Below are 72,089 nucleotides of genomic sequence, written 5' to 3' on the forward strand. Positions count from 1 at the left end.
GCCCCTAATACCCAGTAAATCTGTCTGGGACGCCTGCGTTTTATGCGCCGAGGTAGAGAGTACCCCCTGGTCGTCGCAGGTGTCTTCTTGTGACGCCACATGCAGGTCTGCCAACTGATCATTCAGCAATCTGTTGAGCCTTGTTTCGAGTCCCTCGCATCGGGCCATCAAACTCAGCAGTGCTTCCTTGCTTTCCAACCTTTCTTGCCACATATTTTCAAGCCTCTTCAGCCGCTGAGCCATCTGGTCAAATTTTTTCCTCTCTGCATCAGCGTGTTGTAGACGATTGGTCAGTTCACTCATTTGACTTTCGAGCTCTTCAAGCCTAGTTTGCTGCGATGTTTGTGCACACTCGAGTGAGGTGCAAACACTGTAGTTATAGCCTGCGCGCTCCTCTGTCCACCCCTTGCTCACAAGCCCCCTGTCTGACGATGACATGTTATCTTCGTTGGCCTTCTGGGTCATCTCTTCTACTACCAAGTCGTAGGTCGACGCAGACGGGTGAAGCTGTCTCTTATCTGTACCTCTTTCCTTGTGTTCGTACAGACTTTCCTTGGCAGTAGGTCCAGAGTCCGTGAGCGTGTTGGTTTCTGGAAACTGCACGGGGGTATGGCACTGCAGCCCGTCCTGGCCCTGTGCATCCCCTAGCAGCGTTAAGGGGGCCGGAAAAGCACTGTCCCGAGCCACTATTGGAGCAGATGTCGTCTCGGTTAAGAGCTCGTCAGCACAATCAACATACTCTTCCGTGTCGACTTTGGCTGTCATCGGGAGACTCCCTCCATCTTCGGTCGCCGCCTCAAAGCTGCCCGGGAGCTCCTGAGACTGAAGGTTACGTTGGACATTGGGCAGTGTAGCCGTAGGAGCTGTCGTGATATCGTTGTTTTCGGAAGTCACCTCGTCTTCCTTTGCCATCATGTTGCGGCTGCCCGGGGACTCCAGACTGGAAATGACACCATGCAGATCCTGCGGAATGTCGTTGGGAGCATCCCCAATTGTTTGTAGGCGTTCCACGAGTTCACTCTTGGTGCCAGCGGTGGAGAGGCCCCGTGCCTTCAGCACCCTTTTCAAATCCTGCACCTTCATCGCTGCGTTCGCCAGATGATGACGATGATGAATCGAAATGTACTCATTTTTTCCTTTCGCTGCAGCGCCATCTGTCGCAAAGCGGGGGTACCCGCAAGCAGACGAGTACACAATCCGGTCACGGCGCTGCGGTAGGCTTCTATAGGCCGTTTCCCCACCGGTCTATCTTACACCCTGGGACAGGGTCATGTCTCGTGGTTGTCGCATGCATGCAAGACGAGGCTGGGCTTGGGAAAAGAGCGCTGGCGCCCTGTGGTATGTTCAACGCGATGTTCCTCACGCGGAGGCGGCCGCTTTCCTACTATTCGAAGTTTTCTATTCTATCACAGACAAGCATAAACCGTACGCTTCTGTTTGCCATTGCTACGTACGCGCCGTACGAGCCAGCGGTACGAGCCATGTTCCCTGACCGACGAAGAGCAACCCGACACCCCCGATTTCGCAAGCGGGGCCCCGGCGGAGTTTCCCTCTTCCGTCTCTCTCTTGGCTGAAACATAAGCAGCGGCGGATCACCGCCGCTCCCCGGCACGCAGAAGATGCTCTGTGCTGGTTATGACTAGACGCCTTTCTTTCGCTATAATAGACAAAGTTAACCGCACCTTGACTCAGCCACCGTCACTCATGGGGTAGTCACATCAGCCATATTGTTCTTTGAGGTCAATACAACTGTTTTAGGTTGGTGGACACTTCCTGCTTTCACCTGTCACCCGAATGGAAATGTTGTTTAACGGTGTTTCGCCACCTTCCATTTATATGTTTATATGTTTAAGCTAATCTAAAAAAAAAAAAAACTTAGCAATCTCAAAACTATATTAAAATTTATATTTTTCATTTGGCATTTTGTGTAATGTTAGTTTTTGATTTGTGTGCGCATATTTTTTCTTCGTCTGTGTTGTAGTGCACCACCGGGAAGTCATGTTAATGTTAGTGAGCATCAATAAATAAAATAAACATAAACATGAGCACAAATGTGTAAACATAAACACTGTAGCATAATGGACATGTCAGTATAGCTTCGGTGAGAGGGCTGGGGGGTGCCATGTTTTTTGAAGGGGTCTATAACGCGAAAAAGGACCTGCTACGCAGAAACCTTCTTAAACTACTAATTTTTTATTGCACATCAGACATCGTAAACAATCCCGTGTGCCACCGAGAAGTTGTAGCACCAATCTAGTTCATATATCACGAATCAATAAATTCTGAAGATATTCAGCTGCTGCTAAAGTGTTATTTCAATGGCGCTGCTTAGCGAATCGCACATTGAGCTAACTTTGCGCACCGCCATCCTGCAATCTTCAACCTGCTGTCTTCTACTTTGAAACAGCGACGCTGTAGAGTCTATGGAATGAATAAAAATTTGATTTTGACGCTAGTGTGAGAAGTATTGTAAAGAAACTTCCGTGAGGTTTCTCAGGAACAGTGTGGACTGTATTTACAGTCGTCAGTGGCAGATTAGAAGGTTAGGTTGCGCATACAAGCGCATCTACGCTTAAGAGAGCAGGAATGTATGAGAGCTTTTCTGTAATCAAATAAACTTATCTTATCGTATCTTATCTTATTAAATTACGCGAACAGCGTGCCAATATCTGTCGTCTGTTGCCCTCGACGTAAGACATCTGCTTGAATGTTCCGAATCCTCTTCGTCGTGTTTCGAAACCGCCGTTTTTGCTTGAGGTAACTCGCAACACGAACACCTTTTTTATGAGGATGTTTTAAAAAGAGAAATTGCTTTGGCGAGAAAGGGGAGATTTGTTATCAGACATCGTCTGCTTTGATTTTAAAACAAAACTTATGCCTCCAACACAGCCTGAAACTCTTCGTAAGTAAGAATACAAAACAAAAGCGTGGCATCGAAACAAAGTTTTTTGGTTGCTTTCATGACGACGTAGCTCCCACTGGCTGCTCGTGGGGCCCGTGGAGGCAGTCAATAGAGGATAGAAAATAATTCTACAGCTAAAACGTTAGTGTAGAAACTATTGACATCACAGCACAAACATTTCCTATTATTCCTAAAACAACTTCGTCGAAGTTTGGTCGTCGAAGATGTAATCTAAATGAGAGTGTTCAATGCATTTGCTGGTGTCAAGCAATGAACGCCGGTGGTGCAACTCATTCAGCCAAACAAGCCTCGATCCGGAACTCAACTTACTGCAATAGACACTAGCGGACGCTGGTCAGGGGGCTAAAATTAATTTATTTGGCTACGAATGCGCAGCGGTTTATGCTGAAATCCCCTGATAAGGTTAGCGCTTTCAAGTACCGCCGGCCATTGTTGTGGAAACGCTCAAGACACGTTGCACGAGCGAGTGCGCCGTCGCCATTTGCTTCCAAGGGCCGCTCATTTAAGTGCTGCGACGCCATTTTCATCCCAGGACCGCGCTCGAAACACGGGCCTCATGCACTGGTGCATTTGACGCTACATGCATAACCATCACAAACAGATTCAGGTACTTAAGTTTATGCAGGAGCATGTCACAGGTCAGGGAGATGTTGACGTGCGTTGAGCAAATGAGCATGCTGATTATTAAAAATTTTCCAAGCGGAGTACAATAATTTATATTCTAACGCACTCGCTTTTTCCTTCAAGACTGCATGGTGGGCAAGCAGACCTGCAAGAACCATGCGGTAACAGCACCACCAAGGTAACCAAGGGCGATAGTCCCTGCCACCGTTTCCGCCGCCGTCCCCGTTCCTCTGGTTCTTTTCTTTTTTTTTTTTTTTTGCATGAGCTTAAACGACGGGCTGGAACGGGACGGGCGGTGCCACTAAGGAATCCCCTTGTGTTCCTAAATTTGAACGTACTTTTTTTTTGTTTTATCCATGAAGGTGATAATTAAAGCTTGCCAGAAAACTTTCCAGGTAAAAAGAAACAAGAAGCAACATTTAAATAATGCTATGGAATACACATGGTATAAAGAGCACAAATCAGGGCCCGTTTTCCCATACAGCGCAGCGCCAACTCGGCGCTATAGACACACCGCTGACCTTGGGCGGTATCAGCGCTGTATCGGCGCTGCGCTACATGACAACCTGCCTTCTCCTGTTCACACACACACAAACACACAATGTGTAGCGCTAACCCTGCGCTGAGTTCGTACTCACAGTCGCGCCGATGCAGTGCCAAATTAGCGATATCTCAGTAGTAGGATGCATATGTCAACTGGGATGAATGAGTGAAAATACTAGGGACTTTTAGCAAACCGTCCGTGTGTTCCGGATACCGCACTACCGGAGCATTTGAGGCGGGCTTTTATGCGCGCGCCCGGGTTACACCGTGACCGCGGAGCACGAGCTTAAAAGCATGCTTCATAGGCGCCGGTAGTGCGCTACGCAAAACGCGGTAACGGTTTGCTATAAGTCCCTTATAAATAGACAATTTTCTCTCACGCAAAATTTATCTTCCAGATTGCATTTGCTTTTATTTAGAAGGCCAGACATATGATACATCGATCCAACCCATTTTATACAGAAACACAGAGAAGAAATTACAGCAGAAAAACATAGTTATTAAAAGAAGAAAAGATTAGTGATAAAAAAAAAAACATTAATAAAACAAGTTTAAATCTATATTCAAAAGGGCTTGCGGTGTGACTTCGTTGAATTTAATAAAAGAAACTTCTTTGATTTCACGTACTGGGATTGTGCGTGTAGTCGGAAGCTGCACGCGTGGTCAAGTTGTATTTATGATTGTATATTTTAAAATGAACTAGATAAGAAGGCCAGCATTTTATCCTGAGCGCGGGCACTAAGGTTGATTGAGTCATTGGCGAAGATGTCATTCCAGAAGACCCGCCACCGTGGGACGACCCTCGAAGACAATCCTGGTGAGTGGGTACGATCTGGGGCCCGGGTCATTTCCGCAGTGCCCCGCGAAGTCGTCAAACTCCGGGTCCCAGACGCCCAAGCAGGACGCGCCCTGGGTCACATTCGCCATAGCGTCAAGAAGCTGTTCCAGGCTCTGCGCGTCCTGGTACGTGAGCCACTCTGACTTGCGGGCTGCAAGGACGCCATACCTGTCGGGGTCGTTACGGTAATGAGAATTAGCTACGAACGCATTTTCAGTAGAGGTGTGCGAGTAAATAGAATAGCGCTGCATCGTCCGTGAGCTTTACAGTGCAAGGGAGGCCCACTTGAGTAAATGACACGGTGAGTACACGCAGCCATGAGCACGACGAAAGGCACGAAGTGCCTGTTGGAGGTCCGTCTTCGAAGGATACGCCCTGCGTTTCTCATTCGGTCGATGACTATACCAGCCCAGAGCGGACATACGAGCTCTCCCTAACACCGGGGTCACATTGCTCGTACGTCATACAAAATGCAGTCTGCAAACACGAGCCAAAACCTGCCCAAGCAGGAATCGTGAGATGACATGAATCTGGCATAAGTCGTACAATATATCGCTTCCATCCTTTTTTTTTTTTTTTTTGAACAATTTTTTTTTGTCTTATTTCGCCCGTGTTGTTCACGAGGGCTTCGAGCATGCTCATCAGGTGGGTCCGGACAGCCACTCACAAGCTCTGTTGGCTGTAGGTCAATCGCTCAAGGCCTCCGCTGCTCTTCAGGTCCCGAAAAGGAGAAAGGGAAGGGCTGTGGTCGGAATCTTGCACAAATAGATCCGAGCTACTCCGGCGGGTCGTGCCACGTGATAACACGGATAGAGCGGCGCTGGACGCGGGTAGGTTTTCGAACGCAAAGGTACGAAACCCTTACCCTGGAGTAAGATCGACACATATAGGAGCACGTCCGAGGATACGAGGGCCCGGAAGAACAGATGGACAACATTGGCAGGTGGCGTGTGACGTCAAGTCTGACGAGCACCGAGGTTACCGAAAAGCGGAGGAAGTGAGGAGGAAGATTGTGAGTTTGACTCGGTGGTGTTCAAACAGACATCGGAAAACCGGACTGCCGGACGCTTCAATTTTTACAATTTTTTCCGGAGTCGTGTCGTCTCACGATTCCTGTTTGGACAGGCCTTCACGGCAATATCTATGGTTCGAATGCCGCGTACCAAGTTTCTTCTTGAACGTATTGCCGTGTGGCCTTCGAAGCAGTGATCTCGCGGCGACTCGCGTTCGAATCTGTATGCAGACTCTCTTTTGTATGATGTATAGGCAGTATGACTCCGGCTTTGACTGCCTTTCCCATTTGGGCTGGATATTTACCTAATCTGTTGCGATATTTTGTGACCGCTTAACACACTATCACACTGGCGCTATCTATCGGGTAGGTCTGGAACACTTCGAGCCTGCGTATACATTTTTTTAATAATTTTTTTAATCCTACGTTTTTTACCGTGGGCTTGAAATTAATCTGAGACTATCCGAACCTACTATATCTCGTAAATAATACTTAGATTTGATATCGAAATTACTGCAAAACATTTTGTGATGTTGTACACGGGTTCAGAGTGTTCCAGGGCCACATGATAAATGGCGTCATTGTTCTAGTGTGTTAAAGGGACACTGACACCCCCCAAAATTTTTTTTTAAATTTTTTGCCAGGCGCTTCATTTTGGTGTCGGAGGACTACCCAATTAATATTTTGCAACAGAGTAGCGTATTTTTTTAATAAAGCCAAAAGACGCAACTGCTCGAAACCGAAACCGAAACCCGACGGAGGTCGGAGAAGTGGAGAGAAGAGAGTGAGTGGCGGAAGTCACGTGGCTACACGCGACCGTATTTTTTTTTTTTTTTCCTTTTTCCCGTAGCAGACGACATGCGGCGTACCGGAACTGTTCACCGAGCGATTCTTTTGCAGTTATGTATGTTCCGCTCGTTGTTCTGTACTCCAAGATGAGTTGTTTTGTACATTGAGGAGTTGGAGATGAGTAGTGAGTGCCCGTGGTGAATTTTGATCGGCTCCGAAAAGAATACACCCAAGATGTTGCGTGAAGAGCTGGCTCACATGCCCTGCGTCCGAAACAGAAGTGGCATTGTGCGACAGAGTGTCCGAAAGATCAAAGGGATCGGGACCAATGGCTGGCTGCAATTCCTGTAGACCATTTACGGGCACCTCGGAAAGCGGACGCTACCTGATTTATATGCTCCTTGCATTTTGTGGAAAGTGATTACATTGAGTTCGCAGGTGTCAAAAAGGAAATCCCGTACCATTTAATTCGGCGACGTGTCGTCCACAACATTTGTTTCTTAATTTTTGTTTCTTCAGTGATAATTGTTTAAAAAGAAAAAGAAATGTAGACATCAAAAAATATTAAAAAAAAAAAAAAAAAAGGTTTTACGGGGGATCGAACCCGGTCCTACCGCGTGCTTAGCGGACGTCTTTCCCACCGAGCTACTGGGGCATACCGAAAGTGGGGAATCTCTTTCCTTAGTAATAATTCAGCCGATAAACTGTAAGTTGGAAAGTTTGCTGCCGATTTTCCTCTAGCGAAAGCATTCCCGGGTCGAAGTCGGGATGCACCGCGCATTGACGACATTCTCACGTAGTAAAGAAATCGTACGCGTGCATACTCAACTTGAAGTAGACACGTCGTGCTTGACGTTTGCGCGAGCGATGTCTTCAGCCACGAGAAGGGAGCGACGACGGCTCGGCGACGTCTTCGTGCAAATCGGCTTGGTGATCGGGCGTGTCGTACGGGATGAATACCAGTTCTTTTGATCAGTCCCAAATTTCTCTTTTAAAGGCAGACAAAATTCGCCGGTACCGCGAACGACAGTTCTGAAATAGAGGTCCCACGCCCGTCGTCCGCTGCCATCGCCGTCCCTGCGCCCCTGCGAGTCCCACGATACGCGAAACGACGCACGCACAGATTGCTTCCGGTTGTCTGTGGAACTTTTTTTTCAATCAACGTATTTGCAGCTTTTTAGAAGCCACAAAAAATGGGTTTCATATTTTTTTCTATTTTTAATATTGAGTGTGTGCCTTCAGTGACCCACGACTTTGATTAAATTTGGTGGTCGCATCGATACCTTAGAAAACGGCCCGTGACCGCGGAGAAGAGAGTGAGCGAGACTCGAACCGGCCAGTTCTTGATCGGCGGTTTTCGGGCGGAAAGAAACCGAATTTCGAGCCGTAAATTCTGTTCTGGGTAGTTGAGCTCTCATATGTCACGTACAACTAAAAACCTCGGCGAGCATAAATACCCTGTCAGTGTCCCTTTAACGCGACAGTCCCACTGAATGTGGCAGTTTAGGTACTTTTTGGCAGGTCATTACTCATCTTCTTTTGAAGGCTGTTATGTGGGATCGATGTCGTTCCAAAGGCAATGCAATCCTCCTTCATTTGACAATATGTATGTATTGGTTTATACCGTTCATGCGCATTTGTAGCGTTGCGAATATGATGTCGCGGACCCTCACTGGCTCCGCTGGTTCATATTTCATGAACGATCTATTAAAGATAACACGGTTTCAACAGAGCAGTTTTGTTAAGATGGATGTCGGAGCAGAACGCAACAATATACCATTTTTGGTATTCGCTATACTTCGTTTTGTTCATCTTTCCAAATATTGCCCTCAAATTGTAATTTTTCAGCACAAATATGTTTTTAATGACATGCGCTACGGCAATAAAATAGCTAGAGATGTAGTGCTTATAATCGGTAATATGCAAAGAAAATTTTAACGTTGTGTAACTTTTTTTTTAGATATTTTATATCAAACGTAGAACTTTTTTGTGCTTCAAGTCACGGTGCTGAGGTGCCGCTGAGGAAATAATTATTCTACGATAAGATGTTTTATAAACTTTAGAGCTACAATGCTTGCCCAAGAAGTGGACGAAGGCTTTTTTTTCATTTTCAACGTCACAATGCTACCCTTTAAACTTACCTGTTTTTGACGCATATCTTTTATGAACATCAAACAGATTTATTGGCATCTAATAACATTTATTGTATAAAATAGATGTACAGTCGGGAGCAAAAGTTTGCGGGGCACGGGAGCGCGTGCCGAAGTGCATCGCCGCGCCGTGCAACGGCGCGCCGCCGCATCAAAAAGCCGCGCTTTGCGCATGCGCACCCTTGGTGCTGGCAGCCATGTCTCTTTCGCTCGTTCCTGTCCGACTCACTCGTGATAACCGGAATCGGCGCCAGGGGCGCAAGTTGCCGTTTCGCTGGCTGTCATGCCTTGCGTCCTCTTCAGCTGCCTCAGCAGCCGCGCTGGGTGACAAAGCGTTTAGATCCCAAGCCCCCCCCCCCTCCCCCCCCCCCCCTTCCCCCCCGCGAGCTCCGTCACAAAGCGCGGCGGCTGAGGCGGCTGAAGCAGACGCCCAGCCTGACAGCCAGCGAAGCGCTAACTCGCGCCCCTGGCGCCGACTCGTGTTATCAGGTGCGCGTTGGAAAGAAACGAGCAAAAGAGACATGATAGCGAGCACGAAAGGCGCACATGCGCAGAGCGCGGCTCCTTAATGCGGCGGCGCGCCGTCGGACGGCGCGGCGATGCATTTCGGCACGCGCTCCCGTGCCCCGCAAACTTTTGCTCCCGACTGTACATTGCGATGTATTATATTTTTACAATGATCTTGATTTGGTTTCTTGATAGGTATACAGCTTAGCTAATTTCGAAAATAATTAAAAACTGCTTGGGTGCTTTGTTGCACTACCTGACGGATGGCAGACAAAATTGCTGATTTCTAATGTTCAGGAAATCGTCGAGGGCGGCGTTGGCGTGTGTATCACCATCAGTGTCCGTGTCTTTTTACCTTCACATTTAGTGTGATATAATGTGTTCATTATTAGATATGATTGAAATCAATAAACAATAAAGACGAAAAGGAAAAGAATACACCCGAGTTCACTTCATGCCTAGAGCCACTAAATGAGCTGCGCTTAGAGTATCGGCACTCCGTTCCCCAGCACTGTTGTGGGCGCCGCCATTTTGGGTCTTGTGCAGAGCAAACGCAACTGCCGATCGTCATGATTCAAAAGTGCGATTTCCTCGGCATCAGATCCGGTGTCAGGAAGCTCATGTAATAGTGCTTTACTCTGTCGCGGGGTGTTTAAACATTTGTGGTGGACGGAAAAGCGTTTCCTGTGATTTCAGATAAAGCTTCAGATAACTGGCAACCATGATTTTAAGTCCCAATATGGCCAAGTGTCGTTACTCTGAAGCGTAGCTTATGAGAGGACACTATTCATGCCCTTGTTTTAGGAGCTTGTAACACCTGGAGGGGCCATGACGTAAGCCCCGTGGGTTCCACTAGCCACTACCTTTTGACGCCTGCCCCTTTCTCATTGTTCCCGCTATTGCCACTTAATTAGCTACGCTTCCGAGTACCGACACTTGGCCATATTGTGGCTTAAAATCATGGTTGCCAGTTATCTGAAGCTTTATCTGAAATCACAGGAAACGCTTTTTCCGTGCTCCTAAAATGTTTAAACTGTTCGCGACAAGGCAAAGCAATATTACATGAGCTTCTTAACACCGGTTTTAAGGCTGAAGAAGTCGCACTTTTGAATCATGACGATCGGCAGTTGCGTCTGCTCTGCACAAAAACCAAAATGGCGGCGCCCACCAGAATGTCGGGGAATGGAGTGCCGTTACTCTAAGCGTAGCTGATTTAGTGGCTAGTTCCCACGAACCTCCTTTCGCCTGACTGAAACAGAAACTAGAAAATTGACCGCATCTCCACGTGGTGAATGGTGTTGATTGGGCCGAAGCTCTGGTGGTGCTTGTCTGCGTAGACGCTGAGCCGCAGCATGCCGAGTCTTTCGTTCGTTTTCATCCATGTCAGAAAAAGAATGTGTGGTATGGAACGTGATTATATAGGCATTTGAGCATTTGACCGCAGCGCCCTCTCATCTATAAACGTTGAGCCAATGCATGCAAAGTTTAACGCCATTATATACGTATTTGATTGCAGCGCCCTCTCCTGTATAGACGTTGAGCGGCTACATGCAGCGTTTCATCCATGACATCCCCAGCTCTTGAGTTACTACGACATCTCAGAGTCCCCTACTCGTCCCGCAGTCGTTGCCGAGTGGTTAAGGCGATGGACTAGAAATCCATTGGGTTCTCCCCGCACAGGTTTGAATCCTGTCGACTGCGGAAAAATTGTTTTTCATCATTTTTTGCCCTACACGAGCACGTGAGCACGTCATCGCGTGAGCTCACGAGCACGAGCACCAGCAAGATTGATCTCAGCACGGACGCCGGACGGACAAGGCTAGACCCCGAGCAGCTTCACTCCTAATATAAATATTACACCATTGTTATAGCTCATTTGGTTATAACCAACTGCACATAATGAGAGGAGAAAGCGGCCGTCCAGGAGAAACGCGGGTGTTATGTGCGACCGTTCTAGCCGCCTCAGAAGAGAGAACGCGCGAGCTTGCGCTGGTTTCAAAAAGACGATCCAAAGAAAAAAAGCGGCACGCTGCGCTCTTTGTGATTGTGCGTCTAATTTATATGCATGTATGTTGAAGATCGACGATGGACGTCGATCGTCTCGTTGTAATGTAACGTAATAACATTATATAAATAATAAACGTAATGAAGGACTATTGATGAAGAGCAATATGAGGTGACGACAGTGTTGGGTAAGGTATATCTAAAGGTACTTCAAGTAAAGTACAAAGTAAATTATACGTGATGTACTTCAAGTTAAGTAGTAAGTACACTGAGTGCGATGTACTTGAAGTAAAATACTATAAATACAATGTACTTTCAAAGTAAAGTGCAAACATTTTAGCACAATCGCTCAGGATGCCCTTTAATTCCTCTATACAGTGATTTTTTAACTGGTGTGCATTGCCGAGGGGTAATCAGGGTTGCATGACCTATTTTCAAAAACAGCGGCGACTCTTTGATAAAGTGACTACAGAGTAGTTGTTAAAGAAAGGACTAGAACCGCTCCGTATCGTTTGCGTCCATTTTATCTACAAGAACAACTCGATCGCCGGTGCGCCGGCTCGCGAGCCCGCGCTGTAGCCGGGCTCTCCTCTTCTTCTAATATTCAACATCCTCCCCCCGGCGGCGTTGCGGATGGTGTTCCCGCCTTGAGGAGATAGAGGCGCTGAACAGGGCGGCGCAGTTGCGAGCGTGCATGCTCGAGTTACGCCGTCCCTGCCCGGGAACGTAGTAATCACCCGACCAAGTTTCCATAGCAGAGGAGGTGTGTTGTCGTCCTCTACGATGACCACGTCGCCGATCTGTAGTTGAGGCGGTGATGTTGTGGTGCTGATGTGGGCGGAGCGTAACTGCAGCAGATATTCTTTTCTCCACCGCTTCCAAAGGTGTTCCAACGTCCGCTTCCACACTTGAGCACGGCGGCGAAGGTCCACAGGTGTCGAGCTCAGCGATGTAGGCTCTACTTCCAACGGTAGACTGATAGCGCGTTTTTCTAGGAGGAAGTGCGAAGGTGTCAATGCCTGAAGATCGTCGGGTTCGGAACTTAGATAAGTCAGTGGGCGGGAATTTAAAACGGCTTCAACTTCAAGGAGCACGGTGGTCAGGTCCTCGTATGACAGACTGTTGCGACCCAGACATCGTTTCAAGCAGTCCTTTACAAAGCGGATGACGCGCTCCCACCATCCTCCCCACCAAGGGGCTCGCTCCACGTTGAAGCGCCATTGAATTCGGAGTCCGCTTCTGTAGTCTTGTACTTCAGGAGAGGAGGCGAGGTTGAGGAGTTTCGCGGATTGGTGGAATGTTCGAGCGTTATCCGAGTAGACTATAGATGGCAGACCTCTGCGAGAGACAAAACGACGAAAGGCGAACAAAAAGGCTTGAGACGTCGTGCGCGAAGTAAGTTCGAGGTGTATGGCTCGGGTGACCGCGCAAAAGAAAAAACTGCGATGTAGGCCTTCGTATCAACCGCGGTGTTACGAACATATAGGGGTCCACAGAAATCGATGCCGACGACCTTAAACGGACCTGTTTCTGTGATTCGCTCACGCGGGAGAGGAGCCATGGGTGCAGTTTCTGGTACGAGCCTCCGGCGCTTGCATGGTAAGCAGGTGTGCAAGACCCTTTTTACGATCTGCCGTCCCCTCGGTACCCAAAATCTTTCCCGTACCTCAATCAGGGTATCTTGTATTCCACCATGAAGCAGTCGGTTGTGTGCGGTGAGGCCGAAGCGGTCCTTCAAAGCCTTCCCGGGTTTCGGCACCAGATGTTAAAGAAAGGACTAGAACCGCTCCGTACCATTTGCGTTCATTTTATCTACAAGAACAACTCGATCGCCGGTGCGCCGGCTCGCGAGCCCGCGCTGTAGCCGGGCTCTCCTCTTCTTCTAATATTCAACAGTAGTTATTTTCAGGAATTGAGCCAAATTCCTGAAAATCGCTGTATAGTGATTTTCTTGCACTGGATTGTTGCACCCATGGGGTTAAATCTTCTAGGAGAAAGCATGACGTCAGCCCTGTAGCTTCCGGAAGCAATCCTTTCATGGAAAAATGTACTCTCCTTAATAAAAAACAAAAAAAAAAGTGAGTGTGGGAGCGAGCGGGTGGTAATTAATCATAATGTGACACCTGAAATTGGGGTGCGAAAAAATTAAGGAACTTTCAAGTCGAAGGAAAAGACAAATGAGAATGTCTCAAAACATTGTGACGTTCTCCTCTGTTGTCTTTTTCTTTGACTCGAAAGTTAAATATTTCCGCACCACAGTCTCAGGTGCTACATTACGATGAATTTTGTTCACTTAATATTTTAAACCTCCCTTGTGCTGATCGACCGAGAAGTAACGAGAGTTCTAAAAGCTACGGGAAAGCCGCCCCCAGAACAAACGGAGCGATGCGTTGTCTGCTCACGTTTCTAGTGAGAGTAGAATATCCCTCCCAGTATTTCTTCGGAGCCGACAAAGCATCATTTCGTGACAAAAATTTAACCAAAGCAAATTTGTGGAATGTACTTTGAAGTCGGGAATTCTACTTTCCTCGGAAAGTACCAGAAAAAAAAAAGAACACTTAAAGTAAAGTACAAGTACATACTCAGAGAATGTACTTCAAGTAAGGTTAAATTTTCCTAAACCAACTTGAAGTAGTACTTTAAGTACAGTGTACTTCAATTATTAAAATATGACGACCAACCAATCCCTAAATCAGAGGCCCAACGTTTCAAAACCGGTTCGTCTTCTTTCTCAGGGGCGACTATGGAGGAAAGGAGCCGCAATCTTCTTTTTCCTCTATGACGGAGGCGAATGTGCACGATCCCATCACCCGTCATCGCCTCCGTCATAGAGGAAAGGGAAAGGAAGATTGCGGCTCCTTTCCTCCATAGTCGCCCCTGAGTTAAGGGCCGCCCACACTAGCGAGAAAACGCGCGTGGCACGCCGACCGCGGGAAGACGCGTTCCGCATCCTGAAGACCACACTAGATCGAGTTCTGCCGCCGCGAATGTCACGTGACAGCACAGGAGGCCCCGCGCACTCTTGAAGCATTCGAAAATCTTCCCGCTCAACTGATTTTGCGGAACGCGTTTTCAACGCGATCGGCGCGCCGCGATCGTTTTCTCGCTAGTGTGGGCGGCCCTAAAGAAGACCAACCGGTTTTGAAACGTTGGGCCTCTGATTTAGGGAATGGTTGGTCGTCATATTTTAATAATTATTTCCCCAACCAAACAGACTCCTGTCTGATGTTTATTTTTAAATGTGCTTAAAGTACTTCCCAACGCTGGTTGACGAGGTAAGGAATAAATGATGAGGCTCTATAAGGACGACGACATTCGCGGGTGTCGAACCACAACGTACAGTGCCAGACTCGTTTCAAGTATCGTGTAGCCAAAGACTTTTCTCACCCGCAACAGAATATGGTAAAATCAATGAGGATGCTGCTTTGCAATTGTACGTGGAACAGAAAAATTGCACTGTGCAAAAGTGCGGCTTATCCAATGATATGAATGACGGATTTCTAGCAGCGTACCCTGATGTACTGCTTGGAACAAATGGCCTCGTTGAGGTCCCCGTTCTAATAAATTCTTGAAGCCTACTGAAACCGCAAAAGAGTATGAGGTGAAGAATAAGAAAAAGGAGCTTGGTGTGAAAGGTCAAAATCACCGCCATAGCTTCTACTATCAATTACATGGGCAGATTACACAATACAAAAATAGACTTTTGTGATTTCGTTATATTACACTCAAGGGCATTGATATCCAACGTATTCAGAGGGATGACACCTACTGGTCAAGCAATGTATATATATATATATTTATATATATACATATATAGATCCTTTTGTACTCAAGTTTAACATGGAAGGACGGATTTCCGCTGAAATTCTTCACGTAGACGAATTGTCCGATCGAATGAACTGCCATTACTCCCGATCTGGGAATCTCTCGATCTTCGTTCGTAGGCCATAGTATTATGAGATCGAGGGGTGTGACTTGTCGTCTGCGGAACATTCCTTCGGAGGGTATTTTTCCCGTGGAAGATGAGATCGTCGCTATAGCTCCTGGAACAAGAACCTAGCGATTCTTCACTGAAGTCCTTCTTCCATAAGCTTCAAAAGGGCTTTCTTCGTTTCGCACATCATCTGTTCTGCTTGCCCGGTGGTTGCAGGTGCAGGATGGTATGGTGCACTAATGTAATGCCTGATGCCGTTGTTTTTCTTTTTTTTTTTTAGACCCTTATTTATTTTATTTGAAACAAAATTTGGCGCATTATCAGAGAAAAGTATTTTCGGTGGGGCAAAGGTAGCGCAAAGAGAGCGTAGAACGTGAATGACGCGTTTGGATGTCGTAGAATGCACCTTGTATACTTCCAATCACTTAGAGCATGTATCGACCTTGACTCCGCAAATGCGGATACGTTTTGCCACCCACCGGCTGAATAGTGGATCCTTTTCAGTTACAATTCATAATGGCGCTGGACTCGAGGAAGACTTCGAGTCTTTCCGCAAAGTTAGCCCAGGTGCAAACACTTTTGTTGAAAGTGGTAAGTGTTCGAAACGTCGACAACGTCGGTAGCGACGTGCTGTGCTTGACACTGGACGCTCACCATTCGCTGAAAAGAAACTTGCTTGTTCGTTTGCCATGAGTCGTCCGATATCAGGTCGTCCTCTCAACTCCATCTCCCGACAAAAGAGGTATTCATTGTCGACATGTTTATAGTTAGCAATCACATGAACGTATAAATTCCCGAACACTCATCACTTGCCGTAGCTAAACGCCTCTCATTCATAACGTCTTCATTGCAAGTAAACATCTTCCTATTTATTCTGATGCTCTTTATCATATTCCTCCTAAGCTGTACTTACAACATTATGTGTGTCGGTACTTCCGAAAATATTGCAACGGCCATTTGTTTTCTGGGAACTATAATGAAACAACCTTTACAACATCTTTCGTATACCGTGAAGCACAATATTTTGTGACGTCACTGTTCAGTCGTCAGTATAATGGTGAGGTAAGTACCGTAGATCGCGAAGCGGTTTACTTGACGTCCACTTTGGTGTCTTAGAAGGTTGAGTCTACTGAGCATGCATTCCAGCAAAAGAATTTTTCATTGACAGAATATTGACACGTCAATCAACAATTGATTCCTCCTTGGTAAGATTTATTGCGAAAGCCCGTGGCAACCACCGAAACGCATGTCCCTATATCAGGGAACAATTGTTACCCAGCCTGACATTAGAGAGTTTTAGTAGATAGTTCCGATACCCCCGATAACGATACTATGCATGCGCAAAAGGTAGAAGCAAAGTAGCGGGTTTCCTTATCGGAGTCATCGAAACGATATACTAAAACTCTCTATTCTCGCATACATGAGTTTGCTGGGCCACGCTATTGAGCCAGCTGAGCACATCTGGCAGTGGTGCGAGCAAGGCCACGATGGGAACGTGATGGTGCTCGAGCCATCCCACCGTGTACCAATATTCCGGTCACCCCACGGGTGCGTGTCGCCATCTATTAGTTGAGCTAACGCTTTGATCAAAATGGCTGCCGTGGGACCGCATCCTTGAGAGGTGTTAAGAGGCTCCCGATGCAATGACAAACAGTCAAACGCAAATGTGTCAATCGGTTTTTATACTGTTGAAGCTAGTGACGACTGCGCTCTGATTCGAAGAAATTCGAAGAACGCCTAATGTCTTAACATAACTTACAACGCGACTGGTACCAGGACAGACAGAGGAGAAGACACAGGACAGAACTAGCAACTGATTTTATTGAAAATAACTTTTTTTTCTCGATATAATCAGTGGCTAGTTTAGCGGCTGTCATGTGTCTTCTCCTCTGCCTGCCCTTGCCTAGTCGCGCTGTAAGTTATGATGAACTCTTAACAACTCGCCCAATTGTCCATTTCGCTAATGTCTAATGATCCGATGAAAGAATACACCTGAATGTGCCGTCTTAGCCACGTTTTGCTTGAGCCACGTTGTAACAAAAGCAAAGTTTTGAGCACAAACATGATGCTTCAAATAAAGGCCCGTTCACACTCTTGCGACCGAGTGCGACCGAGTACGACTGAGAGAGACGAGTTCTCTTAAAACTTGTTAAATGTTTTTAAAATGAGGGAACAAACTGGCATTGTGGCGCCATCTATGCTGTGACCCTGGAACTGCATTTCACAAGAGCGAAGGTTTTGCGGGATTTCCGAGTTCAAATGTGCGTAATACCCATGGAAAGACTCGTTTATAACATTGACAAAAGTTTTTCGAGCCAAGAAAGAAAGGACAATGCGCGAGAAATAAAAAAAAAAAATATGCCGGACCGCCGAGTTTACACTGCTTCCCAATAGATGGCGCCAGTGTGTTCTCTGGTTTAAGAAGTTTTAAGGAACCCAGGTTTAAGAGGTCGCAAGAGTGTGAACGGGCCTTAACGCGTTCAGTGTACAAGCGCATGTGCATGATAGACATCTTCGTTTTTTATAGAGTTTATTTTGCTCGTACTTCTGGTAAAACTTTAATCACCACAAAATTGCAACGCGTATCGCTAATAATTAGAGAAAAAAACTAGTCGATGGCTAATTGAAGCAAGTTAACAAAAGGCAAGTAAGGGTAATATCCCTGCCACAGGTATATTTTACATGAAATTTAGCAAAAGTGCCACTTCGGCGATAAGCGCGCAAGGTCGCTATGACGATCATGTTCGTACCGCACGTCATACGCTGGTTTATAGATTCTTTAATTTCCATTTGTCTTGATGCCTTTGAAATAAACTGGTTACAGAATTATAAAGCGTTGTGATCGGGACATAAATTTTTATATTCTATATTTTGAAATAATTTTTAATTATTAAATGTATCTCAAATTTGTTTTCAGTTTACCATTTTACACTTTGCATTGGATTGGAGAGCGCACACTTTCTAAGCTATCTAACTTTTTCGCCCTTTAAGTCTTTAAATAAACAAACTCACAATGATTGCATTAACGTCAAAACTGAGAGGGTGACCTGCTGAATAAAACTAAGCCTCAAAATTGCATCACTAGAACATTCATGTTTGCGTCTGCGAAAGTTTGGCAATATTCATTGCACACAGAGTCATGCGAAGGATTAATGGTTTCAATGCGCGCATTCATGATGCGTGTCACATAATGCTGAACCACATGTTTGTTTTATTTTGTTTTTTGGGGATTGGAGTAATTCCCGATAAAACAAAATAATCATATATGCGTTCAGGGATCCTTTCACTAGACGCTGTTTACTTAAAGAAGCGGAAGTAAAATAAATTTAAAGTAAATTAAGTTATGCAAATCGCGGGTTCCACACGAACTTCTTTCTCAAAGGGTTTTTATAGGATGTTATCGGACTACCTTGTTTGCATAATCTTGACTTTAGTTCCCCTATTTCGATCTGAAACGTTGTAAGAACAAACTACTTGAAATACAGTTTAAACCAGAAAGTGGTCACAATTAACGCCATCCTGCAGGGCGCGCACTTCCGTACCTTGAACAGAAGGGACCTTTTCCAAATGTTCGGTAAGCAACCTTTGCGGCCGCCATTGCTTGTATCGGAAGCGCGTTATTTTGTCCTACCTCTAGCCGAACGCTAACGGAGGGCTTGTGTTTAATACGTGCTTAGATATTTTAATTGAATTGAATCAATCAATGGTGGACAGACGCTGACGCGGACGTTTGAAAAATGTACATTTAAAAAAAAAATATTAGGCATAGCTGTGCGTCACAAAACAAAATGTAACATTTGTATCATCGAAGCCAGGATAAATCGATCATATGCTTACTGAGACTACTGAGGCAGTAATGAGATCGTGTGCTCAAACTCTGAGTGTTTTATGCGTGTCCGTACTACAGTTTCGCCATAAATACCTTTCCTTGTTGCCCTTGTGCTTAATCTAGCAACCTCTGATATTTTTTTACAAGAATGACAGTACCATATGTATTTGACTAAGACATTTTTGATATTAAACACCTACGTTATGATTAGAATTTTGTGTTTTCGAGGTTTACTTTGAATACACGGGTATTTGGGGGGTTTATTTTTTCTAACAGGTTCGGAGATTTTCTTTGTTCATTTTCAATGTTGGACGAGAAATCTGTGTTTATCAGGCCTTCTGTTGAAGGAAACACGACACCGGCAAGGAATTCACTGACCTCCGGAGTACATGCTCGTGCCCAGAATACTTGGAAAACGCTACGGTACCAATAAAAGAAGGAAACGAGATAAGGGGTTTCATTTCCGAAGAAAGAAGCAGCCGTGCGGACAGTTCAGTGTGGCTCTATTTAAATTAAACACAAAATAAAATTGTAGTTGCAGGTTTTTTTCTTTTCCCGAGAAGCTGGGTTTTACTTAGAGAGGGATATCTGTGATTTCGGGGTTTTTCGACTTTCCCTTATTTAGATAAAATCGGCTAAGGATGTTAATTTTCAAGGTTTACTTGTGTTTACCGACACCAGGAACCCAAGTTATAATTGAAATCCAGTTGTGAGGAATTACGAAGACGTACGAGAAGATGGCACACAATATCGCTTCATGTAGAAGCACGAATCCTTTGTAGCTGTAGGAGACGTTATTTATAGAAAAGAAAAGGCTATTCCAGGTATGAACAAAAATACACTACGCGGATTTTAAAAGGGCACTGTTTCGTGGCACGTCATGCCCCGTAAAGGCCATAGCTTCCGATAAACACCGTACCTGAGACGGATGCTGTCGTTCCAAACGGATGAATGGCACGTGGAGTCGTAGGAGGCCACCGCCAAACCCGACAGCTGCTGGTGATTGACGAGTACCGGAGCCGCCTTCCGGCCTGATGACAAGCCGGACTGGTCCAACGCCAGCGAATAGCCGGCAATAGAGACCGGGTAGCAGAGCGTCGGGTTCGTACCCCCGCCCGCCATCGTGGCCTTGCTTAAGAGCTTCCCGTAGTTTATAAGGGTCTCCGGGGTATATGGAAAGAGGTTCTTGAAGTACGAGTCGGTTGACGTCGCGGCCAGGGGATCAACGACTACCGAATGTGGCTCTAGTATGTTGACCAGGTTGGACAGGTCCGGGTAGAAGTCGACGGAGGTAGAGTACACGGGCATGACCACACCGACCGAGAGATGCCGTACCCTCTTAAAGGTCCTGAGCATGTGCACGGCCAGACTGGGAAACTTCGAAGAGCCATTCTTCATGGGAGGCGTCCATCGCAGAAAGATGCCGTCGTAGCGGTGCTCAACGACCCAGCGCAAGCTTTTCAGCGTGAAGTTGACCGTGGAGCTCGAGTCCTGCGAAACGCGGTGCAGCCCAGAGTCGTCCTCGACGCCGATGAACACGCGAAGGAACGGATTCGCGGACTTGAGACCCGGGAATCTGCGGAACCCGTGCTGCACCACGTCCACCTCCAGGTCGCCGGCTCGGAGCTGGTTTGTTCTGTCAACGGTCGCGTGCCAGTAGATGGCGTGCGTGCAGAGGTGGTACGGGAAGGTGGACAAGTTGTATGTGATACCATGGCGGTTCAGGCCCGAGTTTTTGGCCCGGAAGAGACAGATGCTCTTGCGGGCGCCAAGGTACAACTCTTTGTCCAGAAGGCCATATCTGGGTTGAAAGGAAGGACATAAGGGCGTCATTCAGGGAGCTGCTGCATTTTTTCATGCGGGGATGCTGAGAAAGCTTAGTGGACTACCAAATGTTTTGCAAAACATTTGGTAGTGCAAATAGAACAGAAGTTATGTTGAGAATGCCTAGTTGTCTCCTCATTTTGTATAAATTAAATGTTTCATTTCTGTTTTATCAGTCCGAGAGAATGCATCCACGATGCAGCTATCGATCATCTTAGTGAAATTGCGTTGTGCGTTTGTTTATACAGCCAGAAGTCATTCAGCCTCCAGGGACGTCTCATGTGTTATTTGTAGATTCGAAATTTAGCCAAGTCGAAATGGGCAGGTGCGTGAATTGAGCCCAGGACTCCTGGGTTCTGCAACGCAAGCTTTCGCTCCACGTGCTTCGTGCTGGTGTGCGCTAGTCTACTGGGCCACCAATCCCCCTTCGTCTAAGTAGATTATGAAAGTATTGACTCGTTATTGATTAATCATCATTCAAGAAAAGAGCTGTGAAACTCTAGAAAGGACAAGAAATCACGGGTTCTATATTTTGTTTCACCTCAAGTTCAGACACAGTCGAATCTACCAGCTGATGGTGCCTAGGGTATGGGACAAATTTTACTGCATCAAAAGCACACCATCATGGTGTTCGTTATGTTTCCGTACGTCTCGTATCATCACTGAACAACGCATAAACAAAAAAGCTTAATTGTTTGCGCTTTTGACGCTGCGTCTGGGCTTAAGCTGAAAGGAAGCATATGCGTTAAGGGGTAACTCCATTACATGTTCTCGGTTTTAGGGTTACGACGGTTTTTAGTAAAGGAAGTTCTCCTGAACTACGAGGTGTCAGTTTTTTTTTTTTTTTGATGCCTTGTGTAGTTTTGTAGATATACTGTCTCAGAGTTTCGCTCCGGGGGTCTACGGCGAAACCGAAATCACCGACTGGAGAATGATGGCAACCCTTGTGATAAAGTGTGTGGCCAGCGTGTGATGCAAAGTTCGCAGTGCGGTACCGCAAGACCAACGATTGGCCTAGTTGCAAGAGCAGTTCCGATCAGTCCGATCAGTCAAGTAAGGCGCTACGGCTGTTTTACAGCTTTATTCTGCAGATATTAAACATCTGTAGCAAATAGTAATGCAAATGCATAAAGTTGCAGGCCTAAAAGAGAGTTTTTCACGATGAACGTAGGCTCCGAAACAGCTACTTCTGAAAAGAACTACAATCTTTGTGGTGTGCAATAAACATTGCAGAATCTGTGCGGAAGCTAATCCTAAGCTCGCACTGAGCAGGAACCGACTACAGTATGCCTTCCACTGTATGCCACCTTCAGCACCATGATTTGCTTGAGCGAGCAGGGAGTCATTAATCTTTATGCACGATTGCTAAAGAGCGCTTACGAACTGCGGCCGCTAAAACAAAACATAACAACAGAAATTATCCGCTTGAACGGCTGAAAAGGCTACAAAAGAACGCGGCGAAAAAAGTGACGGTACGAAAAAAATTTCGTTGAAAACGAATGATTTTTGTATTTTTGATTTAGGGCTAACTTTGTTGTATCCGGGGATTTCAACTAGGGCGCTCTATCTCGGCATTTTTCCTTGATTTTCTCCGCTTGCTTCGGCTTCCACCAGCACTCCAGTCTTCGCTTTGTTGCTTCAACTGGTGGGATCGGTTGGCCTCTTCGCTTGGCTCACTGCTCGGCTTCGTCCTCGTCGCGGCCCCGGAAAACCAGCGCCAGCGCAATGTTCCCGCTACACGCCACTGCGGCGGCAGGCCCGTGCACTCGAGTATGCCGGGCTTTGCCATATCCTCGACTCCTTGTGTGCGCCCGGTGCATCTCATGTCCACATCTGAGTATTTTTTTCAATGTACCCGAGTCCGCACCATCCCGCTTCGGGCGTCGAAGCGTGGTTTACTGCTTTTGCTGTTATCCAGGAAGCCCACCCTTTTGACTTCCTGCTTTTCTCTAGCGTACATGGTCGTCGCTGAATTTCGTGCCGCCGTCTCGGCTCACCGCTGCGTCTCCCTTTTGTTCGCCCTGACCGGTATGTCACCTCTTCTTCCTGTTCTTCGGCCGGGTAGAGGAGTGGGTCGCTCACGCCATACCTCGGGGACAGCTTGCGTGTTCGGCCCACCCGTGGGGTCGTGATATTCTTCAGGTGTACATATTTGTACTTCTGATCTCTTCCAGCGCCCTTCCCTCATCCTGCTGAAGCGCCGCTCGAAACCCACCTTTGTTCGGCCCTCCGTGGCATCCAAACTGGCCCTCCCCATGTCCCCCCGCAAGGTCATTCCCGTGTTCGTGAAAAATGGCACAGCAAGCCATTTCCGAATACAAGCTCAGGCACCACGACCATGATGACGTCAGAGCACAAGGTTGCATGACAAATAGCCAACTCATTCAATGCCCGCTGAGAAGCTGATGGTAGCATCTTTAATATCGGTTTTAAAGCGGATAGCGGTTTACCATCAGTGTAATATTTTGGCACTGCTCGTACTTAAGTCTCCGTAGATTGATATCAGTCGTTTACTTTGGTTCAACCTTTGATCAAAGTTAACCTTTAAGAATCCTGCTGCATATAGTCACTGACAGCTTAAAGAGCGCCGGGCGGGGCTATTACGTTTGAGAAAACATAATTGCGCTTTAAGACAAGGACATTGGAAGGACAGACACCACAGAGCGCTAACTTTCAACTGATTTAATTCAAGAGCCTCAGTGTACTTGCGGTCCGTGGGGACCCACGGACTGTTTGAGATGTGATGCGGTGATGCAGTGTGTTTCTACGCCGACGCTCTTGAATTAAATCAGTTGAAAGTTAGCAACTCTGTGGTGTCCGTTCTTCCCATGTCCTTGTATTAAAGCGCAATCATGTTTTCTCACGTACAATATAAGCTCGCCAAAACAATCAGCGCTTGTCTATTACGCTTCTTGCTTCCTCATTGGTTCTTCGGTGTTCTTATCAGCTAGGGCCGAGATCTGATTGGCCGTGGAGCGATAATGAGATGCACAGGTCGTCTTTTCAGCTGTCAGTGAAGAGTTTTAGGAAACGTTTTTTGCACATCCGGTAGGGTACGATAAGCCCTCCAGTACGAACTGCGCTTGCGCTATCGCAGAAGAATCACTTGCGCAGTTCGTACCGGAGGGTTAATCGTACCGAATCGGGTGCTACAAGAACGATTCCCTAAAAACTCTCCGGTGACTGTGGATCATAGTACGGTGTCGGATCTACAGCGTACCCAGGTGTTCCGGGAAAGTCGGGCAGACGCTCTGCCAGGTCGACATTCAAGGGTTGAGACTCTATGACGGCCGCCGACTTATCGGTTCCGCCCTGGCAGAGCGGGCACGCCACGAGTCGGTCCTTGGCCCGGGCTTGGAAGGGACCCCAACTCAGGACGTGGGTCTTGAGAGATATCTTCTTGACAAGGAACACCTGTTATGTAAGGTTTAAAAAAAAATATATATATACCTATAACTTTTGTGTTTTCCATAACTTGACAAGTGAGGGGAAAAAATATGAATTCCTCTGCAGCGGCCTAATAAAAGTAGTGGCAGATTGAGCAGTCTGGACGTTTCGCCAGCATTAAAAAGGACAGGAAAATTTCAGTCTTACAATTATTATTATATATTTTTTCTTTCTCAATAAAATGTAGCCGGCATCATGATTCGGTTCACAGTTGCTAACCCTTTATAGACATCACCTGTGCATTTACGGTTTTCGCTCAAGTAGGTTTGATATTGCTGAATGTGTGTGCTAAAGCATATTTGACATTCTTGCTTGTGTACATATTACGTTGTGTTATTTTGATGTGTGATACAGTCGGAATAAGTACAATTTATTGATAAGAAACAAAACGCATTTCAAGGAAAATAATATACTCCAGTACATTTTGCCTCCCACTTTCTGCATTAGATTTTCTATGTAACGTTTGGTGCTACAAGTTAGCGAGCGCAACGACGCACAATTCTACAATATTTGTACACATGGTAACTTACAGTAACGTTCGAAATTGGTGTTTATAACATTGCGATTACAGTAATATTTAGCGAAATGACTGAACTATATAATTCTCAAGCTCTAGGAGTTTGCATACAAAATGTTTACATCAGCGAATGACGATCACCAACAAACTTTGGTAACGCTCGCCCAGTTGAACAAAAATGAACCGAGTGCCGCAAACGACTGGGATTAAAGGTACATACGCCTAAAATATGCGATCAGCGTTCATAATTGATTCACACCAGTAAACCACACCGATAGGAATGGTGTTAACAAATTTATGTTGCACAAAGGTCCCTCCTCCGTACTTCGGTACCCTTCCGTAGCATAAAATGCAGACCTCGGATATTTTTTGTGACCCTTGGGTGTTAACGTTGTGCCAGTCGAACTCTAACTTTACGCCTCCGTGAGATATCTGGAAAGTATTTTACACAGACACACGCAAAACCTACAGAACAAGCGTGCAGGGCAAATCGGACGACCGTATTCAGTCATCTGCCTTTAATAAGGACCATATTAATATGGGTATCCCGATATATGCCGAACAAAATCGAGAAAATACTAGGCGAAAACATGCATTTGTTTTCCTCATTCAAAACAACTCATATTATGAACGATTTTTGGGGAGGAAGAAGAGGTGTACATATTCACCCTTTGACAGTCGTCACCCACGGCGTCGATTATACACCTAAACGCAAAATCGTGTGCACTGTGGGAGGTAATGCTATTGGTTATAGCTTTGGCGAGCTATGAATGTTATAATAGCAAGGTGTCTAGCTTTGCTGGGGCTGTTTATAGCTTTGAAATTAGGCTCTCTGCGCACGTAACACGCGCGAGATGATCGCTTCGCAAGTCGGCTGCTCTGGCAGTATAGTGGCAATACGAGCGTCAGCTCTTCCAATTTAGGCTTTTAACGCTTCTTAATTTATTTCAGGGGATGAGATCTTATCACTCAATGCAAAAAATCTGTATAGTACCTTGAATTAAAAAAAAAATATATATACTACCGGAAAGTCGCCGAAGTGGAGTTGCCAAAATAAAACTCAACGGAAGAGAGGTGACAACTTTTTGCCTTCACTCTTTTTATTTGACGCTTCCAAACACAAACAGCTTGCAAGCACTGTACTACATAGTGGTTTCCACTAGATAATTAAGACAAACACACGTACTTTGATCCTTTGTTTACACTATTTTTTTGTAAACAAATATTTACCACAGGAAAGCATCTTTCGAGAAAAAGCTCGACCGTCAAAGGGTAAACGAGACATCACTCTATGACGCTCCATAGGTGTCCGGCCAATTTTTTGTTATTTCGAGATTCGAGAAGAATTTTGGCAGTCTGTGTCAGCTCCGCGAGTCTGACTACGACGTATGTCACAGGACTCAACTAATCACAGCGAGCAATAAATGCCAATCAACACCTCCGCTAATATTTACGCGTTCCCCGTTCCGAACGCGAGAAAGGAGATGAGGACACCAAAGTAGTAAAGTATTAGGCTGGGCAAGTTGGTGGACACTAGACAATAATAGAAACAGCGCACGAGAAAAAAGATACGGAAGAGTAGCACATAAGACAGGAGTTTTCTTTTTCTTCTTTTTTTTTTTTCTAGAGCGCAGCTCTTACGCGCCCTTTTCCGGCTTGTGTGACGTCGGCGTCGCCGTCGGCGTGTCCGCGCGGTGCATTATGGGAAATGTCCCATAATGCGACGCGGGGGACTCGTGACGTCACGAGTGACGTCATGAGGGTCACGTGGCCTCTCGAGAGTCACGTGACCACACGAGGGTCACGTGACGTCATGAAGGTCATGTGACGACACGTGACCTCACAACACGCGTTGCATTATGGGAAACGTCCCATGATGCAACGTGCGGGGAGGAGGAGGGGGACAGGAGGAAGGAGGAGGGGATAGAGTTTGAGGAGGAGGAGGTGGGAAGATGGAGGGAGGAGGGGGTGGAGGAGAAGAGAAGAGGGTACAAAACTTGAAAGAATAAAACAGAGGGGACGAGGACGGGAACAGGACATCTTTCGCTGGGCCTCAACCTTCGCAAGGATTTGCCTCATTCCTGTGTAGAGCTGGCATTTGGGTTCCGCTGCAACAACTGGGCTTCATGCTACCGAGTAATGCAGATTACAAGAAAAGAAATTTATTATGAACTTCACGTGATTGAAAGAGTGCTTCCCCCCCAAATGGAGAAACTATTCGGGCAAGGATTCAGCGCCCGAATGGAGTACAAGTTCATCATGGATGCTGCGGCCAGTCTTCTTCAAGCATCGTGGAATAAACTGCTCAAGGAAGTCAACACCTCGTGTCTACAGCACCAAGTTTGAACCTCCCGTGATGCTTTCTACGAAAAGCTCTCCGCCGCCACAATGGATTGAACGATGTCCTGTTCCCGTCCTTGTCCTCTATGTTTTATTCTTTCAAGTTTTGTATCTATTAACCAACACGCTCGTTTTCAATTGTAACGGAGAAGAGGGTAGGAGGAGGGGTGAGGAGGAGAAGGCGATGAGGAGGGCGGAGGACAGGAGGAGGAGGGGGGAGCACCGGAGAAGGAGAGGATGAGGAGAGGGTACGGATGAGGAGTAAGGGCACACCCTCCCCTCAGTACCCTCCCCTCCTCCTCCTCCTCAATAGCTGCGCTCTAATTCGGCGTTACAGTAAGCTGTAAACGTCTTTCATTTTTATTTTACTTGTTTCAAGGCTGTTTCACACAGTTGAATTCAGTTGCAAATAGGTTCCTTGGGTAGTCTCCCCATCTCTTACGAAGAAAGAAACATAACTGCGCCATTTATCGGGTAGCCGTAAAACACTGGCCATTTCTGCATATTTACTATTTGTTTCGCGCATCGTTTGCATCATGAGCTTGAAAGACTCCTGGCAATGTTATAAACGACAATTTCTCATAGATAGCATGCACATTTGACCTCGCAAATAGTACTGCAAAACGTTCCCTCTAGTGAAAACCATCCTTGATCACCTACAACAGGGACTCTGGGGTCCATCACTTCATCTAGATTTATACATAGTCACTTACCCTTTCCTATCAATCCCTACATTCCTTTTCCCTCTTGCCTCAGAGACACCAACCCATAGACGAGTGAACCTTTCATTAAATAAATACATGTTCTCTCTCTCTCTCAAGTGGAAAGCATTTCCAGGGCCACCTTATTGTTGTTGACAGCGTGCCGTTGTGTTCTCTCTCGTCGTAGAAAACGACACGAGAGCACGAAGCTACAGAGCGCAACCTAACTAAAGTGTGGGAACCAGCTTTACGTATTATTTTTTATTTCCTCATCCTTATGCAGTCTTTATCATTTAGACCAAGGCAGTCACGGCTGCCGCAGCCGCAGCGACAACAGACATCAAAGCAAGAGCAAAGCAGTCAGCGCGTGCAAGGCCGTATTTTGGAGAAAAAAAAAAGAAACGAGAAAACAGGAATCAGCTTTTAGGCCATAAAACAAAATCCTCAGCGTCAGGATTTCTCACTATTGACCACGGTGTCAGATATATATAGGTGTGCACAACGTGAGCGTCGCAGCTGACAAATAAAGCCCTCCCCTCGCTTTGGCTGCAGGCGGTGCCACCAGATGGCGACTCACTATGCGGTTAATGGCAGCCTGAGAAGGGCTTAGTTTTGTATGCTTCACTATGGGAGATATTATTTTTTAAAGCCGTTTTTTGGGTACGCCACGTGATGCAGAACTTGGCCCTTGTGCGACGCGCATTTTGTTTAGACACCGCTTCGTCATTGACCTTTTGTGCCTCAACGGCGGCAGTACCAGTCTTATGAAAGCGGCGAAGTGGAGAAGTCTGTCAAGGTCAGAACAAGCGCTCCGAGCGGAGAGATCGCTTGCCCGGTTGTCTACTTTACTAAAAAAACCTAGTGCAACTTTTCGCTGTCTGGATTATGGAACTTGAAATCTATCTGGATTCTATCTGGATTTGAGCTTTTCGAAAAATTTTCTTCTGTCTGCAAACTGAATTTCAGGTTTCCAGGAACAATTCCCGTTAGATTTCCAGTTCCAAGACCCAAATAATGAAAAGTTATACTGGGTTTTTTCGGAAGGGTAGTGAACGATACTTTTGGGGGTTTGGGTTTTTCACTTTTTCCCTCAGTTGCAACCTCTGGGCGGCGGAGACGCTGCCGGCTGAGGCTACTCGGGCGCTCGCCATTAGAATATTATTTGGTAGATCCAGTCTAAATGTTCGCCGTGCTGTGTCCTCACCCTCACCTTACATTGTGCTACTGATTTAAGGAGCCTACCATAATAACTGAAACGCGCCAGGGTTTTTTTCTAGGTAAGGCAAATGTACCGTATTCTTTAGTGCGAGTTAATAAGCTACGCTTCAGGGTAATGACCCTTCACTCATCTGGATCTGGATTTGGATTTACGACTATTTTCTTTGTGTTGGGCATTTTGTGTGAATTCGTGATCTATGCAGTAGCCTCCCCTGCGACTTCCGCTTACATTTGGAGCTCTGTTTTCCCATCCAGTTGGTTCATGCCCCGCGTTTTGACCGGCTGGGTACCCTGACCCTTTCCCCGCCTGCCCGTCTCCAGCTACCGGACCTTGCTCTTTAAAATTGTTTGTTTCCAGTTTATCTGAATCTTCACCTGAAATAGTACAAAGCGGTATTTCGTCCACCGAAATTGCTAAACAGTCCGAGACAGAGCGAAACCCACCGCTTGAGCTTCCGACCACCGTATCTCAGGCTCAAAAGGTCGACTTTCTAAAATAATAATCGCCAATTGCGTCTACTTTGGCACCAAAACTGTGGCGCCCATGAGAATTGGGCCACGCGCCGCGGAGTGCCAATTCTTTGATCGTACCAGTTTTGGTAGCTCTAGTGTTTTCCACGCGGGTGACGTCTCCCGTCTCTGTGCGTTCTTACCTGAAACATGGCCGCCATGGTGATCAAGATGGTGAGGATGAGGCCCACAGAGATGACATGAATCAGTGTGCCGTCGCGTGCCGATCGGAGGAGTACCCGGTTGGCACCACTGCGTCCGAAGGACACACCGGTGCACTGCTCCACGATCATCCGATGGGTGGCCTGGCCACGAAGAGAATGGCTGCCGACCGTCGAGGCTATCTTCTTTGGAACTAAAATGGCTGTTCGCACGCGCTTTCCCGGAACGAGACAACACGCGCTCAAGAACATAGCTCGGCCGTGTCAACTGCCGCGCAATAAGAGCACATTTCGGAAGCGGTTCTTCTTTGTTGTTTACGCGCGCGCAGGTACGGGCGTATATAAAGCCCCTTCATGTTTTAAAAGTACCGCAAGGCGCGTCGGTGCAAGAGGCACGTGCAACGTGCACCCCTTGGGAAGATCATAGCGACACGGCGCAGCACTGATATGGTGGCCCTTATTGGCGACGTGAGCAATCGAAAGCGTCGCTGTAATCGGCCTTCCACAATTTTTCCCGAATGATGATTACGACGTCAGCAAAATATTTCTTATAGACGCAAATAAGAGGAATGGAAGAACTTCACTTTTGGTGGTGTCGACAGCGTTGGTTTCAAAGCGCGATGATTTCAAGCTTCCACCATGCTCATTTCAAAACACCCCAGGTAAGGACGTCACGAGAGGAAACCATAGGAGGGCGAAACCAAAACATCTCGCCGCTAATAACCACCATACCACTGAGCTAGATATCAGAAGCCATGTTCTTCCCAGAAACGGCGCGCGGCACGTGTCTCGAGCATTCCCACAACAATGAGTGGCGCCACTTTTCCCAAGATAGAGGGTTCATGACGCCGCTAGGAGCGACGCCTTTTTGGACAATGGAGACGGACCGTTTTTCAAGGACTCTCCTTTTGTCCAAACTTTTGTGCCGGCTTTTTGTTTACCATAAAGAACAATAGAATCACTTCCCAACGCAGGTAATGTGTATCCAAAGTTAAGCATGTTTCACATGCAGCGGTTTTGGCCCCAGAGCGGCGCGATTTCTGCCGTCGCGGCGCTCTGGCCAGCCGCAGCGGTTGAGCGGCATGAGCGCCGCGCCGGCAGAAATCGCGCGGCTCTAGGGCCGAAATCGCTGCATGTGAAACAAGCTTTATACTGGTTCCGCCGCTTCTGTCTATTGGGCGGGCTGATAGTGTCGTGAGCGCCATCGAGAGGATAGGTCTCGAAAAGACGTCACGCGCCTTTTCGCCTGGCGCCCTTTTCTAGACGACTGATTTTACGAAAACATGCCAGGCGTTCTAGGAAGCTTCTTAATTGACTTGTGTCTAGTAACCTTGCCTTGTGCAGTGGCTCATTCGACGCTACCTGCAGACACAAACGCATCAAAGGGCTTTATTTCAGCCCTGCCCATTTGGACTGAAGCGACGGAACATTTCCTGTGGAGTAAAGAGAGTATATTTAGGTGTTCATGGGGACAATAAAGCTTGTACAAACGATTGTAAAAAAGTGCATCGTCCAAAACGGTTCTTCAATGTGTGAGAGATGAGCCTCTCCCAAGGGAATAAGATTAAAAATTCATATTAAATTTCAAAAGTTGTTTTATTCAGACAATTGCCTAGGAGGATGGGGCCCTAAACCTTAAGCTCCTGCCAAAAGGATGCTTTTACCAAATACTTTACTAGGGAGAATACATTCCACTTTGTTCATCTCCATTAGGGAGAACGCCTACAGCGCCTAATCCAGCCCTGACGGATGGGAGGACCGCGTCAGTCGACGCGAATGCGCATCGGGATGTTAGCGGCGGCCGCGGCGGTGCCGTCTCCAAATTTCTCCGCGCAGAGCCGTGTTTTCTTTTTTTTTTTTTTGGGGGGGGGGGGGGGATGAGCTATTATCGCCACCAGTCGCAGACATTTCACGACTACGCGCTACGCTACGCCGGCGGTCGGTCCGCTAGTGCAAGCCAGTGTCTCGAGGTGTCAAACAATGCCAAATGTGTTACGAGGTGTTTTTGTTTGACACGGTTTCGAAACGATGCACACTGTATACCCAGAGTTTCAGAAAACATTCGTTTAGTTTCGGTTTCTGAATTCGACTTTCAGAAGGAAAAAGAAAAAAAAAAGAAAAATACCCAATTATCTGTATTTTGCCGTTTTGCTCTCAAGAGACAATATGTTATTTTCTGTATTCCGTAGGTTATTTCAGTGATGTGCGCCACTATAGCATGGTGTAGTTTTGGAACTTGTATCATATAAATGAGGGAACACGATTGTTTTCTCTTTTAAGGAACTACCGGCTGTTGGTTAGCAAAGAATTTTGTATTTAGTCTTTGGTATTTATTTATTTGGCTTGGAGTGCCGCGGCTCCGGGGAAAGGCAGCAGCCCGTACCATGGAGGCCCGCCGTGCCGCGTCTCTGAACATGATAATGTGGTGTGCATATACATGCATGATGGCGACGACATGGATTGTTGGTATTGGGAAGGATGGCAATTCGATTCGCAGGACTCCAGATTTCGTGGAGGCCTGTTGGGCGCATCAGCAACGAACCGTGGGGATCTGGTACGCCGTTTTATCGGTGCATAAAGGAGCCCCAGGAATAATGGTGGCGTTGTTTGCTGACTGGTGTCCACTGGGGTCGAAGCATCAGGCTCCAAGGAGGTAGCCCAGTTAAACCTGTCGTCTCCGAAGAACCGAGGCCCATAGCTGAGGTTACGGCACCGCCGTCGCCCGGTGGCGTATTTTGAAATCCTACCCATTACAGGGGGGCGGAGCCAAGGAAAAAAGAAAAACAAACAAAACAAAACTATGTCGGCTCCTATTGGTCCACGTGACTATGACGTCATTGGCTGTTCCCTTTAGCGGCAGCAGCCCCTTTTTTATTTTTGTATTGTTTTAATTACAAATGCACTTTAATAGACACTTGCGCGAGGTGCAATAATAGTTAAAATAGTTAGCGATGCTTTTAATTAGGGACAAAAGTCGTTGCGCTAGCATTAAATAGCGTCCAAAGATGCGATTGCACGGCCGAGACGACGCGGACGGACGTGTTTACGCTGATGTGCGCGCGGGCTTTATCTCGCACGCTTCCAAAGGTTTGTGGTTTCTAGTTTATGTAATTGTGTTTTTATAGTCTCGAGCATCTCCGCGCATTGAAACACGCCGCACTCCAGAATGCCAGTGTCAGTTTGATGGAGGCGATACTGTTTGTATTGTACGCCGAGCTACTGAAGCCTTTAAGCCTAGCTGGAGAAAAGACGATTGACTTGTTTGCGTTTAAAACGTGAAATGTCGTGTTCGGAAGGTACGTACGTACAATGCCAGACCAGCTGAACCAGTCCCACACGAACAGTTGTTTAGACTGGTGCTCGACCGCGAGAAGCGCACATCCGAGATACTGCCTACGATAGCAGCCAACTTCGCTGAACTCCGAGACATGTCGGAAGGATTCCGCACCGCGGGAGACTGCAACGCCGAATCTGTACCATCTGTACCGCGGAGTCGTACAGGTTCGCTTGCGAAGGACCTTCACACGGTTATATGCGAAATATAAGATAGTCGCACCTTAGGGACACTTATCAAAGCTTTGGCATGCTATTGTGAAGTATCACAAAATCTGCAACTTCAAAATTTGTTTCTGGAAAAATGCGGGTTGACTGCATATTTCCTGAAACAGTGCAACCTCGTTTGAATATTTCAACCTACCTGGGCCTTCACAGGCATGAAGCAGTCTCTCAACACGAACAATGACCCTCTTGTCACCATATCAAATGAAAAACGAGTTGGCTGGACCGTTATAGGGTTGAAAAAAGTGTATATTTAGAAAACGGTAAAAATATATACAAATGTGCAAATATACTTGAATCCTCCTCAGTTTGTGTGGACTTGATTTTCCGGTTCTCTTCACCGGTCTTGTCACCGTCTCGAAGCTCCGGCAAACCAGCTGTTCACCTGCTTGGTCGTCGAATCCAGGTGCTCTAACAGTGGCACCTGGATTCATACACTTGCGGGCACCTACCTATCTTAAAATGGCAATGCCTCGGGCACCTGCCAGAATTAAAGATAGTTGGGTGGGTTCCTTCAAGTCGCTGCCAAGAGTTGCTCCTGCCGGTGAATTATCATTCCAGCTTCTCGTCTGCAGGTGCCCCGGGGTCGCCGCCGAGAATTCCCGCAAGGGCCTTAGGTCATTACAGAGTTTGTCTGGTTGTCACTGAAACACTCGTCAGGGTGATCATCGGAGTCAACTTGCACGGGACACGCCAAACTCTGCTGTTCAACCCTTGCCACTAGCTGCTCGCTCCCGGTTGGTTCGCCTCTCCTATTCCTGGCTGGATCCCCTTCACCAGAATTTAGTTGCACTAAATTTCTCATGTGGCATGTTAAGTATTCTGTACACAGTTTCCCAGTCACATCACTTTGTAGCCCTAAATAATTGTGTTGTGTGTGTTTAGGCTGCCAGAAGTTATTCAGCCTCAGTGGGCATCAGGTGTCTCAGCTGTAGGGGAGAAATGTAGCCAGTGCAGTACCCCTGCAAGCCTAGGGTCTTTAACGACCCTAGGCTTTAGCGAAAGCTCTGCAGCGCGAGCTTTCGCTCCATGTGCCCCGAGCTGTTGTGCGCTACTCCACTCGTCCACCAATCCCCCTCTTTTAGCTTGTCTTACTAAACTGACTGACTGCAAGCTCATTTCCATAAAAAATATCAACATGTGTTCACATTTGAGATAACAAAAACAATCTAATTTTAGCAGTAGCCTGCATAGCGTTCGACATCCTATACTCCTGGCTAAAATGTATGTTCTACCACTTTTGCAGTTGTACACTGTTAGTGCAGACAGGACACCTGTGTTATTTCACATTTTACTCAAACAGGGTATGGGCAAGCATAAAACATTTACCGCTTCAATTGGTTACCTGAATGATCATTCTCCGCCATACTGTAGTCGTTTAAATGACAGCCTCACAACTTAAAATACGAACAAAAAAAACCAGCTCTTGCTTGTTTGTGCTGTGTTGCACCTGTGTTGCCATCCTCGCATAAAGCATCATGTTTATAATGTATGTCGCTGTTATCTTGCGTCTCCATTTGTTTCTCTGGCCAACCGACATTCATGAAACACAGCTGAAAAGTCTTGTCTCCTATTTCCTCTCGCTACTTCTGTGACTCGCAATGGTTTAACAGTGTATGAAAGGGGTGGTGCAATGATTTTCATACTTTGGCCTACTAACTGCAAGAACTAATCTGTGTCACTTATAGAATAAAGAACATTCCTGCGTGCGCTAGTTCTTATTTAAAAAAATTAAACAAATCAAAGGTGAAAGTGCCCATCAACTCTCACGTCGTCTTTCAAGTGACGTCTCTGGGGGCCACCTGGCTTCCTTTTGTGTTCTCCCTCACAAACCCCAGAAGCTTCCTTTGCAATTGTCGACTTTTCAAAGATAAGCATCGCCGCAGGTCGTGGCAAGCGATCGACACAAAGGACAGTTTGTCACGGGGCTGCTGGCCAGTGTAGCAGGAGAGGGGGACAGGTTTTGTTGACTTCCACGAATACACCAGTGACGTGCCAGGGTAGGTGCAGTGCAAGCTACATGCTCATTGGACCAGTCATATTTAAATCTTTCACCATGTAATTACGCGTTCATTCATGCCCACACTCGGAGAGTGGGGTGAGGTGATGAAAGGGAGGTGGTTGATGGGTTCGGAGAGCGCATAGCTCCCACATCACTGACAGCTTAGGAGTGAACAGAGTATAGAGTACTTTCTGCTAACATATCTCCTTATTCTTCAAGAGCCATGTCACTTCTTCATTCCTAATTACTGAGAAACTACTCAATGTTAATAGGTTTATAAATCTACTTGCTAAGCTTTGATCGTTAAACCTTGAAACAATTTTTGAAGTCCTAGGCACAAAGACGGCCCAACCTTGATAACGAATGAAGTCCATGAACCGAGATGTAAGTGTTACAAAGCTTCAATTACAGTCGTGAGTTTTGTATTCACCATGGGTATGCCACATTTAAGTGCATTCCTAAATGTGGGAAATGCTTATGTAGTGCCCTCTGCAGTTTTCCATCACTTAGGGACTGTAGCTTGCTTTCTCGTCAGTTGTGTTTTGCTCTCGTGCAGCTTTCCAAATGGACGACAAAGTAATGTGGTTGTAGGTTTAGAAAATATATTTGGAATAAAAATCGCCTCAAACCTTTCTAAATGCTGCAAGTTCAAGCTCCTATCTTTTTAGAGGCACTCTTAACAGTGAGCACCTTTTGACAAGTTCTTTTTGGTAAATAACACCAAACTTGTGATATCACAAGAAATACAGTAGACTCTCACTAATTCAAACTCTAGGAAGCTGCGACTTTCGTTTGAATTATCAGAATTTTATCTAAATATGATGCAAGATAAAATTATGATTTGCCGTATGAATGGCTACACACAGAAAGCAGATATATTTGATGATGTCCTCTACACAGGCCTACTGATCATAAGCAGGTATGCCAAAAATGAAACATTTGTGAAATGTATGACATAGTTTATTTATACTTTACAAATGTTATTTGTCGTGGACCGTTAGACAGCACATGACAACTCAAAACAAAATTAAGCTTGTTGGGCCAAGAAGTTGTCTAATACGAACTATTAAGCAGGGGACACACAAGCGATGAGAATGGGCACCGCGCAGCAGTTTTCATAGCAACTTGCACAGACGCTGTGATGTGGACCTATGCGATGCCGCAGCGTCCGCTCAAGTTGCTATGGAAATTTTCGTGTGATGCCCGTTTTCATAGCTCATGTGTGCCCGCTTGAGCCCCGTTGAGTGCGCTTCTCACCAAGCACTGGTGCACTGGGGGAAGAATCGCCCGCGGAAGCAAGAGCGGTATATAGAGAGAGTTTGGTCAATGGGGGAAGCGGAAAGAGCCAGGTTGTGCACCAGACGCAGACAGAGGGCTTGACATGCTCTCTTGGCCAACCAGAAGCCGAAAATAATTTCCTAGTGGACCACCACTAGGGGATTATTTTTGACTTTTGGTTGGCCAAGAGGGCATTTCAAGCCCTCCATCTGTCCGGTGGACGCCAAGTGCGTAAGAATTATATATAGTAATTCTTCATTGTTCAAAATATGGTGCACGTGTTGTTTCGATTGTGATCATGGAAAAAGATTTAAGAAACGAATGTGCCACTCAAACCAGGGCTGGATTAAGGTACGTAGCTAAGGGGGCTGCAACCTTGGGCCCTGGGCTCTCGGGAAGACCTGTGCTGGACCTTAAAACTTGTAAAAAGAAAATTGTGTTTAATTTACTACAGTTCAGACCAAGAGCAGAAAAAACACTAAGAAGTGCCTCTGGCGTTTTGGCCTTCTCGTTCCCTTCCTTTTTCCAGCAGGGAGATGGGCATACTATGAAGTTCCAGTCTTTAGACTAGCTGGCATTTGTGAGGTTGTTATACAAGAGCGTGCCAGGTCAACAAAAGTAAGGTCGCCTCTCATGCCCCTTGTCGGAGGGTGAAGCTGTCGACGCCGACGGTCACCTTGAAGTCTTCTAATTTAAACTCAATAAAAAAAAAAAACATAAGTTTTTTTTTTTTTTCTTTCTTGCATTGTTTACGAACAATTGGCTGTTGGAAGTTAAGCAAGTGCTGTCAAAAACTACTCGAGCAGTACGCATAATACACATTTTTTTGCAACCTTTTAGCGAAGTTGCAGCCCGTCGACATTACTGCATTTAGAAGGAACAATATTATGACTAAAAATGATTGAAACATTTTCCCCCTTAAAAAAGACAGCGTGTGGGTACAAGAATTCGAAAATATCTCCTCGATTTTCATGAAAAATTTTTTGAATGAGTGCTACTGGCTTGATTCCCCTCCCAAAAGGAAAGAAAAATATTTTAGCCGTTTCAACTATTGGAATATTTTTTTTCTGCCTGTATAAATCAAGCAGAAGTTCTAGTCAAACAAGTGAACGGGGTCATGATCTTCAACAGAAATTCTTTAGTTTCCTTTACGGAGCTGCTGGATATGACCAATACATCTAAATCTTTTCCTAAATATTTCATTTTGAGTTTTGTACCTCAAAATTACTCTATAATCTGCTAGATCGGTTGATTTGTTTCAAAGCAGTTTCTAATCAAAAATTCCCTCCACTTCATTGTCAATGTGATATTCTATGAATTCCATTGAATCTACAAATCTAGAAAAGGCTCGACAAATATCATACGATGAAAAAATATCTAGATTTCAAAAAATTTTAAAACTTGCATGCCGTTATTGTTGTTACCTCCACCACCATGGTCATTATTACTATCACGAGTAGGGGCCTCGTAACAACCTTAGCCCAGGGCTCCAAAATATCTTAATTCGGCACTGGCTCAAACTAAGTTTTGTTCGAACGGACTCTGACGACTCCAACGGCAGATTCCTGGTCCTTGGCACCTGGCATACGGATCACGTCAATCATTCTGCTAGTAGCACAGATTTTTTATATCTTCTATATCTTTGTACGTCTTCCACCATGATTTTGCATAACCGTGATTGAAACATCACGTGCACCATATTTTCAGTCACAGAGTTACTCCGACGCACTTACTAATTTTGATTCTTGCGACCACTGTCAGGGTATTATTCTCAGATTCTGGTTGGTCACATTCGAATTTGAGTAGATGCCCTGGAACACGCCCAGCCCGCTTTCTGCAAATGGCACCTCCTCATTTGCCTCCTATAGTTTTCAATGAATGGCCAAACTCTCTCTATATATGGGTCTGGTGGAAGCAAGCTCTGGAGGTGTTGCCTCTCTGCAGTGCACCAATGCTCGGAAAGAAGCACACTCAACGAGGCTGTAAGAAAAAAAAAAATTAGGAATTACACAAAACGCCATATGAATTAAACACCTCATGAATACATTAGCGAAAAAAACTTAGCGGGACAACCAAAATTTTGAAATTTGTTTGAATGAAGAAGCATGAAATATCAATTTCAATTATTGCAAACCTACTCTACTCAGCATTGCAAAGTGCATTCCACTAGAAACAAGAATTTATGACAGAATAGAAAGAAAATATCTAATTTTTTATTAGAAAAGCAAAACAAGTTGTGAACAAACATCTGTGTTGTAGGCTATACACTTAAATAAATAGGGCTGCAGCAGCAAGTTGCATAAGAACAAACATTCTGCATTGGTGGATGTCAATGTCTGAATGCTAGTGAAAACCTGGGAAATATTTTAGGGGCGAAGCTCCTTAGGGTCTAGCCTTGTCCGTCTGGCGGCCATGCTCACATCGATTGCCATTGCATCTGTCTTCTTAAAAAAAGAAAAAAAAAACATGTTTGCGCAGTCGACAGGATTCAAACCTGTGCGGGGAGACCCCAATGAATTTCTAGTCCATCGCCTTAACCACTCGGCCACGACTGCGGGACGAGTAGGGGGCTCTGAGATGTGGTAGTAACTCAAGAGCTGGGGATGTCATGGCTGAAACGTTGCATGTAGCCGCTCAACGTCTATACAGGAGAGGGCGCTGCGGTCAAATGCGTATATAATCGCGTTAAACTTTGCATGCATTGGACCAACGTTTATAGATGAGAGGGCGCTGGGGTCAAATGCTCAAATGCGTATATAACCACGTACCATACCTCACATTCTGTTTCTGACATGGACTGTTGACTCGGGCGGTGGAGATGCGTTCCCACGGCTTCTAACGGATCCAAGCTGATCCGCCAGAAGAACCACTGGCTCTGCGTTTCACCGACCGTAAAGCAGTAATAATGAAGTTGAAACGCAACCCGGAACTCGGCACTACCTATGAACAAAATCAGTATCATCAGCACCACCAGAGCTTCGCCCCAATCAACGTCATTCACCACGTGGAGATGCGGTCATTTTATTTTGTCAATGTTCAGCTTCTTAGGTTTCAGATTCTTGTTTGGTCGTCGTCATTTGTAGCTCAAGAAGGGACATAGCACTTCGTTCTTAGCTCTTTGATGATTATGTTTCTCATGAATTTTCAGGACACCGCAAAAAATTAGCACTTGTGCCAGAAAAACAAGTACAGTTCCCAAGTCAGCAGCAAGTACTTCACAGGTGCCCATGCAAATTACCTCTTTTAGTGTGAAACATTCTTTAACTAGGTGTTCAGCATTTCTTGAAGCCTGGATAAAAGCGTGGCCGCGGGGGTCAACACTGGTTAGTTGACGGATGAGGGAGGAGGAGCGAGGTGCTCGACACTGATTCGTTAACGGGGAGGTTGTGACCAGGGGTGGAGTAAAGCAGGAAATACATGAGCAATGAAGAACAGGTGCCGCAAGGCAGCGCCACCAGTATCCATGGCAACCAGTGCTGGCATCCCTACGTCACTTCTGTGCGGCACCGTGGCACTCGGATCTGGTCGATACAGATCAAAGCCGCGCAATGCGACTGTGGCACGCCCGTGGCGTGGCAAGCAATGAATGTTGCGCGGCACCCACTTCGATTGCTCATTACATGTTCCATGCATGGGGAGAGGTAACTGAGGTGGGAGAGCAGGAGTGGGTTAGAAGGTTCTAGGAGATGACCAAGTTTATCATTTAAAATGTATGCATGTCACTTGTTAAATTATCCGATGAAGAGCTCCGGGAATGTAAGCGTCTCGCTGAACAGGCTAGGCGTGCTGCTAAATAAACTTCACTAAACGTTAAAGATGCTAGAACATTTCATGTATGCAACACAATTGCCTAGCAGTTTGCCATATTTTTGAAGACTGAAATATACCTGGACATCGAGGACATAGAAGCTGGAGATTGAGGACAGATTTGCTAGAGAAAAACCACAGCTCGGCAAATCAGCTCGCAATCTCAGTGATGGAAGGGCTGTGCCGTTCGCACCAAATTGCGCCATGAACGAAAGCTTGCTACATCTTGCACCAAAAAGCCATTATCATTGAGAATTGCGCTACATTTGTGCCAAGATGGGCTTAAGGAAAGCAAAAACTAAGCATAATATGTTATTGGTCGACCCTAATATTCAGAGAAGTAGGAGGAAAGAAAAATGGTACAAAAGTAATAATTTACAGCATTTCTACCCATTGTATAGACCGTTCCATTAGGGTCATAGCAGAGAGGGTAAAAGAGAAAAAAAATGCACTCCCCCTCTCCCCCGCAAGCCATCCGCTCCACCGAGTGGGCTGTAGGTAGCGTCCGGCTGGCGTGCAAACTCTGTTTAAAATCGCGTCATTTTGGAACTTTCAAGCGCAGATGCGCAGATTTTGGTATGCCAGTTATCGTGTAATACTATGCTAGATAAAAAGACTCACAGGGTCCAATTGCACTGTTACCTGCGTGCAAATAAAAAACAAGAATAGGGAAAACTGTGTCAGATTGGCCGGTCTCTTTGGCGAAAAGAAAATTCGGTTGCTGTACCTTTTTTACGATACCAAAGTTCGTACTGGTGTAGGCCTTTAGCGACCATGAGTGGAAGTCTGAAATAATAAATAAAAACGTGCTCTCCTGCCGCAATACACGCAGTAGTTGAGGGTAGTACTGCCGGCTGACTCAACTGCTATTTATGTAACGGAAAAAAGATATGCTAGTTGATCATTTAGCAAAATAGAACAACAGAGAGCTATAGCCTGATTTTGGAGTAGCCACAACTATTCTAAGAACGCGAACCACTTCACAACGGCAGCCACGAGCGATAGTTCGGTGTTCGGTAGAGCCCGCCGATACAGCCCAAAGATGGAGAACGGCAACCTCCCGGTTTGTCGTCTGCTAGCGGAGTCGGCGGCGTGCCCTCTCTCTCGTTTTACCCCGCCGAACCCGCTGAACTTCCCGGATGTGTGGAGGGGGCGCTGCGGTCGAACAAAATGGTGCCGCCCAGAGAGCGCTAAATGGAATGGTCTATAGTTAGTTTAATTTAGGTCAAAGCAGAAATGAAGTATTGAACATATACAACCACAAACACACGCACTTAAAGCGCAAGTCACAGGACATACACTGCACTTGATTTAGTCGATGAAAGAACACGTACAGGAAGATGGGCTAAGGCCATGATATGTTGATGCCGCGCTTTGACGATGTTTGGTTGGTCCCATTGGCACGTAGCATTGGCTGCACTTTGAATTAAGATGAAATTAAGCATACAAATTGCTTGTCCACTGCACTGGTAGGTTGATCACCCACATCTAAATTTCCATGTGATGTCGGCAATGTCAGGAGCTAAAAGTCCCGATAAAACATTGCATAATAGTAGGATGGCGACTCCTGTGATAAGACAGAACTATGGTCTTGTACTCCTGATGCGATCACTTGATTGTCATGTCTGCTACATCCCTCAGTACCGCCTCTCGCAAGCGCGTCGAGCTTCACTGCTTTGCACCGGAGTGCTAGGAGCAGTGGCTGGCATGGGGGTGCTCCTGGGTTTGCCCGATAGGCTCGGAAATTATGCTCAGTAATATTACAGATCACCTTCTTTGGTCTTGATGTTCAGCCACATGGAGGCTAAACAAGAAACTTTATCCACCCGTAGGGAAAACAAACCACACCATTTCTCTGCTCAACAACCACACTGGGCAACAGCAGCACTAACAATGAGTGATTTTTAAAAGCAAACTCTTGTACACTACACCTAGCGTATAACAGCACCTTTAAAAATGCCGTCGGAGTTAATTTAATGCCTTGGGAGTTTCGCGTGGCCCTAGGGAGGGGTTTATAGTCACGTGGTATGTACACAGTGCTGTATTAGCTCCGATAAGTTGTGGCGTCGGCTGCAGTCCATTGTGAGGTGAAACGAAATATATATTCCAAAAAATAGGGCAATCGGTGACCTTTAGTCAAACAGTCTATACTCTTTTCACCACTAAGCTGGCAGTGCGGTGGAAACTAGTGCTCGTTGGATCAGTCGTGTGTTCATCTGTCGCCACGGGACCTCGGTCCGCCAACACCCATGCGCAGAGAGCGGGGCCATGTGATGTAGAAGATGCAGCCGACTGTGCCTGCGAGCGTGTATCTCCCACCTCACTGTCAGTTTAAGGGTGAATGGACTAGTCCTGTTGTACGTGTGCCTTCTTTGTTGTCCTTGTCAAGTTTGCGCTATTTTAATCATGTCTTGACATACTTCGTTCGTGTGAAGATCAGTCGTGGGTCTTTCCTATAAACCACGAATGGGGCGTAGCCGAGTTTGGGCCCTTTGGAGTGTCGTCTGCTTCTGTTTCTTAGTCTCGAGTTTCCATATTGTTGAAAGTTCACCATTCCTACTTCTAGCTTGCCTGTTACTTTTGTTTCCATGAGATCAAACGGGCTCATCGAAGCTGGTTGTCTGGCAAAATGATCTTCCTGGTTGAGCGAGGGGAACGGCGGCTGTACCAGTAACTCTATTCAATAAATTCCTGAGCTACGGTTGAAAACTTTCGCGTGTTTGTCATTATTCTGTGTTGTCTCGTGACGAGTAGACATGAAGATGACTCGCCAGCGTTAACTCGTTCAGGTTATAATTTCACAAATAATTAAAAGGCGTGTGTAACTTAAGACGAAATATGTAAGCAATCAATAATCAATGTCGGTAAACAATACAACTGACAGATGTCATCCTTGTGTACTCGTAAACTGTCTGACAGGAACCTAACATATGGCAGAACCCAGGAGCGAGCACTTACCTGCGACTTACCAACTGTCATCCGATGGTTTAAAATGATAGTTTTCCAAGTCAGTCAAGTGTGGAAACTGCGATTCAAGCAGCTACTTCTCGCCGAACGATTGATCAACGCGGAGGTAGCGGAGGCCCGAAGACAATGTAGGCCGCCATTTTGTTGATGGGATTGATGCCGTTGGGACTTGTTTTGACCGATTTTGAATTGTGAACACCAGAGTTATTTAAATAAATCATAAATTACATTTATAGCTTTAAATATATTATAATTTATCTAATACTGGATACAAATAATTCTTAGGTTAAAACTAGCAACGTCATTAACCAATCGTGCGTCTATCATCATCATCATCATCATCACCAAGGAAAAATGGCTGCCTCCAGACGAGCGATGGAACGTACCTTTGTAGGCGTTTGCATGTTGAGTATATTTATGAAATTTGAATGCATAACGTTTATGTAAGCCTAGGTAAAGAGCTAAAAAAAAAAAAAAAACAATTTCGTCGCTTCATCTTATTCACAAGCTGCGAGGCTTTGTGACTGTTACTTTATTTTTACATATACCAGCTTGTTTGCGCCATTACATTTAGTGAATTCGTCCTTGTCGTAAACCAATTTTGCCCGTATTGTCCTTCGTGGAATGGGTTATCGACCCTTCTGAGGCACCGCTGCTTTCGATAGTTCTTAGTGCGAACGTGTTTCCACCACACTAGCATAGTAACTTTTTGAGGGATAAGTTCCAGTGGTGGAACTGCTGCGCCATTTGCGCTAAAACGAAAACCCTGCTAATATACTGCAAAGGTGGTATTTGCGCACAATTTGCGCCAAAAGGGAGCTGTTCTCAAAAAAGGAAACGAAGTGCCTGGCTCGTGGAATTCTTGGCGATGTTACTGAAAATTAAGAAAGTACAGTTGTTTCTTTGGATGCCTAAGTACCATGTTTGCATTAATGCAAAGGTGCAAGCGAGCTGGAAAAGAATAACGATAAGAATGCCTGGAGAAGGGAGTCTAACTGATAAAACCCATTTGCTCTACTGGCATCTAACCCCTGGTTAGCTCAGTTGGTAGAGCAAATTGGACGTTTTAGTGATTTTTACAGCGTAAGGTTGGTCTGCAGTAGGGGCGACACTGGTTTAAACTGTAGATGAGCAATTTTGCCAGTGCAGTACGACTGCTAACCTGGAGTCTTTAACGTGCTCACGCAGTAGTGATACACAACCGCACGCCGGTACGATGCTCATCCAGATTGGAACGGGCAGGGGTGGGGCTCAAACCCAGGATCCCTGGGTTCTGCAGCGCGAGCTTTCGCTCCACGCGCATCGAGCTGGGTGTGCGCTTCAGCCCACTCGGCCACCGATGGTAGAGCACTCCACTGGAAATGGAGAGGCCCCTGGTTCGGTACCAGGACCAGGCGGATATTTTCAGCCGTGCACCAGCCACCTGGCTGCGTTTGGAGATTTGTCCTTTGTCCCCTTTCTCCAGGGATCATTATCGTTACTCTGGTACAGTGGTCTGCAATGAGCTAGAACGCACAAACTGCAATAAGGCAGTACAGACAGCACCATACAAATGCTATCAAGTGCTCGGCAGAGTGCGGAGAGGTATCGCGTGTAGGGGGTGCTTCTACGAAGTTGAACATGCTCGCTTCTGCCAACGCTTTCGCTTGCCACCCCCTTGGCTCTGCAATCTGCACTGCCCGATCGCTGTTCACACAATTTAACTCGTATCTCGGACCACTGTACTAATCATTATCCCTGAAAGCCCTTTAATGGTACCATACACTCATGATTTACAGTAGATATTATAATAGAAAGTCCCTACAACACTAAACAACACTACTAATGCTCGAGCTATTAAGAATTTATCCGATTTTTATATAACATCCTATACTTCGCTTCAGCTTAACTCCAGACGCAGCCAATGCTACAAGTGTGAGCATGTGGTCCTGCACAGTGCTTGCAATGCACAAGCGCGCGTGCTTGGCAGAAACACTGAAAGCCCAGAGCGCACGCTTGTAGCATTGGCTGTATCTGGACTTAAGCTGGAACAAAGTATAATGGGATGATTATTGATGTTCAAAATGTATAGGCATGATTGTCTTGCACGTCACAGTAAATTTCAATGCTTTTCTCCTTAACTCGGCTAATCTTCTTTAGATTTCAATGCTTTTCTCCCCTACTCGACTAGTCTTCTTTTATTAAAAGGCATACCAGATTTGCCATGGCTTACAAGAGTGCTGGACTTGTGCCCCCGTTCTCATAGGAGAACAAAAGAGCTTGTAATAATGAGAATTGTTGAGGATTAGGGGAATAAAAATGAGTATGAGCAAGGAAGAGCGATCCAATCTGAGACCAGGACTAGACAGCCAGGTCGGTGGGCTACAAAGGGAGTTGCCTCCTTGTAAGACAAAGCCCCAGAGGTGCCCGTGGGATGTTACAGGCAGTGGGAGAGGACCAAAGCTCCTTATAGACCAAAACTGGCAACAACCCAACCAATTAACAGCAAGGGAACAGTGCAATTTGACAGAGGACAAGAAAACAAGTGCTCAGACACGCTGCTGACGCTCATTTGAGGGTTTATTTTCAAGAAAACCAAAAAAAGAATACAAGAAAAAAAAAAGACAATTCATAAAACAATTTTTAACATGCCATATCATTTTCACACAGATCTGCCATAATTCTTGATAAAACAAAACCCGTCACCCCCCGGTATACCGACGGAACGCTAAAACATTCGTCTCCCCTTCTCGATAAAATGAAAAAGGCCCTATCGATTTCCGTCTTATTTCTGCTATGCGCCAAGATCGTCAAATCATTGACCGAAGGGATGCAGCTACGCCTATTGAAATGCACCACAAGGTGGCCCGAGGGGGAGGAACGGAGAGAAAGGGAATGCTCCCTCACATTCACATACCTCCTTATCTGTCCATGGTACAATCTACGACAAGGGAGGAGGATCTGATACCAACACCTGTGGCACATAGGACAAAGGAAGTGCAGTGGTTAACATCAGATTGAGAGTCCTGGGTTCCACCTCGGTTTGCGGCACTGAAAAGACCACTGGCAAACTCTGCTTGTTAGCCAAAGATTTGACTTGGTGAAAAAGGGTGTGAACATAGGGTATTACCACTGGTCTGGATGTCAGTTAACAGAGACAGCCAAACCTTAACAGTCATCACAAAGAAACCCACCGAGGTAAGGCTGGAGACTTGTAAGCATACTGTTCTCGCATCTATGTCAACATGACTTTAACAATGAAGCTCATTTGCATGATGCAGCAATCACGTGCTTCACCAGCTTAAAATGTGTCGAATCGTGTAGCATTAGCCCCTTTTTAGAATGTGGTTCATAGGACCAACAGATGTGAGGGGGCTTAAGAGCAAGCTTCAAGCCTAAATATTGCAAAACCTTACCTGTGGATGTCTCATACTTTGATTTCAACCCGAAAGAACACTCCTTAAAATTGCCCAATGAAAGTGACAAAGAGCGATTAGCTACAGATGTCTGTCCAGGCGAGAACCCAGCAACTGCCGCTGACCAGAGAGACCGAACAACATTTCACTGAAGTAAGACTAGAAAATCAGTTAATCCAGATTGATCTTGACATCTCATGCAGGGGCGGACGCAGGTATTTTCGAAGGGGGGGGGGGGGGGGGGGGGTCAACGTATCATATAATTACAACCCCCCCCCCTTTCCCGACCCTGAACTTTTCCACATGCAGAATTCAAGAGGGGAGTCAGGACATCTGGACCTCTTCTCTGAATCCACCACTTTCATGTGCTGTGAATTGGAAGGGTCACAACTGAAATGGCAAGCAGCCATTATGAACACTTGGGGGGTAGCGCAATGATTTTAATGTTGAAATAATTTGCAGTTTGTATTTTTTATATTGTTTATCAAAGCACCAGTGAGAAAAAACGTGTCATCTTCCCCCAAAAATCTGCTATTCTGCTGCGTAATTGCACAAGAAAAAAAAAAAGAAAAAAATTATCGGCCAATTTGCAGCTGCGTGTAGCGGTTATAGAAACTACAGTGGCATGTCACTGGGGTACACGCAGAAGTCAACCAAACCTGTCCCCTCTCCTGCAACACTCACCGGCGGGGCTTGTGGCAAACCGTTTTTTGTGTGGATCGCTCGCCACGACCTTTGGCAATGCTAATTCTTGGAAAGTCGACAATGGAGCTTTTTCCAGTAACGAGCGCCACCTGGGGAGTTGTCTTTGAACTACAAATGAAGGGCAGCCCAACTTTCCTCCGCCTGCCAGAATACATTGGCATCATGCCGTTGTATCGATCTTCGTTGCCCTTTTAGGACTGTTCACACACTTGCAACTCCTTACAACTGAGTGCTTTGAAATCTCTTAAAACTTCTTAGTCAAGAGAACACACTGGCAGCCTAGCGCTATTTACGCGGTGACCCTGGAATTGCATTTCACAAGAGCAGAGGTTTTGCGGTGTTGGGGGAAGCGCACATATGCATGCACGTAACATAGGCTGCACCTCTCGAATGGCATGAGCGACCGCTGTAAGTGTTTCGTGCCAAGCCCGAGAGATGGCGCAGCGGCCGCGGGCGGGACAGAGCCGTTTATACTGAGAGAGTTTGGCCGATGGGCGGAGCTTGTTGGCCGCTAGAACAAGCGGATTTCGCGATAACACAATATGGCGTTACTTCTTTGTCTTGTTCATTCCTGAGAAATCGCGTAGAGTTCCTATGAGTCAGAGCCACAATATGGCGGACGGAAGTAGTCATCCCCCGGTTGTCAGACTACGCTGCTGTGGTTGTCAGACTCCAAATCTCCTTAAGGCCAAACTCTCTCAGTATAAACGGCTCTGGGGCGGGGGCGGTGAGGCGGGGTGAGGAAGACGAAGTTGTCGGGCGGAACGCGAGGGTTAGAGACACGAGCGATACCGCTGCGCGCAGGTATGCGAAGGAATAAAGTGTTTAAGAGATTTCTTGCGTGTGAGTACGACCGAGGCAACCAGTGACGAGGTACGTCACAGCAGGACTTCAGAGGTCAAATGTGCGTAATACCTATTAGAAAAGGTTGTATATAACATTGACAAAAGTTTTTCCGAGCCAAGAAAGGGTGATGTGCGAGAGAAATAGAAAATATGCAGGACCACCAAGTTCCCACCTGGCAGTCCCGCAATCTACCTGCTACCCAATACAGTGCAATCCACTTATAACGATACCAGATATAACAAGTGCTGCTTTTAACGATCAGTTTCTAGAGTTTCAAGACTAGAAATGCCCAGCTTCTATAGTCGGTTACAAGTCAAGAAGGTAGAAGAAGCTCCTCCCACAAGTGTGATGCGCCTCTTTCAAATCTCTCCGCAGTCGAAAGAAGAGTTCACTGGAAACGCTCCTTGTTCCGCTTCAATGGAATCCCACTTGTCTCCGATCCCACTTTTTAAGAAAGCGACCTTTGTATTCATCGGAGAGGGAACCGAGCCCCTGAAAGCAGCCTTTGAATCCATCGGAGGGGGAAGCTAATCCCCGAAAGTCGTATTTGTTTCCGTCGGTGGGGGAGAACTCTAATCTCCCTCTCGTGGCTTCCACAATGCTAAGTCAAAGTCGAAAGATAAAGCAAATATGTACAGAAAGGCAAGACCCTCCTCGCGCGTTGGCCGCGACGTCACGGAAACGGTGGGACGCTATTCGATGCGGAGGTGGCGGAGGGATATCTCATTCCCATTGAGGGGCATTTGCCGCTACCTTCTTAACCTGTAACTGACTATAGTCCAGATACAACAATAAAAGGTTATAACGATTGAATTATCAGGTTTTCTAATTATCATTATAAGTGGAGCCCTGCATATCTGTGGATTATCTGCGGATATCCACAGTAAACTGGCGGAAGCAGATAAAAATCAGACAACTTTTGGCGGATTGCGGATCAGATGCGGATGTCACGGACTGCGGATAAGGATATTTGCGGATCCGGATCTAAATTTTTGCCCGGTGGCATTCACAGGGTTCACAGGCGTTCACTCATGAAATGCATTTTGGAGCAGGTTGGGAGCAGCTAAGACTACATTCTGCAGCAGGCTAGGAGCAGCTCAGATCAGTTTTCATTGAACTTCAGCTAGTGTCCTAGACAACCACGGGAGAAATTTCAATTGTGCTTAGCAGCACGGATAACATGAGTGGTTGGGGATTTAGGTAGATGAAATAACAGTGTAACAGATGCAAAAACACTTTGTAAGCCTTAATGAGAACCAAAAAGCAAGTACCATACATTTCTGAAGACAGTGTCCTTGATTGTTTTTGAGTGGCTTTCAGCTGCTCAAAATTCAAACTGCACTGCTTATCGCACAACCCACACGTGCTCAACATAGTAATTATATGTGCGAACCACGTGACGTGTGTAAGCAACGGACGTGCAGCTGCGCAAAGGAACAAGGCAACAAATTTTGAGTTTATCCTGTTGTGTAACTCAATATCGAAGCAGCAGACTACGATTAACGGAGTTATCGTATTCGAAGCGATAAGCAGGAGCAAGGTTAACGTACGCCGAGGAGATCTACCGTTCGCGTAAGTGCTGCTGGGCAGTAACGTTTCAAATAGGACCCCGTTTCAGTTCTACCAAATCACGAATTACTTTGCGTGAATGCGGTTCCAACTTCTAACAATAAAGTACTAAAAGGAATCTTTTGCTTATTTGTTTTCAACTGGCTGACGTCCGGATCCCGGGCCGCAGAGCCTCACGCAATCTGATGCTTAACGACTTGACCTCACCTCGGCCGACTTGCTTAACCGCTTATGGTTGAAGAATAACAACCCAGTAGCAGGTAATGTAGCGCTTGGAATCCGAACCCCAGTTTTTTCGCGCTTCCGACTCGGGATACACAGGGAGAGTAAACAGAACAAACGACTGCAAGGCCAACCAGGTTAAACACGCTCATTGTTGCCAGTCAAGTCGATAGAAACCGAAACCAAGTCAAAACAGAATTTTTTTTGCTGCACGTTTTGCGATTTAGTGCATAAAGGCGCAAGGTATTGGCTGTGGCGCAGTTTCTGCAACAAGGTGCAGGATGGTGCAGACAAATGCGTCTGGCGCAAAATGGCGCAGCAGTTCCACCCCTGCACTCAGTTCGTCGACTGACGTTTCATCTACAGATCGTTTCGTTGACACGCAATGTTTGATCGAAAGGCTTCCCGTGTTCGTTTCATCGAAAAACCTGACACGTTTCGACAAACACAACCCTGTTATTTTCGTAACAAACGTTTTGCGTCTCACCTGGATTACAGGGGAGGGGGAGGCATGGTTTGGTTAGCAGGCCTTAGTGAATCGCACGCTAGCTTTTAGCGGCTTAGTGAAGAAATGCGTTGTCAACAATACAACAAACAGTCTGTCCATGAAATGTATGTCCATGAAACATATTTCCACAAAACGTTTTTCGAAGAAAGGATAGGAATTCTAAGAAAGATATGATTCTCACTAAAGATTGCTTCAGTTAATACGTCCCATCTCATCAAAAATGCTATCTGTACAAAAAGCAAAGAATGTAAGGCATCAATCATCTCGAGATAAGCGGAAGACTTTCTCTTTGTAAAGAAAACCCCAAACGTACAAGTCACAAGAAAGTAGAAGAAACGTCCCCCTCTCTGCAAAGAGTAGCGTGGTCATGATTCCAAAAACAAAAGACCCTGTGGCGGCCACAGTTTGTAAAGTTTCAGAATCAACAGCGCACGCACATAGGCAGCCCGTAAACTGCCTGTGTATTTCTTTTTTGTATGCTTAGAGTCCTAGCCAAAAAGTCTGGCAGTTCATATTCGTCCAACTACAACGCCCTGCGTCGTGGCCGGACGAATATGAACCTCTTTATTTTTGATTGTTTGATGGAACTGAAATGTCATAATTTAATATGCCCTTTTTTAACTCTTATGTTTCAAAAGTATGCGTCTGCATAAAATAGGTGTTACAAAACAAAAAATACATAAATATATGTATCCTTTTTGTGCGCTTCTTTTGGGCAGAGTGTCGCGGACTCCTAGGATGATCGCATAACTGAGATCATTTTTCCTTCTATGCGTAGTGTCTCGGGAAGGCTGATCGCTTTTAATATAAATATGATGAAACTGAAACCCCTTAGAATGGTGACCCGAAGATTTCTTTGTACAAAAATAAAAAAAAAAAAATGCTCTTTTTTTTTTTTTTTTTTTTTTTTTCAGTTACGCTTGATGTTATGATGTACAATGAATGCTTGGATTGTGAGTTGGATCTGGTTCCACATTTTGCGGATGCGGTTCGGATTCAGATAAAAAGCCTGCAGATGCGTATCGGATACAATAATGTAAAAAGTTTGCGGATGCGGTTCGGATGCGGATTAATCAAACTGTTATCCACGCAGGGCTCTAGTTATAAGTGGATTGCACTGTAGATGGTGTCAGTGTGTCCTCTCGTAAGAGATTTTAAGAGGTTCCAAGGCACTCTGTCTTAAAATTCGCAAGTGTGAGAACAGGCCTTTATGCCCCATACTCGAACAAGAATAGCCAAAAAACATGAAATACGTGCTACGATAAGCGCTGAATATGTTGGTTGACTGGAACTTTGCCCCACCAAAATGGTGACAGCGGGAAACAAGAACAAGGAAGGGGGCGTATGCATGCGCAGAAGCTTACTGGAAAAAGGTCCATTGCTGGGGTCTCTGAAAAGAAAACCCAACAGGAAGCCAGAACCCATTTGCTTGAAGCTAATTAACTTTAACCATGGTAAAAAGTTTCCCTGCTAGGTATTTACAAGTACCTAGCCAAGTTTGGCGAGGGCAGAATGAGCGATCTCCATATTTTATTATGGGGGGTAGCTGGTGCTACCTACTGGCTGTAGCAAATGTAAGTGGCTTTCAAGGAAAAGTACCCGAAAAGGAGGGACCCAAGAATGTGCGCTACCGGGTTTTCGCGACGCAGTGCGGCAAACAGCTTAAGAAACGGTTTTTGTTGCGTGTGGTACAGATATTGGATAAGGTAAAACCAAATTAACCGTTGTTTGGAAAATTTCTAAATGTTTCGCAGTCTGAAGTGAGACAAGCCTCGTTGAAATTTCGTTCTAAGTTTGAAAAAGGACGATGAACTTCAGTCCTAGAAACGATCAGCAAGTGAACACTGAAAGGCGGGTGGTACACCGGCAGCATGGTTGGTCAGCATGTAAACTGTATATAAAACCCATCATAAATTGAAAACCATGTAATTTGGTCTCAGTGAATATAGACCTATTACTAAATTACCCAAGCATCAAGAGAATGCTGAAAGTGTAATTCCACGCTTCGCACGCGCTGGCCTTTCTCATAATAAAGATTCAAAGTAAATTATCATAATAAGACTTTGACGAACGCACATGCAAGGCAAAATTTGTTTTAGGCTTTTTACTTCAGACGCCAGCACATGTAACTACACTTTTAGCATGCACCCTGGTGCATGGGAAATTTAGCAAAAGGTCTATTGGGGCACTGTCTGCTTTTGCATGCTATCATTACCCAGCTGATTGAGTCAAGGCAATCCACTATAGTATTCCAAAGACATTGCCATGCCTACAATTACCGTATTCATTTAGGCTTAGGAATGTCGAAAGCAAAAGTGGCAGCCTCCTGCACCATTCACTGCCGACTAAAGCGCCTGAGATTGCAGCTACTATGATGTATTAGTTCCACACCGAGCGACGCTCCCTCGCAGGGCCACCGCCATTTCTCCCCGCCGTACCAGTCACGTGACCTAAAATTCCTCCTCGTAGGGAAATGTGGTTAACTTTTGACCGGGATTAAAGTTAAAAGGGCAGTTCAACAATTTTTGTACTTTGTATGAATACCGCTCAAAATGAATCAGACGTTTATGACCAATAAAACACACGTTCGTTTTTCTCCCCATGCAATAAACATCACAAAAACAAAAATTATTGAAAAACGAGCAGCTTTGACTCCCTGAACTCGCAGCCACAAGATCTGGAGCCGATAAAGTGCCACCTATGTTGATCATAGCCACGCGCTGAGGTTGGCAAAGCACAGGACACGTGCTAAGTTCCAGATATTGTTAGGCTTCGGCTATTGTCGTCATTGTTGTGATTAGAGACGGGTCACTACCCGTTAACACGCAGGTTCAGGCGAGTTGATCGGTCATTTGTACAGGGGGAACAGCAGACCCGCAAAACAGTCACTCAAGTCCACACACAAAAAAAAAAAGACAATTACTCAGTGCTGACTAACAACTCTGGTATATTTACTTTTTTCTTTGTCTTCTTTTTGTATTATGAACTAGAGCCATGGAAAATAATTGGTCTTATTTCCTTCAATGGGAAGCTAAACTGTAAACTAACTCAAATTGAAATTAATGTAAGGCTACGTAGTCTAATTTTTTATGACGAGGATAAAGACGGAGTACTAAAACCTCTCTCATTATGTTTTGCGGCATTCTCTGCCTCAATGATTTCTCAACTTAAATTAAAATTAATGTAAGGCTAGGTAGTCTAGTCCTTTTTGTAATAAGTTTAAAGACTGAGTACTAACACGTCTATCGTTACGTTTTGCTGTAATCTCTGCCTCAATTTCTCAATGAGAGAAACCATTGAGGCAGAGAATATCGCAAAACGTAACGATAGATGTGTTAGTACACCATCCTTAACCCTATCACAAAAAGAATTCCCTGTCTGCACTAACCGTGTACAACAGCAAAAGTGGTAGAACATACATTTCAGCCAAGAGTATGGGATGTTGAACGCTATGCAGGCTACTGCTAAAATGAGAGATTGTTTTTGTTATCTCAAATGTGAAGACATGCTGATATTTTTTATGGAAATGAGCTTGCAGTCAGTCAGTTTAGTAAGACAAGCTAAAAAAGGGGGATCGGTGGACTAGCACACACCAGCTCGGAGCACGTGGAGCGAAAGCTCGCGCTGCAGAACCCAGGAATCCTGGGCTCAATTGCCACCCCTGCACGTTTCTATCTGGATGAGTATCGTACCGGCATGCGGTCGAATATCACTACTGCATGATGCACGTTAAAGACCCCAGGCTAGCAATTGTACTGCACTGGCTAAATTGATCATTTACAGCAAGTGACTCGTCGCATCAATTATCAAGACAAGTTAAAACTGCTGTGTGGCAGAAGCTTTTGCTGTATGTGCCCCGAGCTGCAATACGGTAGGAGGAAAGCCTTGGTAGGTAGGAAAGATTGCATGTTTTATCTTTACTGAAAAATATACTGGTTGAAGTTTCCAGTTAATTAATGACAGTCAAAATGGGGAGTTTGTTGGCTGTACCATACGGTTGTGCAGGAAAATATATTGTTTGTTGGGATGTTAATGGTCGTTAAAGACCCTAGGCTAGCAGGGGTACTGCACTGGCTACATTTCTCACCTACAGCTGAGACACCTGATGCCCACTGAGGCTGACTAACTTCTGGCTGCCTAAAGACAAGCACACAACATAATTGTTTTAGGGCTACAAAGTGATGTGACTAGGAAACTGTGTACAGATTGCATAACATGCCACATGAGAAATTTAGTGCAACTAAATTCTGGTGAAGGGGATCCCATACCTGCCAACCTGTGGACTTTCAAATTTGTAAAAGTTCCGCAGCCGCGGCGGGGGAGGTGACGCGAAGCGATGTGCAGCTTAATGTCAGCCTGGCCAGCGTGCGAAACGCTCACATCACACGTGCACGTGCTACAGAATCCAAACTTCTCTCGCTTTTTGGGTGGCATGAAGCACGGAAATTTCGAGGTGTAGGACTTCATGAACACCTGAAAGTACCTCTTTTGAGGTTTGGAGTTTGGTATTGCGCCGCAAAGCCACAGTGACCAAGAGAATGCTACAGTTACACGTGCAACAAACACAGACGCTATACTTCTCGCCTCGAAACTGTCCGAAGCAACGAGGCCCAACAACGTCTGAGCACGCCGAACCAATGTGCACCCGTGCACCGCCGAACACAAGGCTTTGAGCTTTGGATTGGTTTTCGATCCGTGGCCACCGGATAGACAAATAGTTAGAACCACGACGCTGCTGTGGACGGTACCTATCTTCCTCTTGTGGCGGTGCAAGATACCGCCAACAACAGAGTTACAAAAAAAAAAAAAAAAAAAAAAGGTTTTTGTAAGGTTTGAAGCAAGATTCGTAAAATCGTAAAATTACTCCCAATTCATACATTTTACGAAAAATTAGGAAGAGTTGGCAGGTATGGAATATAGCCAGGAATAGGAGGGGCAAACCAACCGGGAGCGAGCAGCTAGTGGCAAGGGTTGAACAACGGAGTCTGGCGTGCCCCGTGCAAGTCGACTCGGACGATAATCCAGATGAGTGTTTCAGCAACAACCAGACAAACTGTAATGACCCGAGGCCCTTGCGGGAATTCTCGGCGGCGACCCAGGGCACCTGCAGACGAGAAGCTGGAATGATAATTCACCGGCAGGAGCAACTCTTGGCAGCGACTTGAAGGAACCCACCCAACTATCTTTAATTCTGGCAGGTGCTTGAGGCATTGCCATTTTAAGATTGGTCAGTGCCCGCAAGAGGCTGAATCCAGGTGCCACTGTTAGAGCAGCTGGATTCGATGACCAAGCAGGTGAACAGCTGGTGTGCCGGAGCTTCAGGACGGTGACAAGACCAGTGACGAGAACCGGAAAATCAAGCCCACACAAACTGAGTATGATTCAAGTTTATTTGCACATTTGTATATATTTTTACCGTTTTCTAAATATACTTTCTTTAATCCTATAACGGTCCAGCCAACTCGTTTCTCATTTGATATGGTGACAAGAGGGTCATTGTTTGTGTTGAGAGACTGCTTCATGCCTGTGAAGGCCTAGGTAGGTTGAAATAATCAAACGAGGTTCCACTGTTTCAGGAGGTATGCAGTCAACCCGCATTATTCTAGAAACAAATTTGAAGTTGCAAATTTTGTGATACTTCACAAGAGCATGCCAAAGCTTTGATAAGTGTCCCTAAAGTGCGACTATCTTATATTTCGCATATAACCGTGTGAAGGTCCTTCGCAAGCGAACCTGTGCGACTCCGCGGTACAGATTCGGCGTTGCAGCCTCCCGCGGTGCGGAACCCTTCCGAATGTCTCGGAGTTGAGCGAAGGTGGCTGCTATCGTAGGCAGTTTCTCGGATGTGCGCTTCTAGCGGTCGTGCACCAGTCTAAACAACTGTTCGTGTGGGACTGGTTCAGCTGGTCTGGCATTGTACGTACGCACCTTCCGAACACGACATTTCACGTTTTAAATGCAAACAAGTCTATCGTCTTTTCTCCAGCTACGCTTAAAGGCTTCAGTAGCTCGGCGTACAATACAAACAGTATCGCCTCCATCAAACTGACACTGGCATTCTGGAGTGCGGCGTGTTTCAATGCGCGGAGATGCTCGAGACTATAAAAACACAATTACATAAACTAGAAACCACAAACCTTTGGAAGCTTGCGAGATAAAGCCCGCGCGCACATCAGCGTAAAGTTGTAAACACGTCCACTGATCTAGAGATCAGTGAACACGTGAACACGTCCGTCCGCGTCAGTCCGCGTCGTCTCGGCCGTGCCGGCCGTGCAATCGCATCTTTGGGCGTCATTTATTGCTAGCGCAACGACTTTTGTTCGTAATTAAAAGTATCGCGAACTATTTTAACCCTTATTGCAACCCGCGCAACTGCCCATTACAGTGAATTTGTAATTAAAACAAAACAAAACTAAAAAAGAAGCTGCTGCCGCTAAAAAGAACAGCCAGTGACGTCATAGTCACGTGGACCAATAGGAGTCGACATAGTTTTGTTTTGTTTGTTTTTGTTTTTTTGTTGGCTCCGCCCCCCTGTACTGGGTAGGATTTCAAAATACGCCGCCCGGTGTGTCATCCTCCCTACATCGTCATCGTTGTATTCATTATTTATACGCGTATATATGTATAAATAATATAAGATAGTTAAAAGGCACACAATCGAAGAGCCAGCGGCGCGCCCACCGGGCACTGCCTTTGAAGGAAAACGCTAGCCTCAAAATCATGAACTATCATCATCATCATCATCATTTACTGCCCGATAGCCGAGACCTCCCCGACGATAGATGGCTCTCGCCAAGCCGCAAACTCAATGGGGAAAACGTCACGGCTGCGGAACGTCCAGCCATTCTGTTATGGAGTCGCCGACGCGCTGACGCCAGCGAGCTCCAAAGTCCAAAGCGACCGAGCGAGAGCAACCGTTCGCGCGCGGAGCCCGAGATATAAACATCTGTCCCGCCGCTTCGCGCGTAACCTGAGCGCCCCGTACCAGAGGCGCCTTTCTTTTATTTCGTTTTAGATTTAATAAACGAGACGTCAGTCTTCAGCCTGACTCCGGCACGAAAGGTTGTCCATGTGTGCCCTTCGCAAAAGAACGTAAAACGAAACATGGTGTCAGAAGTGGGATCGCTCCGCGAGTCTGCTAATGATTGGTAAAGCGTAGGATCGTTCCGCGAGTCTACTAATAATTAGTAAAGCGCAGGATCGACTACAAACGAAGGAACAATGGACAATCCCTCAACTTCTGCCGACAACGGTGCTACCGAACAAACGGTAACGGCAACTTTTCGCATCTCGCCACCCGAAGCCTTCAGTTTTACAACACCTAACGAATGGCCGGCGTGGAAGAAGAGATTCAAGCGCTTCCACAGTGCATCAGGACTGGTATCTCAACCATCATCACACCAAGTCGACGCTCTCATTTACATCATGGGACCACAAGCTGAAGACGACTTACAGACCTTCAAGCTGTCCGACACCGAGGCTCAAGACTTCGACAAGGTGATGGAGAACTTCGAACATTACTTCATTCCTCGTCGAAACGTGGTGTATGAGAGAGCCATGTTCAACACAAGATCGCAACTGGAGACGGAAACCGTCGAGGAGTACGTCACTGCTCTCCATGGATTAGCCACTACGTGCAACTATGGACCACTGAAGGAAGAATTGATCCGCGACAGGCTGATTGTTGTTCTTCGGGACAGCAGGACCTCAGAAAAACTTCAACTGGATCCTGATCTGGACCTCCAGAAGGCCATCGCTGCTGCGCGACAATCGGAAGTGATTAAGAAGCAACAAGTGGAACTCCGACCGACAAAAGAAAAGGATGCCAACGTTGACCGTATAGCAGCCAAAACTGGGACAGCAGCAGGACCTGCTCAGCGAGGAATTGAACGTTCAAATGTTCGAACTCCTACTAAGAAGACCGCGACACCCAAACCAAAAGGCAAACCGTGCCGTTGGTGTGGTCGAGAAGCTCACCCGAGGAACGTGTGTCCGGCGAAGAACGCAGGCTGCAACAGGTGTAGGAAAAAGGGACATTTTGCAACAGTCTGCAAATCTTCAACTACCGTGAACTCCCTCGTACACGAACAAGGATTCGTAGGAGCTGCAGCTTCTCCTCAAACAGCAAAATGGGACATCGAGATATTCGTCGACGAAACTCCTGTTGTTTTCCGAATAGACACTGGAGCAGACGAAACGGTGTTACCAGCTGCCATCTTTCAAAAGGTCTTCGCAAAGTGCCACAAGCTCTCCGAACCCCAACGGCGACTTCATGGTCCAGACGGACGACCCCTTAAAGTCATGGGATCAGCTCGGATGAAGCTCAACTGCCGTGGGCAACAAGCACTCGAAGAAGTTTACATCGTGAAAGGACTTCGCAAACCTCTCTTGGGTAAGCCAGCTATCGAAAAATTTCGGCTTTGCCCTCAAATCTGCATGACTGCGAACAAAGCTTGCGAACCGAAGAAAGAGTTCTCTCACCTGTTTCAAGGACTGGGATCTCTCGAAGGTGCTCACGTTCTGAAGCTGAAACCTAACGCGACGCCGTTTGCTATCGCATCACCGAGAAGAGTACCGCTTTCGCTGTATCGAGAAACGCAGAAAGAGCTAGAAAGCATGCAGTCGCAAGGTGTCATCTCTCCAGTAGAAGAACCTACTGAATGGTGCGCGCCGATGGTCATCGTCCCCAAACCGTCTGGCAAAATTCGCATTTGTGTTGATCTCACACAACTGAACAAACACATTCAGCGCGAATATCACCCTATCCCATCAGTGGAGCACACGCTGGGAAGGCTAGCGGGAGCCAAGATCTTCTCAAAGCTGGACGCGAATTCTGGGTTCTGGCAGATCCCTTTAGACGAGAAGACACGACTCCTGACGACATTCATCACTCCGTTTGGAAGATTTTGTTTTAATCGCCTACCATTCGGAATCACGTCAGCACCGGAACACTTCCAGAGACGTATCACACAACTTCTCCAAGGAATGGAAGGAGTACTTTGCCACATGGACGATATCTTGATATGGGCGTCATCGTCCGAGCAACACGAGCAACGTCTGCGAGAAGTCCTCAGGCGACTCTCATTAGCAGGACTCACGCTCAACGAGGATAAATGCGTCTTTCGAGTGACAAGTATCAAGTTCCTAGGTCATCAAGTAGACAGCGGTGGTGTCTGTCCAGACGAGACAATCGTCAACGCAGTGAAACAGATGCCCATACCGACTTCAAAGCAAGAAGTCAAGCGCATCATGGGTATGGCGACGTACCTAGGACGATTCGTGCCACACCTGTCTGACCTACTGCATCCACTATCGTCACTGCTCAGTTCCAAAGTGGACTTCGTGTGGGATCATCCTCAGCAGAAAGCCTTCACCAAATGGAAGGAAATCCTCTCAACCTGCCCCGTTCTCAGAATTTACGACGCCAACAAACGATCGATTGTATCGGCAGATGCGTCATCCTACGGCCTGGGAGCAGTGCTGCGTCAAGATCAGGAGGATGGATCATATCGCGTCATCGCCTATGCGTCCAGAACACTCACCGAAACAGAGAAGAGGTACGCCCAAATCGAAAAAGATGGTTTGGCACTCACGTGGGCATGCGAAAAATTCCGAGATTACATCGTGGGAACGCACTTTGTACTGGAAACCGACCACAAACCACTCATTTCTCTGTTCGGGTCAAAGTCATTGGACGACCTAACCCCACGGCTTCAGAGACTGCGCATGCGTTTAATGCGCTACTCATTCGAAGTTGTCCACGTTCCGGGCAAGGAACTCCAAGCAGCTGACTCGTTGTCAAGAAGCCCTCTGCCACAGCGGCAAGACAGAGCGATGCAAGAAGAAATCGATTGCTTCATTCGACACATAGAGACGTCCCTACCAGCAACGCGAACGAGTCTCCAATGGATAACGGCAGAACAAAACAAAGACCATGTTAGCCAAAGACTCGCCAGCTACAGCCATAGAGGTTGGCCAAATCGTCGAGATCTCGGAACAGACCTCAAAGAGTACTACGAGTACCGTCATCACATTGCCGTGCAAAACAGCCTCCTCATGAATGGTTCTAGAATAGTGGTACCAGAATCCTGCCGTCCACATATTCTGCAACAACTTCATGAAGGACGACACATGGGCATAGGCAAATGCAAAGCACGGGCAAATGTATCGGTATGGTGGCCGAGGATAAACGATCATATCGAGCGCCTGGTCAAGAACTGCGAAAAGTGCATTAAAACTGGCCAGAACCGAAAGCTCCCCCTCATCCCGTCAGAGTTTCCTAGTCGACCGTGGGAGAGAGTGGCGATGGACCTCTTCTTCATTCACGGGAAATGGTGGCTGGTCGTCGTCGACTACTACTCTCGCTACCCCGAAATCGCTCGACTGGAAAGCCTCACAGCAGCGTGCGTAATAATGCACTGCAAATCGATATTTGCGAGGCATGGCATCCCAGAAGTAGTGGTATCTGATAATGGTCCTCAGTTTGCGGGAACCACAGGTTCAGCATTCACCAAGTTCTCACAAACCTACGGATTTAAGCACATCACATCAAGCCCTCGCTACGCGCAGAGCAATGGGATGGCGGAGGCTGCGGTGAAGATCATAAAGAGATCACTCAGCAAAACAGAAGATCCGTACGAGACACTCATGATCTCCCGTTCAACGCCTCTGCCCAATGGATACAGTCCGACAGAACTTCTCATGGGGAGAAGGATGCGTACAACCGTACCGATCGCCACCCAGCTCCTGGAACCAAAGCTACCCGACCAAAAAGAAGTGCGTCGCTATGAGCAAGAAAACAGGAACCGACAAAAGCAATACTTCGACCGGCGACACGGAGTGCGTCAACTCGATCCACTCGGCTCTGGGGAGCGAGTTTGGGTCACTGACCTAAAGCGAAGCGGAGTTGTTCAGAACAAGGCCCATACACCACGATCTTACTGGATAACGTCCGAGGGTCAAGAGATCCGAAGAAATCGCACGCATTTAATTCCTTTCCCCGACGAACAAGATAAACAAAGCATCGAAGAGCTCCCCGAAACAACCACGAGGCCCGAGGAAACGTGTGCCGACACCTCCCACAAACATTCTCGGCACGGCCGGTGTGTAAAAGAGCCAGACCGTTTCGGCACTTCTTCGAAGCTCCCTTAGAAAGAGGGATGTTATGGAGTCGCCGACGCGCTGACGCCAGCGAGCTCCAAAGTCCAAAGCGACCGAGCGAGAGCAACCGTTCGCGCGCGGAGCCCGAGATATAAACATCTGACCCGCCGCTTCGCGCGTAACCTGAGCGCCCCGTACCAGAGGCGCCTTTCTTTTATTTCGTTTTAGATTTAATAAACGAGACGTCAGTCTTCAGCCTGACTCCGGCACGAAAGGTTGTCCATGTGTGCCCTTCGCAAAAGAACGTAAAACGAAACACATTCGACACCAGAAAACCTCTCCGCGCCGAGGCTATTGTATTTTCAGGGACTGGAATGTATTAACACTAGCAAAGTATTCACTTTTACTGAATGAGCGCGCGTGACTGATAAGGACGCGGAAAGGGACATTATTGTACCATTCTTGAAATCGAAAAAAAATGTTTTTTTATTTGCTCATTTGCTCTCCAACGTGGTTATGCCAGTGGGTAAATAACCCCTAACTACTTCCGGCTCCAAACTAGACGGCAGATTTCGCAGTATTTACGAAATAAAATATACACACTATCTTCTGGAACAAGCCACTTAAACCACTCTCAGACGTAATTCACTCTTAGTATCACAGAATGATGAGTAAGAAATTACAAAATATGCCGGAAACAGAAGAGTGCCAGGGCCTCCCAATAAATGGTGCCACTAGCTTTTTGTTGCCAAACAATAGAGTGCGAATAACTTCCGAGGCCCCCGTTTGTTTGCAACGAACCACCGTCACTAGCCATCACCGGTGATCAGCGTCACCAGGTCCATACTACTTGCTGCGGCGACTTTGATAACGTTCGCTTCTACCGGTAAAAAAACTCATTCGGCAGGCCGTTCGGATATAGACGTGCCCTGCCCCAAGTAAAATCATACACTGGCCCCGTCCTATTAAAAAAAAATACTTATGTTTTTATTTTATTTCTTAACGCGTCGCCTCAGGCTTTAGGTTTCGTGTTGACTACGCCAGGCTTGGGAGATGGAGTTTATCAGAGACCGAGGGGTAGCAGGAGTACGGGCAAGTCGCTTGTTGAGGAACTCCGACCAACAGGAGTCTTGAACCCGACTTTCCAAGTCTCGCACGGGCAATACAACCTCATTTCTACGCCTGTGCAAAGAAGAGAAACCCGACTTTTGAAGCAATTACCTGGGCTTCGCATCATGGTGCTCCACCGCCGACCCTCAACTAGCCCCACCCTATGGTTGGGCTTCCCGGAGCGCAACTTACAGATGCACAATACATTGTCTTTTCATTGACTCGGCATCGTTCCCGTCGCCCCTCGCCCCCCCCCCCCCCCCCCCCCCACCCGCTCGTTCAATTAGTTGAAAGTGGGGTCGGTTCTTTTACGTCGGAAAGAGAATTAATAAACAGGCGAAGATGGGAAAGTGGTCCTTGAAAGCTGATTGGAAAGTCACTTGTGTTCTCAGTGGTTCATGCTAGATTTGCTGCGGGTACAGAGAGAAGCGGATTGAAACTTCCTTCAACAAAATAGCTAGGCTTATTGCTGTGCCATTTTCACGCAATCTCAACGTAGCTGCATATCGATAACATCTGTTATCGTAAGTAGCTTCAAAGCAATGTTTCACCTTGCTTCGAAATTGCCTCGGCGGCACAAAAGCAGTCTAGCCGAGCAGTAAAAAAAGATTCCACTTTCCAAACAAAACAAGCAGTTTCTAAGTAAAAAAAAAAAAGAAAAGAAAGACGTTTACAATTTTTTTGTAATGCCGAATTAGAGCGCAGCTCAGATCAGTTATGGAATACACATGTGTCGTCTGGGACCAGGAACTATACTATACATTTCAGCCCGACAGACACAAAAGATATCTTAAAACGGGAGTGACTTGAAACTTGCAGAAGAAAACTTCTTTTGAGGTTGTTTCACAACATTTACCATTCGACAGTTGGCATGCAAAGAGACATGTATATAATGCGGCCCCACTATCAATAGGAGCGAGTAGACCATAGTTTAAAGGTGCAAGAAATTTGGTTCAAAAGAGAGGTATTTAGGATGTACTTTTTTCAAAAAACTATCTGTGAGTGGAATCGATTGTCTCCGTCTGTGGTTGGTGTACTACTAAATTATGCCTTTTCTCGACGCTAGGTTAAATCTTGCATGAGTTATTTATATTAGCTTGCATTCCCTTGCATGGTTTATAAGCGTTGCTTATATGTTTTGTTTATAAGCTTCCATTTCCTTGGATGGTTTATAAGGCTTATGTGTTGTTTGAAGGGTTCATCTGCCGTGAAATAGAGGTCTGACTGACATTGTATGTATTTTTATGAATATTGCCTAAATAAATAATAAATAGGAGGATGAGAGACGGTACGTACGGGGGTGTATCCTCTCCTCCTCATCTGCTTTTCCTTCCCTCCTCGTCCTTTCCCCTCTCCTCCTCCTCCTCCTCCACCATCGTCCTCTCTCCCTCCTGCCCTACTCCTCCTCCCCCTCCCTCCTCCTCCCTCGTGACGTCACTCGTGAACCTCGTGATGTCACTCGTGACCCTAGTGACGTCACAAAGGTCACTCACGAAGGCCTCGTGGAGCTCACTATAAAGGTCGTGACCTTCACGAATGACCTTCTGACGTCACTTGTGACTCTCGTGACCCTCGTGACGTCACGCGTGACGTCACGTGGGACGTCATTGTGGGAAACATCCCATAATGCAACGCGCAGTTACGCCGACGGCGACGCCGCTCAAGGCTGAAACGGGCGCTCAAGAGTTGTGCTCTAAAAAAATGCAAGTACTTATTACATAAAATAGCCAAACCTGTTCATTGTTGATTGCAGAAAAAGAATATAACGGTCGATCAGAAAATTAGTCGTTCAGTATTTTTGTTGAATCGACTACCTGTCGGGTCATTTAGAAATATTACCATCTTACGACCTAACATTGGTGCTCACACAAGTGTTTATAAAATTCGTATTATTGGCCGCACGAAAAAATAACATATACGAAATGTGAGTTGTGAGACATACACGTCGTGTAGCCTCGGACATTCAAAACGTTTCCCTCAAAATGCCAAATGCTTTGCCCCTAAAGAAGTGGTTCGATCAATGTGCTGCGTGACTGCTCACGCCAATTCAAGAACAGCGGCCGAAAGGGATACGCTACGGAAATTTTGCAGCCTTACCAAGTCGACCCTGAGAATTTGTTTTACGACCTTATCACTATGTATGCGTGTTGGATGTACCACCGCGACCCCGCGACAAAGAACATATGAACAAGCAAAGCAAATATTGAACGCAAAGAAGATAAAGAAGATTGAACGCTGCCAAAAAAAGAAATAGTGGGGGGGGGGGGGGGGGGGCGACTGAAATGTTGCACTCCCGACATATTATGCCCGTGAGGATGAGATAGCAAGAAGAAAAATTTCTCCGCGACCACCTGACTAGCCATCGAGCGTCGCCGGAAGTCGATCGAGGGAGTTCATTTGCAGTGCCACAACGCACCGGCTCGTTCCTTAGAGCAGATGGTGACGCATGGGGTTGTTTTAAGCCGCGCTCACACTGCCAATAAGTCATACAAGAAACAGTCTGGAGACACTGTCTGAGGTCGTACATAACTCTGTCATCATATTTGCGAAGAATCTCCGTGTCTTTTTCTATGATGTATAAGCAGGGCGACGCGCGGCTTTAAGCTATGCGATTATACCTCTGCCGACCATATTCACCAGGCCTGGCACCCGGTGGCTTCTGCCTTCGTCTCATGGCGCGGCAGGCTTTTTCTGTGACAATGACGAGGTGTCTGTCGAAGTGGAACGCATCCTCAAGAACCAGAACGAGGACTTCTACATCTGGGGTATCTGCTATATCATCGATCGGTATTAGAGAACTGCGTCGCCTCGTGGAAATCGACCGACACCCCCACCGACGTCCATGATCGCAGCTCTCTTTTTTTTTTTGTAATACTATTACTACAAACTTTGCTAACGCACCTTGCACGTGAAGTCGCATAGAAGCACTTTTAATGCGAAAGCATTAACTTTTTCATGAAGCGAGCTGACGTCGTCAGTTTGAAGCTCGAAAACGGCAGATAGTTTTCGCGATTTGGCCTTCGGTTCTATTGGCTCTCGCGCGTCGTCGGGGCTCTCATTGGCCGCTGCGCTCGTCAGTTTTCGCGACCGCTCACCCCACGGCGCTGCGTGCCCATCAGCGCGGAGCTTCCAAGGTCACCAGGGGTGCACACGCGCCGACCAGCGACGAAAAGTACGTAGCAGACGAAAAAGAGAGCGGACGACCGGCGTGCATGCTTTCGCATTCACAACTCATAAGAAGTGCTTAGGTGTACCTCCAGCTTTTTTTCTTACTCGAACATATGAGCTTCCAAGCGAATAATTTTGCGCATCTGTTTGTTAAAAAAATATATATCTATATAAGAAAAATTATGAAATGATTTTTTGCAGAACGCTAAAAAAGTTTATTTAAGCCTGGAATGTAATCATTGACGCAGAGGAAAGAACAAATTCGAGCCGCCTTTGAAGCAAAACAAGTATTTTGAGTGCGAGGAAACCTTGAAAACTAAACCTTAGGAAACAAAACTCCAAGTAAAAGACAGTTCGGAAATTCGAGGGTCGGTAATTAATTTAATAACCAACGCTGCCGTTTTTCATATGGTTGAGTGTTATACTGAGTGCAGTTATGTGATTCGTGCCTCGAGATGAACATTCGATAATAGTTGCAGTGCATTGACCGAATTATCCCTCTGCGAAAAAGACACCAGGAGTTTCATTTTAAGAAAGAATGATCCGCACAACCTCTAGTACTTTTTTATGTCTGCGCTTTTAGCTTCTACACAGTAAAAAAGAGTTAGAGTCAAGTCCCGGGAAAGTATACTTTGCGCGAAGAAATATGCTCTTAAGCAGCTTCGTGAATATTAGACGCAAATACCTTGCAAGTTTGGAGAACCCAATGCGAACGCAAATAGAGTCGCAGAAAAATAAAAAAAAAAAATGAAAAAACACCCCCCCCCAGCCAATACACGCACACACAAACACAAAAAGGTGCCTGAAAAAAGAAAAAAAAGACACACGTTGGGAAAAAGGACGTGCGAACACCAACGACGTTCTAATAAAGAATGCAAATTACATCGAGACACGCTCGGCTATCTTTGTGCTCCATTCCCATTCTGAGGAGTGGTAAATGGGAGCCAGTCAAGCAGGCTCCTCGGGGCGTGCTCCGAGCGCGCCGGCGCTTTCGCACGCTCTCCCCTGCTCCTCCAAGAGCGAGCAAAGAACTCCGGAGCCTCTCGCTCCGACAACACACAGAAACACACAGAAACACACACACACACACACACACACACACACACACACACACACACACACACACACACACACACACACACACACACACACACACGCGGCAGTACGCCCATATACCTTTCCGGGCCCGCTCGCCCCCTCTCCTTCGCTTCTTTTAAGTAAATTAGCTCCACCCTCGAAAACTCTTTTCCGCTCGGCCGCAAAAAGCGCGCTCACCGGTTTTGCGGACGCGTTTCAGTGTTAAGAAGAGAAACTCGAGAAAAACAAAAAAAGGCTCGTACTGTTTAAACAGAATCGTTTGAAATGAAATAAAAATAGTTTAATCATAAAAAAAAAAAGAATGAAGGACTTTGAAAAGAAGAGAGAACAAAGCTAGATGTTACAATTTCCGACAGCCGGAAAGCCTGAAGTCTCACTCGGGAACCCCATCTTCCTTTCCTCTTCCTCGTCTTCATTTTTTTTTTTTTTATTTTATTTGTCGGTTTTCCGCCCCGCGTGAGCGACAAGAGACGCAACAATAAGGCGAACGAGGCAGGAGGGGCTGCTGCTGCTTTCCCGCCAAACCATTTTCCCGTTTCCCCTTCCCCATCTTGGAAGAGGCTACGCTGCTTTCTTGGCGCGAGTCGCCTCGAGCATCATTGGGGCGCGCGCGGCCCCGTGCGACGGTTTGCAGGTGTCATTCGCGTATGAAATATGCAAATGCCTCTCCTCTCGGCGTTGCGGCGTCGCGGCATGTCTTCGAGAGCAAACTACGCTATCTGCCGCACTCCTCGCCGAAGCGCAGGCGGCTGGGGGTACATGATGGGTGCGCGTATGGAGCGGGGCTGTTTGCTCATCCCACCGTAACCAACCTGGAAGAGGGGAAGGGGGACACATCCCCGAACGCGAGGAAGCCGAGGATCAGCGAGTCGAGCGAAGAAACCGGCGCCGAAGAAGGAGCCGGGTTAGAAAAACAAAGTGCGCCAGTTTGTCGCCGCTCCGCACGCCGCCGTCGAGGAGGAGGTAGGACAAATAAAGACTCGAAGAAGACCACCCTTCCCTTCCCACACCTTTCGAACGAAAAGAAAATACAACGGCGGAGCAATGAAGACTGCTGTTACGGCGAAGCTGAGAGACTGCCGGGACCCCTAGGCGGTATCCACGCACGAAAGAAAAATCCGGAAGAGACTGCATATTAACTGAAGAACGCAACGTTCAAACTGTCTTTGTAAAAAAAAAAAAAAAAAAAAAAAAAAAAAAAAGATTGCATATTTTTTGCAATTTGTAATTCTTTCAATGCGACTTCCGAGATTTGCGCGCAACACTCCTGTTTCAAAGGTTCGGCGAATTCTGCTCTCTCCGCCCTCTGCCTGTTCATCGGCGTGTACTTGTTCGCGGATTGTTGAATTGTTAAATGATACGCCCGTTACACATGCGTATCATTTCAGCCGCCCACAAGCATTATACGCCGGCTCGTTCAAATCCCTCCAGAGTCCAGAAAATAGCGCGTCGCCTGCTCCATGACCTGGCCTATGTGGGGGTGTGTAGGAAACGAAGCTCGACATTTGCTAATCGAGCGGGACATCGTCGCCTCGCTCGATTTTCTGGTCTAACGAAGGGTACGTAACGGCACGGCTCGGCGGTGACTTTGTTTCAGGGCGGCCTCGCCTTGCGTAGGAGGAAACAATCATGGCTTTCCTGGCTTCCTATTTAACTAATTAGGGCGGCAAGGCTTTTCAAAGGAGCCGCGATTCCGGAGCAAATAATTGCGGCTTTGAGGGTATGGTTTGAGTATTCAATTGTACCGGCGTTTCTGAGAGCCACTTTGTTCTAAGCAAGCCGGTCCTGAGGATTTGTTTTACTCGACACTGACTTTCGCAGTTTTGTGTGCGATACGAGAGAATTGATAAAATGTATAAAGCATTATGAACGAACAGTTAAGCTCTCTGTAGGAGGCGGGCTTGCTTCGTCTAAATATGACCAGGGGGACGCAATATAAAAAGCCAATTGTCACCATAAGCCGTTTATTCAATGAAATAAAATGTGTTCATCCAATTTTCAATAGGCACAAATAAACGCAAACCTTAAAGTCTTTGACAGGCTCCATAATTCATATTGCAAATGTGATTCCAATTAGAAACTTGGTGAGAGTCATTACAATAGGCCCTGTGCGAAATGTAGAGCGCCATCTAGTAGTGCGCCGAGAACTACGTCCGCCATCTTGTTAGTGGCGAGAAAATAAAACCAGAGACCCGACCGGCAACGACCCCATGTAAACAAGCGATCGCGCTTCGTGCGAGAGATGCGATGCAAACGATTGCTGCGTTCCACTCCGGATGCAGCGATAAACCTTTGATTCGTGCTTGACGTGAACGGAAACGTGAACAGGATTCGTCTTTTTTTCCTTATTTTTATTTGTTACTTTAGACGCAGCTTTTGACAAAAGCAATCGGTGACAACGCGAAGAAACATGCGGGCGTTATCGTGCGGCGTGAAGCCATGTAAAACTATTAAACTGGGCCCTAATATTTTCACGAAGTTGTACCAAATTCGTTTATGACCTTCTTGCTTCTTTTATGTGCGTTGTATTGTCCGCCTGCCTTTCTGTCGATGCGCAAGCAGCTCAATGCATGCGAACGAGACCAAGGCTCTTAATCGAGGCAAAAAGATGGCAGTTTTAATAATCTACGCCACCAACCATAATTGAAAATGCGTATGGTTAACAGGGGTATGGTTAGGTTCGTCGCAGTGGCTAAAGCTTCGATGTCGGCGGCGGCAAAAGCTTACGTTGCGGACCTCGAATGAAGCAACACGGGCGGTGCCAACTTCATTTTACAACCTCCTTTTTTTTCTTTTTGTCGCAGCCGAGGTAGAGATTTTGTTTTGTACTAAGAAGCTCGGGGGTAGTTTTGGGAAAGTCACTGAAATTATTCTGCCAGGGCTGATCAAATTTTCATTAATAGCGCAACATCCGTCAATTGTGCTTGAGCTCAATGCTATCTGAAACCAATTTTAGCCCTTTGCAACGCTTGAAAAATATCCCCCAGGGCAGAGTTTTTTTTTCAGAAGAACACAAAGCGTTTCACCAAAAAAAACATCCTCCAGCAACAACTAGAAAAAAAAAGAATTTTTAGTCATGTGTTTGCGTGGAGCAGTATACCGCTAAACAGTACGACTTCAAGCATATTCGCATCGAAAAAAGAAATAAAAGTGTTCTCAATGATGAAAAGCATGATGGCCTAACCCTTTCGGAGGCCTGTGCACACGCTGGCGACAACAAGCTTCCACAACGGAGGCGTAGGACTTGGTTCGCTGCTTCGACGAGGCTGTCGCCAGCGTGCACAGGTCTCCGAGAGTTCTGTCAGACAGTTGCGGTAGGTTGTTTAAACTGTTCGTCCACATACTATGGTCAGAGGAAGAAAACAGTTCCCGCGCCATCGGACATTGCCCGTACGGCTGTCTCCGATACCTCCACCGCGCTTCGATACCGATAACGCTTGCCAAAATTAAAATGGCGACGCTCTTAGTGTTGTCAGACCACAAAGCAATTTGCATAAGGTCTATTAAAGCAGTCAAGTGTAGAAAGAATTTCTGTGTGTGCTTTGTTTTTCGGGGTCCCTAAAATGCATCCATCTACGACGCGTCTTAGCGGTTTTTCTCTCAAAGCCTTTCTACAATTTATCGAGTCAGTTAGTTTCGACCACATTCAGCAAGTTTCTGTTTAGTGCTGTAGTTCTATCTTCACTAAGTGCATTTCGAATTAATAAATTCTAGACATTTTTTTTTCACTTGTCGTGACTATTTGCTTTTTATATTTTATTCCTCTGGCCGCGCTACTCACCTGCTAATACTGCATTAGTGTAGCGTTCACGACTTTTCTATAAGAAACGTATAAATAAAAAAATAAAAAAATACCCAGCGTACTGTCACTTGTGAAGATGAAAAGATGAAGGAAAACGCACAAATTGCTTTTCGTTTTTCGGGTGTGATGCACACTGGTCGAGCTCCCCACTTTCGCCGCGTCTTCGGCACTGCGCATTATAATAAACGAGCACGACGACTATGCAATGGTTTCACAAGCGCAAACGATTGTTCAAGAACAAGTCAAAGTCTACGAAAGTAAAGCCAAGTCAGTTTACGTAAAATATAGGGCTACAGGTTGCGTAAGGCTAGGTTAACTCGAATCGAATCGCCATGTGCCTCGTTTAAACGGTATAAAATCATATGGGTTCTAATTTCACTAAGTAGCGATATATTTTAGTGAAGCAAAATTAAAAATAGCGCTCGAATGCACGGTTAAAAAATAGGAAGCTTCGCAAAGCTTTCTACGTTTTTACCATGGCCGCGGCACAAAGTGCTCACAAATTGTATGCGAGCACTGCGTCACTCGGAACTCGAACGGCAACGGTGAATTTGTTGGATTATTGTTATTATTATTTTTATTATTATTATTATTATTATTAATATTATTATTATTATTATTATTATATTTTTATTATTATTAATATTATGATCATCATCATCATCATATCATGCTACCAGTTCCGTCGGGTCAAGAAACGTGAGCCCCGGTCGCTCTGTTAATGCATCCATACAAATGATAGTTTGCAAACACTGCCTCGAGCGTGTTTCTCTCTTGTGTGGTGCGGTTGAGTCGCGTAACGCAATGTGACATTGAAATGTCGCTTTGCGTGACACCGTCGCACTGTTTCAGGTGACACAAAAGGACAGATCATTTTGTTTTGTAAGTGTCAAAGCGTTGAAATGAACAGGATTTCGACTCACTCAAACGTTCAGGATTTATTGGGGTCACCTTATATTGTGTAGAGTTAAAAAAATATACGATCTTTCTTCTATCGCAAGTACTTTATCGTTATGGTTGCATCTTGCAGGAAGAGTTTATTTTTCTTAGTTTTTAACTAAAAATAAATGACGTCCCATAGAG

The 72,089-nt window shown here is 46.1% G+C and overlaps 1 protein-coding gene and 1 long non-coding RNA gene across 2 annotated transcripts; both read right to left on the reverse strand.

Moving 5' to 3' along the window:
* Nucleotides 1–4,858: 4,858 nt before the first annotated feature.
* On the reverse strand, nt 4,859–29,871 carry LOC8053071. The gene is made up of 5 exons (XM_040214742.1): nt 29,854–29,871; nt 24,198–24,391; nt 20,073–20,954; nt 19,816–19,935; nt 4,859–5,096 (listed from the first exon to the last, which is right to left on the reverse strand). The coding sequence occupies exons 1-5, from the start codon at nt 29,869–29,871 to the stop codon at nt 4,859–4,861; spliced, it is 1,452 nt and encodes a 483-aa protein (XP_040070676.1).
* A 14,265-nt stretch (nt 29,872–44,136) lies between these two features.
* On the reverse strand, nt 44,137–56,910 carry LOC121838013. Its single transcript, XR_006078402.1, has 3 exons — nt 56,866–56,910; nt 55,674–55,846; nt 44,137–44,357 (listed from the first exon to the last, which is right to left on the reverse strand). It is a non-coding gene; the product is annotated as an uncharacterized LOC121838013 (long non-coding RNA).
* Between the last annotated feature and the right edge of the window lie 15,179 nt (nt 56,911–72,089).

The sequence above is a fragment of the Ixodes scapularis genome, unplaced genomic scaffold, assembly GCF_016920785.2.
Source record: "Ixodes scapularis isolate PalLabHiFi unplaced genomic scaffold, ASM1692078v2 PGA_scaffold5__190_contigs__length_132052651, whole genome shotgun sequence".
NCBI lineage: Eukaryota > Metazoa > Arthropoda > Arachnida > Ixodida > Ixodidae > Ixodes > Ixodes scapularis.

Excerpts from the sequence above, each read along its gene's own strand:
- LOC8053071 (XM_040214742.1), bottom strand. Across the intron at positions 20,955-24,197 it reads GACTTTCCCGGAACACCTGG|ATATGGCCTTCTGGACAAAG; the intron begins GTACGCTGTAGA and ends CTTTCAACCCAG. Across the intron at positions 5,097-19,815 it reads CCTGGTGTCGGTAAACACAA|GTATGGCGTCCTTGCAGCCC; the intron begins GTAAACCTTGAA and ends CGACCCCGACAG.